At 35.2% G+C, this 60,948-nt stretch overlaps 2 protein-coding genes, 3 long non-coding RNA genes and 1 pseudogene across 6 annotated transcripts in view; 3 read left to right on the top strand and 3 right to left on the bottom strand.

Annotated features, from left to right (window-relative positions):
• The first annotated feature begins 9,629 nt into the window (after positions 1-9,629).
• On the top strand, positions 9,630-10,269 carry LOC147490288 (uncharacterized). Its single transcript, XR_015201067.1, has 2 exons — positions 9,630-9,749; positions 9,876-10,269. It is a non-coding gene; the product is annotated as an uncharacterized LOC147490288 (long non-coding RNA).
• Positions 10,270-16,728: 6,459 nt separating this feature from the next.
• On the bottom strand, positions 16,729-22,149 carry LOC147490286 (uncharacterized; annotated as a pseudogene). The gene is made up of 7 exons (XR_015203004.1): positions 21,557-22,149; positions 21,362-21,462; positions 21,156-21,199; positions 20,700-20,859; positions 19,888-20,032; positions 19,129-19,256; positions 16,729-17,110 (listed from the first exon to the last, which is right to left on the bottom strand). The product of XR_015203004.1 is annotated as an uncharacterized LOC147490286 (transcript).
• LOC147490287 (uncharacterized) lies at positions 18,337-19,049 on the top strand. The gene is made up of 3 exons (XR_015203006.1): positions 18,337-18,487; positions 18,589-18,674; positions 18,760-19,049. It is a non-coding gene; the product is annotated as an uncharacterized LOC147490287 (long non-coding RNA).
• A 10,465-nt stretch (positions 22,150-32,614) lies between the features above and the next one.
• Positions 32,615-33,514, bottom strand: LOC147490285 (uncharacterized). Its single transcript, XR_015201326.1, has 3 exons — positions 33,388-33,514; positions 33,202-33,280; positions 32,615-33,067 (listed from the first exon to the last, which is right to left on the bottom strand). It is a non-coding gene; the product is annotated as an uncharacterized LOC147490285 (long non-coding RNA).
• Positions 33,515-41,282: 7,768 nt separating this feature from the next.
• On the bottom strand, positions 41,283-42,585 carry LOC147490284 (uncharacterized). Its single transcript, XM_086569897.1, has 2 exons — positions 42,230-42,585; positions 41,283-41,752 (listed from the first exon to the last, which is right to left on the bottom strand). The coding sequence occupies exons 1-2, from the start codon at positions 42,583-42,585 to the stop codon at positions 41,308-41,310; spliced, it is 801 nt and encodes a 266-aa protein (XP_086426023.1). The 3' UTR covers positions 41,283-41,307.
• An 18,304-nt stretch (positions 42,586-60,889) lies between these two features.
• LOC147490283 (uncharacterized) overlaps positions 60,890-60,948 on the top strand; it is a 1,050-nt gene continuing 991 nt past the window's right edge. Inside the window, exon 1 of the mRNA XM_086570683.1 lies at positions 60,890-60,948. This exon is cut by the window's right edge and continues 244 nt beyond it. Coding sequence (XP_086426809.1) covers positions 60,911-60,948 — 38 coding nt within the window. The 5' untranslated portion in view covers positions 60,890-60,910.

Here is a 60,948-nt window from a genome sequence, read left to right as displayed (position 1 = left end):
ATGTATTGCTCCTGTTGTTAAACCTTGCTACAATCGCCTACTCTCATTATATTCCCCTTCTTAAAGCTTGACACTATTCGAACAAGCCCGCCCCTTAGGGGATGCCCTCTTTTCAAGCCTTTCCAACCCCTTCTCCCGCTTCCTAAATTTGATGATTTCCTTTCATAATCGTTTTAATTTGATGGTTTTGAATTGCGTTTTTTTTTAATTTCATTTTCGTTAACTCATACTTGGTAATGTTGAATTTTTTTTGTCTGGTTTGGCAATAGTGGTGACTTACTAAGTCTTCATTTGGGACTGCATTTGGGTTCAGTGCTCATTCTTATTAGTGGTTTCCCAATGCCTAAACGACTAAAATGGATCCATGGGTTTTAGAAACATACGAACGCGGCTATCATTATTGTGCGGGATGAGCATGTACACATTTTCCTCATGTGTCACCGAGCGTACGTGTTAGATTCTAAATACTCATACATTTGTGTATTATAACTTGACCATCCCCAGATTGAAGCCGTGCTATGTGATTAAGAGAACGGCATTTCACTTTAGTTGGATATAATATGATGAACCTTTTAAAAAGACATTGCACTTAAAATAGTCCATATTAGACAACTTATAATTTAGCTTATCATACTAAAACTGGACATAGCAAATTTAGTTGAACATAACACCTTCAATCCAAAGGTTTTTATATGTATGTGATAATGGGTAGATGTTCTCAAATTTGTTATGTTTTTTCGCGGCGGATGGTATAATTATTTCACTTTCTCGCTCTTTTGACTTTGATGTTTATAATAGACTATATGGTTTGTTTATTAAAGTTGTATGGTTCGATATGCTTAAGTCCTAGCCGATGTTCTATATCACCATTTTAGTAACAAACAAGAACAACGCCCTCTTGGTATCATTTATGTTATGTTCATTGGATGGGCTCGGTAAAAATTGTTCTCTTCTACAACTCTAATCTCATCCTCTATGGTTATCCAACCATGTATGGGGTTGCAAAGTCCATTAGGCATCGATTCTAATCCGATTGATTCTATTGTCGTCATCTTTGTTAGTTTTTGGACGTTGTGTGATTTGCTAAATGGAAATTGACCTCTTACAATAGCCACACATTAAATCAGTGGCTACCATGTTCACAAAGTGATGATTTTGCCTTTTGTGTGCGTGTGTCTTTTTTCGAACCGTGAATCGCCATAATCTTAGTGATGATAAGCTAACAGGGTGCTTTTTTATAATGCCCATGCCTCTGGTGCTTTTGTTTTTGGGCCATTAAGGGGCAGGACAAGCTTACATGTATACTTGGAACAATGATTTTTTTAAATATTTAACGAACTCTTTGATCAGTATGCAAACCATAACTATTTGCGACTTCTCTTGGTTTTGTTGTTTTTATGTATTTCTGGTTTTGATCTCGCCTGTCATGCTTAGTGGCCAACTACACTATGCTTTCGTGGTCCTTTGCCCTTTACCGCACCTTTAACCAAGTACCATAAATGTTTGCGACTTCTCTTGGATTTGTTGTTTTTATATATTTCGGATTTTGATTTCGCCTGTCATGCTTTGTGGCCGACTACACTATGCTTTCGTGGTCCTTTGCCCTTGACCGCACCTTTAACCAAGTTGCTTTTGTGTTTCAGTCTTAATGTTTCCAACATGCCTTGATTCTTGACCAAAACAAGGTCTACAATGATTAGGTTACTGGAAATCCAACAACTCTACACACATACCTACGCATATTTGATGTCCCTTGCCATTATTTGCCATGCCTGCGCATATGCCTAATCTAACACTACGTGACCAACTTCTTCGCTGGAATGATTTAAAAGCTAATTCCGTATATGCATGTTTAATTATTTATAACTGCTTTTTTAATAGGCCATTCAATGTTTAATGTGGCGTGATACACAATCCTTCTACGGCGTCTCATTTTGCTTTATTTGGTTAAGCCCGTACGGCTTTACTCAACCACTAGAATTATGGTCAACTGTCATTGTGCCCCTCATGGTCATCGACACAATAGTCATGGATAGTTTTTTATTCATCTCGGCTATGATTAGGTTTTTCATTAACATTGTTTAGATCAAATTCCCTACGTTATAAACAGCATTTTTGAGCCTTATAAGGATAATTCCGATACTGTCTTTACATATTCATTGGATGCTGTGATATAAATGAGGCTTAAATAAAAAAGGATGATCCCAGTTCACTTTCAAATTTTATACTATAATTATAATTATGAGATTAGTGTTACATATAAAGGGCTCAAGGTAGGATCAAGACAAGCGACCATCATAGGCAATGCTTCAACATCTTCGATAGCCAATTTACCCCCATTGGGAAGGGTATAGAGCCTTATGTACGTTTACACAAGTTTTTTAACCTTTTTTTTTCTTTTGTTGTTTGTAGTCAATACGGCTCATAAGCACTCTGTCGATCTTTTTTGAATTTTGTGTGCATCGCTATAATGATAAGTTAATCTTAAGCCCAATTAGAATTTAAGGTGCGTTGGCTTCACTATTGAACATCTTCTTCCTTCTTAGGACCGGTATTGTTCGAATCAAAGTCGTCTATTGGGATATTTAGGATCACATTTTGATTATGTTCCTCTCTCTAATCAAATGAAATACATTATTATATTTGCCATCTTTGCATGAACCGCTTAAGTTAAAGTACATTCCGCAACTTATTTTAGTTTTTGAATAACTTGCGTACCTCACCAAATATGATGATGTTATTTTATTTTTCTGGACCATCAACAACTATATATTTAATTCTTTATTCTTATTAGCGTCTAGGGTTACATAAACAGAGCTAGGATACTGGTTAATGCCATCAAAGCGAAGGATGTTGCCAATGTTAGAAGAGGCGAGTCAACAGAATTTAAATAATAAGTTACTTCATTTTAGTTGCATAGAGTGGCATGCTTGTGTATTGATTTTATTCAAAGGCATTTTCAGAAGGTTAAAATAAAAATAAATTCTAAAGTTTCTTAGCATGTATAAAATTGGTGTCCCATCTCTCGCATCGCAAACCGTCCCACCTATAATGGGGCTATATAATCATAACTTGATCAAGTTCTTGAACTAAATAAATTCACCCTATTTATCTAATATTTTTGAAAGTAAAAAATAGCTTAATAAAACAAAATAATCTTTAAATAGGTGCTCTATCATAACCGATCTAGATTGTTTAGAATATTTAGCAAGAGCATTTAAAGATGAGAAACCGGTGATTAGATCTTTATCACGATATTTGGTATTTTCTATCGATTAAAGAAAAAAAAAAAAATTATGGTCTCCGATCCCTTTATACTAAAGTCACTATTATGAATGATTTTTTTCAGGTTTGAGAAATAGGTAGAAAGGGTTGATTCCTTCTTTCACCTTTTGAACTCCTACTGAGGGCAAAGCGATTGGACAAGGCTGGGACAGAGTGATTTTGCTTTGAGATAATATAATCTCTTTTTGTACCTTGCAGCCATTCTTGGCAGAGGACATTTCAGGTTTGAGTTTTGTACTTATCTATTGTGCTACCAAATATTTTTTAAAATTACACTGCCATCCTTAGACAAAGATCGATGTAAGCGTGGCAGGGTTGCCTCTGTGGAGTCAGTTATGGTCTAGACATCACACTTACGGGGAAACATAGCTTATTGTATCGCCATGATTTGTGGGGGAAATGTTTGTGTCTTATCAATACGAGTTTTGGGCAGTGTTCTATTTAATGATACTCCCATAAGTTAGAAAACTCTCATATATATGTGAGATTATGAGGTGAAATTTGGGCAGTGTTCTGTTACATCAGTTGTTTTCATTGTTTCTTTCTCCAAGTTGGTGAGCTCCCCTTCTAAGGGTGTGATCTGCTGTAGGCCTAGAACAAAAATACTTAGGCGTTGCCAACAGATCAGATCCTTGACTCATTTGTGTTATTCGAAGTGAACACTCTTGCTGGAGGGTTTACAATGGTCCGAGAACTTTATCAGGTTACAAACTATTGCATTTTGAAAAACAATAATTCTTGATGCATAGTGATTCACAATCAAAAGTTTTCAAGTGTATTAATGTGTTTGTCATTTGATATTTAGTTTTGAATTGCAGGGATTTCTAATTAGATGCCAACTTGGTGAACGTGAATTGGACGGGAGGTCGAGGCAAGTATGTTGTTTACCAAAACTATTATAAAAAATGAGATTGTTTAGGAGGTCCTGGCGACAATAGTCCAGTCTTTATTAGCGCTGGACATGCGTGGAGTGCCAAATAGATCAGTTCTTCGTTACTCTTTGACACTCGAACTCTAAGCCAGAATCTGACACCACCGACGATTAGAGAGTTCATGATGCTGGCCCATGACTGATCAATACAAAATTTGTTGCAATGGTGGTACCAACAATTTTTATTTGTTTTTATCTCTTAGCTGCAAGTTACTTTTCGTTTTAACTAATCTAATATAATATTACAATACCTGACCTTCCCCACGCACACAACTCCGCTTGCTCCGGGGTTCTCATCAATGGGAAGGTGCATGTCTTGCACAAGGGACTGTCTACAGTCCAGGTATTTGAGAATGCTGAGTGGAAGTGGGTGGTTGAAGACTATGGGTGGCTTCAAGGTCCAATGGCAGTAGTAAGGGGCGAACTTTATATATTGAGTCATGGGTTTATCGCCAAAAGCGAGCGAGGGAGCAAAGGAAAAGGAAGGTATTGGCCCGACATCGGACTTTAAGAGTAGAATTGAGTTTGCCATGATAGGACTGGGGAGGTAATCTTTATGTGATTGGTGGAGTGATCGGACTGGAAGATGGAATTTAGATATCAAACCACAACCGATGTTGATGTTCTAACAGGTTGGGAGTGAGAGACCAACTTGGAGAATGGTTACACCTATGACAGAGTGCCATGGCTCAAGATACTAGGTTGTGCAAATCTTTGAGGATTTAGGCATGCTATGTTGTGAGAATTGATGTTTTGTTCTTTTTTTTCTTTTATTTTTTTGGTCCTTTAGTTGTAGAAGAGAGGCTTTGAGAGTTGGTCTCTTTGTTTTGTTTGTTAACCATGATGTTTGGTTTAATATTTGTAAAGAATAGCTTGCAAAATGGCTTAACAGATAACATTTGAATAGCCAAGTCATAACTCATAATTTGTAATTTTGTACTTGATATAAATAATTATAGTTGCACATGGATATCAGTTCCTGTTCTACAGCTGCTAGAATTGCAGTAGTTAATTTAGAGATAAATGTTGTTCTTAGTTGCTTGGAGAAGTCTTCGTCTCACTGTATATGAAGATTTTTGCTTGAGAATATTAGATATGAAATTCAAAAATATTGCAAGTTGTGAAGTAGAGTCTTTTTTATTTTTGATAAAGTAAGTTGTGAACTAGAGTCTCGGAGTACTATAGTGTATATTTCTAACTATTGTTTGATGAAGTTTCGCCTCAAAATCATGTTCTCGGTCTATAGCGGTTGTTTTCCAAGATAACCACTCCATATATGGGTGGTTTATTTATTCCAACCAACAATCATTAACACTAGAAAGGACTAAGATCCTGGAGTTTAAACCAAATCGGAGGGTTGCGGCTTTTGGCATGAATACTTATGGCTTATCGAGCTTCTATGAAAAGATAGCTCCCAGTAATGAGGCAAAAATATATCTGAGTATCTCCATTGCAATGATACTCCCCTAATATCAGTAGCTCCCAGTAATTATACTCCCCTAATATCATTTGATTTTTATATATATTTGAGGGGTAACACTATTCATTATAGACCTTAGAACTACTGGTAGCAAGGGTAATTTAACACTCCAAATGACTTGGCACAGGATCCCTTTTAGTTTAGGTTGTATGTCTACATGCACCTGAAAAATTCCCTTTGTCTTTTATTGATACTGGGTGATTGCAGGTTGTCTATCAGAAGCAAAAATCATGGGACTCAAGGAAATGTTAAGGAACATGGCTTCTGACAGTAGTGGGACCATAAGGCTCTAAGAACTGGAGCAGGTACTGTCCAAGCAAGGAACAAAGCTTTTTGAATATGAAATTAAACAGTTAATATAATGGAAGCTGTAAGTCCAATAACATGGTGAGAAATATCGACAGTTGAACATTTTGAAGGAAAACTTTTAGATTATTCTTTTATCATTTCTCTTTAATTTTTAATCAGAAAATCAATCTTCAAAACAGGCTGATGCAGATGGCAATGGCACCATAGACTATGATGAGTTCATCACAACGGCAATGCATATGAACATAACGGATGGACAAGAGCGTCTCTATACTATATTCCAATTCCAATACTTTGATAAAGATAATAGCCGGTATGTAGTATTAGAACAATTATTTTAGTCCCATAAAAAAATGAGAAAAAAAATCAAAACATCAAAGCTCCCTAGAAAATAATGTTGAAACTTCAAATTCATGTTATGTCTTTCGAAGACCATTATTTTCTTTTACTTGTGGAACATTATCTTGAAGTGCCAAACAGTATTTACACCAAATAATAACTTAACATAAGAGTTTCACTAATGGCTTCAGCAGCCATTTGTTTAGCAGGTACTCTCAGGAGGAATTTAAGTGTAATTGGGTTGCCAATGCTTGGGAAATGTTACTTATGTAGTAACAATTGGCTAACAGGATTGTATGAGACGCGGGAGAGATGGTCTTCAATTTACACTAATGATACATGTTCTGCATTGATATACAAGTGTAAGTGTCGTTAAAATACTTAATTTGATGGTTACTTGAGACATAAAATGCCTATACCTGAGTTTCTCAAGCAATCTAAAATGGCTTAAGTTGACAGACGCGCAGCGGACATATGATGCAGCGCAGCCTTCGAGTCCAACCATGCACTGCCCCTTCTGAAGTTATCAACTGATAATGAAAAGGAACTAGCCACCATTTACACTAGACCAATGTGTCCAAAGTTTCAGGATCATTTCCTTTAAATGTCTACCACGAGTCTAATCAATACTTACGACTTGACTCCGATAGTTATCACCATGCGTACTGCTGTTAATTGTATCATCTAATTTTGTTAGTCCGAACTGTAATCGCCTTTGCAATTGTGCTTAATACTTTACCCAATCAATCAAATTTACTTATTGAATATAATTTACTAATTCCAGAGTTATGGGCAATGCCAATTATGTTTTTATCTGGTATGAATTTCCTTCCAATTCTTAAAGGTTAAACAACATATATGATGTCCACACACAATGAGATATGTAGAGATTAACCTCATTGGATACTAACATAGCATCACAATATGTTGATATAAAATACAAATGCGGTACGCTGCGCTAAGAATTCTATATTACCGAGTATCCTATTAGTATAGGTTCTAAGATGTGTCAGTATTGTACAAAGCATATCTTATTTTTTTTTAGTGTGTTACTTAGAGATTATTCCATGTGGATACTCAAAATTAGTTGATACATTACTAAAGTACCTAAAATGCAACAACACTACACATAGTATATATTGCACTTTAGCATATTGACTTCGAATGGTTGTAATACAATTAAATCACGATTAGGATCGGTGTTGTTGCTTTGGCAAGTAAAATATTGAACATATTGGATTGTGATGGCCAGATATATAAGTTTGTGCTTCTACTACAAAACACTATTCCAACATCCAAGTGCCATATTACTTGCTCGGGGCATTTGCCAGCTTGAAGCAGTATGCAGTTCACAAGGCTTCATCCTTTCTCTTCTGACATCATAGCTCAGCCCTTTTTTCTCTTACCATGTATATCACCATTTTCTTTAATTTGCTATCACGTATTTGAGATACACAAATAAATTTTTTTGTTTAAATATTCAAAATTTTCGTTGTCTACGTTCTACAACACATGTCATCATGCCAACCGACATTGCGAAATACCAGAGCCAATGTCCTCGGTTAAATAGAAGCAATTACTCAAGACTACCTCTCCAGTTCAGGCTCATCGAGCGTGCCCAATTTACCTAAGGGTTGGATATTGATTTCAGTGAATATCGTTACATAGATATTTTTGATGCACTAACCTTTTATATTTATCATTTGCAACGTGCACTTGCTAGGATGAGAGGCTCAAAGTACATGTTATTTGGAGCTATACTTTAAAGTTTATTGCTTAGGTATGTCTGGAAATCAAATAGGAATGGAGTTCCATTCAATTCAAAATTTAAACGACCGCCAACGTGTCTGTTCAGACATAATGTCAATCGTAAGTGTACTCACCCAAATTATGTTTACACTTTTCGGCAAGTTTTGTTTAACATCGCGTGCATAGCACGTGCATCTTGCTAGTGAGAGTAATTATTGTGAATATAACTAATATGGCAATTACTATGATTTAATCAAACTATAACAATTAAATAATAAGATGTGAATATGAGAAAAAATTAGGGAGATTTGATATTCACCTTGATTAATCCCTAACATGCTAGTATGGAGTTTGTTGCAAATCCTAATATTTATGTTTTCACACAAGGTTTAATATAAAGGTTAGGTTTTTATTATCCCTAATTATTTATGACATCTCTAACCAACTAATAATTAACATGAGAGGAAGTTGAAACCCATTCTCATGGTGAATGAACTGCCCTATATAATTTAAGCTCTTAAATACAACTAATCTATACTAACACATCAAGTCTTCATCACAGCTTCAATCAAATCCCTCTAATGGAGGTTTAGATATGGTTCATTAGACTACCATGGAATACATAAGAAGAAGAATAAGACATGATTAAAAGAATACTTGAATTGAATAAAACTGGAATTGTATTAATGGTGGCTAGGCTAATAAAACATAAAACTAGGTTTAGACTAAATTATATAACTAATGGGAGAGATAGAGATAAATTAATTAACTAAGGGGTGAGGTTTTTAGAGTTTGGCCTTAGTCTTTTTTATATAGGAGAGGGCTAGATTTACAATTTTGTGTATGAGCTTTGGAGCTATGTTTTGGGCCATTAAATTAAGCCCAAAATCTAATTACTTAAGTCTAAAAAGGGTTTCTCTGCTGGAAATTACTGCAATAGCCTTTTTGTTCATTTTCACTCCTCTGATTGGATTAAAGTCTGGACCATTATAAAGCTCTTTCCGAGCCAGTCGTTTTGAGATATAGTAGGCCCAATTCCAAGGTCTGCGTCCAAAGATATGGCCTGCAGAAATTTTGTTGATTTTTGTGCTCTATTTCTGCCCGCGTTGACTTTGACTTTTCAGCTTTGACTGGGCTTTAAAAAGGCTTTTTCTCCTTGAAACTTGGGCTTTAACCATAGAACTTCTTAGCAACTAACCTTTGCTCCTTTCTCTTGCAAAAGTGACATATTTCTTCACATATTTGACTCCAAGATCTGAAATACATAAAAGTACATAACCAATACTAACTCTTATTTATTATAAACATAATTGGTCTAACTGTAATATTATTAAGGGGTTAAAACTACAATTTTGGGCTCTTATCAACCACCGTTATAAATATTTCAATGACCTCTTGGTTCTATAAATGCAACTTTGAGTTATGGTACAACATGGGACTTGTGCTTACAGTAGGCTACTTTGCTAATCCGATAGTCTCTGTCTCTTCTTTTTCAATTTGGTAAGTGAAAAAAAACCTTCCAACATTTGAGTTAATTTTCCTGCCACTTTATTACAGGATTATGATCTCCTTACTCACATTATCTCCTGTCCATTTAAGCTTAAACTGTTTGAACTGGGACATGATGTTTGTGTTGGGCATGAGTGAAGCAGCAAGGTAAGTGACAATTCAATTAGTTTGTTTATACATTATTTATGTTGTATAGTGACTAAAACTTTTGAAGTTTTGTTGGACATATTACTTGGACGCCATTAAAGTTAACCTATCTTATTGTTTTTCCAGAATCCGAGTGAGTATTGAGCTGGAAGATGCCTATCCAAAGGTTGCAAGATTCTCGGCTATTGTAGTTAACGTTGACTAGCATACTCATCAAGATAATTTTTAGTGCACTTCTTTTTGATTCGGTAGCACTTGACCGCCTATGGCTTTTACATATAAAGCCGGCGTTAATAAAGGCGTTTTAGATTCGATTCCCTTCCTTGCAATCTCAGTATTATTGAATAGAGTTCAGCCCATCCTCTTAGGTATTATTTTGAACACGTATTTCGTGTTTTTATATCTTTATTCATGTTTCTGTACCTGATAAACACCCAAAACTGTAATATTAAACCCCGTAGAGACATAACGTTTTGGTTAATTATGTGTTTAATGATCATGAAATAATTATATTTTCATACTTTGGTAGGTTTTTGCAGTTAACATGAATATGATGATAAAACATGCATCGAAGTACGGGAATACGGGAATACTTGAAGTCTTCCCACTCAGCCTAACAAACCTTGACTAGAGTCGAAGATTCCAAAAGAACAAAACCAGTGCAGAACGAGTCTACATGTAAAGAAGCAGGAAACTTTCGAAGCTCACATCTTTCTAACCTGGATGTCGACTTCGGCTAGTGAATTGCCAGAGCAACCATGGCGACGAGCTCTAAGCAAAGACAGAAAGTTGTAAAAATACCAAAATCTGGGCCATCACTAGACACAGCACGTGGACCCACTCTGCAGGGGCACAAGGCATGATGAGTCAGCATAGGCAGGTGGGAAGTGATGGTCACAATTGTGTGACACCTTGCATATAAGAACAAACAAAACATTAAATGCAAGTTTTGTTTTGTATACAAAACATTGGAAGGTTATACAAAGTAAGAAAAAAACAAAATAATGAAAAGGACAAAATGAAATTAAATGGGGAAGGTTTCACGTGAAGGGGCTGGAGGCTATATATATGAGAAGGGGACTTTAGTCTTCATTCTTCAGTTTTTAGTTTTTAGTTTTAACCTATACTTTAGCCTATAGTTTTTAGTTTTTAGTCTTCATTCTTTATACACGCTAATCGAGGGTGAGTATAATCTGGATGGGAAATGCGCGTATCCACACTCGGTACGGCGGAATCAGCTAGCCGTGACTCAATGGCTGGGGCAGAATGTCAGTGGCACTTCTAAGCCATCAGACATTAACAAGACATCCCTCCACCTACTCTGGGTCCTCCAGGAGCACAAGGGTAACTTCTGCATATGCACCTTTCTATTCAATATAATTACGCATGCCACACCCAGGTCAGCCCCTCTTGCTGTTCTTGTAACGCAAATTATGATTAATTTGGGTTTCCTATCTGCCACCCCGTTAGTCCCTATGCTGCCATATGAGAATATGACTGTTTTCAAGAAATGCATATTGTCCCCATGGTAACCCACAGCACCTAGGGCAGCTGAACACGATTACGTGGGTTCAACTTACCCACCTTTCTTTGATGAGGCTGCCATGAGCCAGATGAGTTGTCCTTTGGATGCCTTACGTGCTATGAACAATGGCATGAGAGACATGTATACTCGCCAGGTATCGATGGAACGTAACATGGGCAAATTTAGGGAGAATATGAGCACTCGCCACGATTCACTGATCGACTCAATAGGCGAAATTTAGCAAGAAATGCGCACTTCTATCAATGCATTTCAGGTTAATATGACTACTCGCTAGAATCAGTTCCAGCAAATGCTCATGGCGAATCAGCACCAGTTTTAGGACCAGGTGATGTAGACTCTAGGCGACATCCAGGAGAAGTTAGCCTCCATGAGAGCTCGTTCTGCACGCCGTCGCAGGACTCCTAGTTCTTCTTCTGCAGCCCCCGAGGATTCTTAGTAGACAGTTTATTTTCCCAATCTTATATATTATTTATGTCGGATATTTTATTTACGTATTTGTATTTTAATTTTCCAACCTAGGATGTCTGTTATTTCCTACATTTTCCAAAACTTCTGCCTTGTCAAATATTATATTAGTTATTATATATCTCCAATATTATATTATATATAGGTAGAAACATATATAATACTATTAGTAATATATATATATATATATATATATATATATATATATATATATTTGACGTTACACTTAACGACAAGCTTTACCGTCCACTACCGATTGTCATAACGGCCAGAAAATGGTCATGAAATCGCACAAAAAACGGTCATGAAATCGCATAAAAAAATGGTCAAAAAACGGCTCCATTTCCTTTCTATAAATAGAAAGTTCACCACATCCTTCACATTTACTCCTTTCATCTTCTTCCCTCGACAATTCTTCTCTAATTCTAATATCGTTTTTTAGTTCTTACCAAATTTCAAGCTTTATGGATGCACTAGAAAAGTTTGAGCAGCGGCAAATTGAATATGCTACTCAAGTCTTCAATTCGTTTGTTTTATTATAGTAATGTTGTTAATGTGGCATATATTCCTATATAATATTTAGGTTTGTATTTTATTCCCTGTGTCATTATGATGTGTTTTCACATCTCTGTACGTGCTTACATCTTATTGTGATATTATATTTACATCTTCCTTGTCCTTCTACTTACGCTATTTACGGAAAAAAAAAAAAAAAAGGGCACTCCTTGTAGTCACATGCCCCATTCTTCCCATCCACTTTTGCGACTTGTTTCAGAAGATACACGTGGTCTAACCACTCTGTGACACCTCAATTCGTATTTTCTGCATCTTCGGATTGGTGCCTATTTATAGCAAGGATAGACACCTCTAAAATCCAATATTCCCTTTTCCAATAAATTTTCTTCAGCACTCCATCTTTAATGGCCCTCATTCGAATTTTCGTGCCCGAGCAAAATTTTATGGAAAATTTCCAGAGCAGTCTATTTCACCTATAGTTTGATACTAAAATTTTACGTCGAGGATGGTTCCCTCTATTACATCATAAGGAAGCACTTTGTTCCAGAGAATTGGTCATGCTATTTTATAAATACGGTTATTTCCAAAACGGGCAATTTTTTGTCCGTGCAAACGGATGCGAGCGCAAATTGACTATGGAAATCATCTCCGAGGTCCTTCAAATTCCCATAACAAACCCTTAGGTACATCTTCAGGATTCACCATTCGACAATTTAAGGCATCTAATGTTTGCAACTATCCTTCACGGCGAATATAACCAGAAAAACCGCATTGTGTATCAGCGATCCTTGCAAAGGAACCAATTATCTATAATCCAATGGCTAGCTCTAATGTGCTCGGCACATCCAAGACTTCCGAAATAACAAAACCCTTCCTCCATCTACTCTGGGTCTTGCAGACTAAATGCAATGATTTTTGCATAAGTAAATTTCTCTGGAACGCGATCGCACGTGCTAAGAAAAAGTCAGCTCCTCTGCCAACTATTGTGCCACTTATCATGATGCGTTGGGGCTTTCCTATTACTGCTCCTACTACACCTCTAAAAACAGCTAACATTCTCACCATTCACTCAGTTTGTATGAACCGATTTTGGACTCCAGACGTTGCAAAGAACCATGACGGGGTAGAAACCGGCGAAGCTTGTTCCGCTGTCAACATCTTCACTGAAAATGCAATACACAACATATTTAATCCTATAGAAGGCCTTCGTCTAATTCACCAAGGACTAATGATATTATACACACATCAGAACATCATCATCACTAGTCTTCTTGAATTTCCCGACCTGCGGACAATACAAGGCGAGGAACAAGCACAATTAGTATTCTTGCACAACCACAACCAGTTCTTGGCAAATCACACTCTCATAATGGAGAACCACGTCGAGATTACCAGACACAGAGCGCCCTATTATAACGGGCTGTTGCACGGATTGACTGCATCGAGAATCTTATAAATGGATTTCTCTCACCAAAGCGTTCCTTGTTAAAATTTCATTCACTCAGTTTGTATGACCCATATTAAATTTCACAAATTTCTGTTAAAATTTCCGTTCCTTGTCATTTTCTTTTTAGTCTTTAGTATAGTGCAATTTTCCTATGATAATAAATGTCATTTGTTTTTATTTAGTCATTTCTATCGTATTCTAAATTTTGGTTTATCTTTGTCTATAGGTGCTATCTTTCATCACACGTCGTTCACAATGGCATCTCCAAAGATTATTCTGGAGCAATCTTTCTATACTTTGCTGAATTCCCCAGTATATGGACATTGTTTCAGAGACTTCATCACCCAAGTTGGTTGGAATTCCCTCATTCTGCACCCTGAGTAGACATACTATCCAGGTTTGGCAACTTATTTTTATGATCATATGGAGGATCCAGCTGATGCACATGGTTTCGTTTTGAACGGATTTGCAATCCGTATTGGTAACACTCGACATCTCTTTTACGAGCCAGCAGTTGCTATGGCTTTGGACCTTCCTTATATTCAGCCAAACACCCCCATTCAATACATCATACAAAATCACTTTAATGACTATTCTTGGGAAGATTTCACCGGCCTCTATGGTGATGGCCTCTCCCAAGTCATTGAACGTGCAGAACGTGGCCGATGGCCAGACAACACAATTCCACTAGCCAGTATGACCATGAATGTCGGGACTGCCATGTTGTTTATCCTTTTGAACATCATGGGGATTGACATTTTTCCACTGCCTCCGAATCAGCTTGTAAGACTTTCCATGCTCTGGCCCAGCAACATACCGTTTTTGACATCACAGACCTAGTAATTGAGAACCTAAAAAGGGCTCGTCTTTTTCAGCAGCACTATATCACTTTGCCAGTTACAGCATGCAAGATAATGAGGACGTTCTTCCCACAGTTTGAGGCCACTTTTCATGACTGGGTATGGGTAGATTCTATGTGTCCGAGAAACAGGATAATTCATTCTTTGCGATTTCGGGTATGGCGTTGCCCTTCAAGGTATCTAAGGAAAGTTTGTTGTTTCCTTAAGGACGAAAACATGATAGCTCATCTGGACACTTCTAGAAAGAGGAAGTGGAGTGAAGTCTTGCAAATTATGATAAACTAGCGTGACACAAAGGAATGTCATTTCTATAAAGATGAAGTGAGAATGGACCTACCCCTAATTCATAATTAGGGCAATGTGAGTTGATGTACATATTTGCTTTACATTTTGATGTGAAAAATAAATAACCTAACAGTGTGCTTTCACTTTTTTGTTATATAATATATATTGTGTGACCATAATTTTCTATGGAAGATGTCAGCTATATTTTTTTTCTCAAAGCCTCTCAGGTATATTCTTCTTTCTCTTGACACTTTGAGGACACAGCGTCCGATTGTTTGGGGGTGGTGACAACCTTTCGAAAAAATTAAGCATTCATAGTTGTATATAGTTTTATTTTATGTCTAAATAAGTGTATTTAGTGATAAAGTCTCGTTTTCTTTTCTGTGATGAAAAATATTTAGAAATCTCACCCTAGCATTAGAATTAGGACTTGTTCTTAGAAACTTAAGTCAATACATATGCAATAGTTTTTACATCTTTTTATGAACATTCATGCACTGACTATCATTAAATATACATAACAGTAAGTTTCTGGGACCCACGGTTAGACAACTTAATTTTTATATACTGTGAGAATCTAACTAAATAGCCTCAAAATGTGTGATATGTAAGTAATGACTCAGAGGAGTAGTTTTTCCGAATAGAAAAGTTCACACGTCTACTTACTTGATCACTACCCGAATTCTATGCGAGAATTTAGGCCTTCTTTGGATCGATATAGCAAAAAATTCACACCTGTAAAAAAAAACTACTGCTAGTCGCCCCACTGAACCTTTCATTAACCCTTTCTATTTCACCAAAAATTCATTACCCATCTATTAACCACAAATAAATAAGCCCATCTGGATGATGAGTATGAGAAATAGGATGAAGTGCGGAAAAATGAAGAGAAAAATCTGTCACAAATCAAAATCAGTTATTTGCTTCAGAAGAAAAGAAAAAGGAAAATAGAAAGATGTTTCCAAAAATCAAAAGAAAAATCAAAGTTAGAATTTTCCCTCAAAATCAAACCAAAAGGGAATACAAAAGTTTAAAAAAGCTAAGTATGGAAACTCATGTTAGAAGTAGGAAAGAAAATAAGGATTTCTCTAGTGTAAATATCTCAAAGACCTTATTCTCTCATACTTATCATTTTTGAATTTTCCATTCTATTTTCTTCTACACTACTACCTAAGCCCCATAACACCTAATAAAGACCTCTAGCTCAATTAGAAGTAGGGTGGTGTGATAATAAGTAGTAGATGTGAATTCTCGACCTCGGCTCCTCTGACTGTCATTGAGTATGTGAGGAAATGTGTGCCCACTACACACTAGAGTTAGCAAAACTTGAGTAGAAAAATGAGAGAGAAATTGTGTTTCGACACATACTTGTGAGAACCTACTTAAGGACGTTATCCAAAGGATCCAGAAACGGCCTGCTCATACATTTCATTATAAAGATCACTGCATGCATGCTCATATATAGATGTTTTGATTATTGTATGTATATTAACTTGAATTTCGAAAGAATGAATCCTTGTTTCCCCTGCTAGTGAGATGTATAGATATCTGAGATTAATTAAGGAAACAAGCCTTTGTTACTGAGTCGTTGTAGTATAAATGAAGTTTGTGAGTATCTTCTCTGGAAAACTCTCACGAGGCTATAACTCGTCCAATAGGGAATTCCTAGTGGTTTAAGACCTTGTTGCATACGGTAAATGTAATCGCACTCTGCAAAATGAGACTTAGTTTAGGACAACACATTTTTTGCCACTTATCGTTTTAATGTCTCTTCTTTGCTTGAGGACAAGCAAATTGCTGTTTGGGGGTGGTGTGATAAGCACCCAAAACTGTAATATTAAACCCCGTACAGACATAGCGTTTTGGTTAATTATGTATTTAATAATCATGAAATAATTATATTTTCGTACTTTTACAGGTTTTCGCAGTTAACGTGAATATGATGATAAAACATGCATTGAAGTATGGGAATACGAGAATACTTGAAGTCTTCCCACTCAGCCCCAGTGAAGCCCAACAAAGCTTAACTAGAGCTGAAGATTCCAAAGAGACAAAACCAGTGTAGAACGGGTCCACATGTAAAGAAGTAGCAAACTTCTGAAGCTCACATCTTTCAAACCTGGACGCCGACTTCGGCTAGTGAACTACTAGAGTAACCAGGGCGACGAGCTCTACGCAAAGACAGAAAGTTGTAAAAACACTAAAATTCGGGCCGCCACTGGACACAACACGTGGACACACTCTGTGGGAACACAAGGCATAATGAGTCAGCATAAGCAGGTGGCAAGCGATGGTCACAATTGTGTGACACATTGCACATAAGAACAAACAAAACATTAAATGCAAGTTTTGTTTTGTATACAAAACTTTGGAAGGTTATACAAAGTAAGAAAAAAACAAAATAATGAAAAGGACAAAATGAAATTAAATGGGGAAGGTTTCACGTGAAGGGCTGGAGGTTATATATATGAGAAGAGAACTTTAGTCTTCATTCTTCAGTTTTTAGTTTTTAGTTTTAGCCTATAGTTTAGCTTTTCATTTTGCTTTTTCATTCCAGTACGTAGTTTTCCTTTCTAGTAGCTTTCATACCAGCTTCAGTACTGTAAGTCTTTTTATTTAATAAAAGTAATTTCTTTTCAAGTTTAATTCATGTTATGCATTTACTTATTTATTGCATACAACAAGTTCAATTAATCATCCAATGACCATGAGCTAAATCCCCTTTTCGGGGAGGGTTAATGATGCTCGTGTGATGATCCGGATTGACACTTTAATATTCCAGAATCACTACTTAGGAATTAGGTGTAGATTATATATCCGACCCCAAAATGATTGAGACTGTTCAAGTTTGGAGTGCTGATGCTCCAGAATAGTCTCGCGAGAGACCTAAAATGTCTCGCGCGCAACTCTCTAGTGTCATATAGCTCTCTAATTTGTCTAGCTGATGTAGAATAAAACCAGGTGCTGAAATGATATTCCATAAATGGAATATTAGTTCAACTCCTTATGCTAGTGAGATGAGCTCAGAGATGCGTGCATCTTACTAGGGGTCGATACTCGACGCCATCTTGGGTTTGTCTATGAACTCGAGACGGATTAAAGCTGTAGCGATGTGGAATTATAACTGTTGAAACTGATATTGCATGAGTACGGTTAACCCTTTTCTTGTTTCTCTATCTCTGTTTATTTACGTAGAAATCAATCACTATTATTTTACGTTACTCGGATCACCGTTAATTTACTTAAACCAACTAAATAACTTAAAATCCTACTCACTAAAAGTTGTAAATCCAGTTGTGAACCTTGCCGAGCCCTAAGGTATGGACGATCCCTTACTCGACCTAGTCTACCAACTACGTGATTAAGATAACTTGACTATGGAATTTTAGACTGTGGACTTCGGACATAAAAGAATAAAACTCTGGAAATTACCGTTTATCAATACCATGTGCTGTTCCTACCATCTCTATTCACACATTTTATTTTATATTTTTACATAGGTGTGGCAAATGGTATTGGAAGACCAGGCTTTGGTGCTTGCTTTTATATTAGTAATTACTACTTTATTGGTCTCACCATAGGATTTGGTCTCATCTTCATGACAAGCATGGGTGTAGCTGTAAGTATACTAATCTCAACTCTTAAGGCAAAGCTAAGATACAGACCTCTGAATCTTTCATCCATCTCATTAGATATTGACTCATGTTGTTCTTTTTGCAGGGAATTTGGTGTGGAATGATATGTGATTTTTCCTACAAACTCTAGTCCTGATCACTCTATTTGTTATGACAGATTGGGAAACTGAGGTAACAGAGCTACACTAATTTCCTACATTTTGATTTGAGCAATAAATTGGTACTGAAACACCATTAATGATCCCTATGTATGTAGCTAGGTTGACAATGCATTGGATCGTATAAAGAAGTCTGCGGATGTATAAATTCTGGCATGACTAGAAAGATGCGCTGCAACTGATTTAACTGACAAAGCGATTGTTGCATTTTGGTCGGATTTCTCTACTTCTTGATATAACACGTCATCAACTAGGAAGTAGGACTTGGATTCTAAATATGTTACTCTAAAATTCTAAATGTTCTGAGATGTGCTGTTCAAAGTATGTGTGATCAGTATGTTAATGTTGTAATACCGTATTTGAATAAATATACTTGAAATTGCAGGAACTTCTGAAGGATATATAGTATTAAAATTAATTTCAAAAATCCATATAAAAACAAAATCATGAACAATGACAAACCCTACATTTGTTTCAGGAGAGTTGTCCTCTGCCTCGCCAGATATACCAACTGACTCCATGTCTCTGTCAGAATTTTGGTCTGTCTGAGCAGAAACTTGCAGCTTTTCTATCAGCTGTTCAAATTCAGAATGATCTGCAAGAAAAGAAAAGAGAACAATAATGTATACATAAAACAATAAATTTCAAACATGCTAATTCCTAGGAAGATATCTACAGATAAACCACTCGCTAAATTCTGCTTATTTTGTTTTCTTCATACAAAGCCCCCACAGTGATGTACAAACAAGTGTGTTTATGTCCCCGAGTAAAGGAGTATATGCTTTTATCCATATTCTTATAATCAGTAACCTTGTGTTAATTTCACCAACACCTTCATTAGCATTGTGGTATTGATCTAGACTCTAAGGGCTTTATCACTACAACAATATGTTTTCTATTTTGACAAGTAACGCAGTTCTTGCTTTTACCCATATCTTCTCTTTTGTTGTGTATATATGTGTGGAAAGAGTGAAAAATAACTCTATGCAGAACTTATCATGTTGTTGTGGACCCACATCTATACAATTACAACTCAAACACCAAAACGACTTTGTCAAATTGTCAAAAAATAAAAAACATATATCTAGACACTCTAGTACTCTACTAATATAGAACGTACTGCGCAAAAATGGAATTCATAGGGACGTAATAGTTGACAATGATTGAATATATACAGAGCAACATCAAATCAAAGATGAAACTTTATCAGGGAAGACACTACTTACCCTTGGATCAATTAGTTAAAGCATCATGAAGCTTCATAGGATGTCGGTGCTCTTCATTCTTATATTTCAGCACCACATCACGGCGATCGCGGCCAGGAAATAATGTTTCTATTATTTGAAAATCTGTCCCAACCTCTCGAATGGCCTAAAAAACAGGATACACCATATAAACAAGCCAACAACTTTCAATAAAAACAACAAAGTTACTAACAAATGCAACACATACTCCAAAAAAAACATGTTAAAGGTTTAAGTACTGAGTGCAACCTAATAGTGATATGTAACTTCGAAATTACAAGTTCTCAGCACATCGTCCTTAACCTTGTATACAGCAATACTTCACGCGAGAAAGTGTCATGACCAATTATTGTCTACTTCATTGTCCGCGTTCTTGACCTTAGCAATGGATAATTTCTATTCCTGTTCATTATACCAGTGCCCCTTCCAGTATCCTATTATGATTTCTGATTTCTGGAAATTTCTATTGGATCATAAGAAAATTCTCAATTCTTTAAAATGGTAGGTTTAGATACTCGGTGTGTGTATCACTACAACTAAACAAGAAGATTAGACCACTTAATATGTAGCATTGACTCGGCTAAGAAATACCAGAACTAGAGTGGATTAACTCTGTCCAAGTTGCTAAAAATATAATTAAATCCGTTTTAACTAGGACAAAACCAAATGAAACAAAAAGAAAAACTCTCTGAAGTCACTTTTACATTCTAAAACACAATATAGATTTCACATGTACCTTAAAACTTTCAAAAGGCAACATTTCGTATGATTACAAGGAATAAAAGCAACTTCACCTCATAAAAACGCTCTGTATCTTCTTTCGACCATCTCTTCTTACGCTTTTTATGTGGTTCCATGAAGGAATGGTAATTATATTTTGAAGAACTTGCATATGGAGCTGCTTCATCATCATCATCATCATAAGGAGCATCCTCGGCAAAAGGATTAGTGCCACTGCAAAATGAAATGAATTAGAGACACAGATAACTTTAACCAGTATATTTGAAAATTTGACTAGTACTCTATATGCTACTTTCAGTGTTACAAAAAGGAAAAAATCTGCAATTCTGTTACTTATTTATTTATTTATTATACATATAGTTTTTGTACATAGAAAATAATCAGGAGCTACCATGGAGACGTCACCTAGAAAAGCTTTATGCCACAGAATATAGAAGCAGAAACTCTTTCACTTGTAAGATTACTGAAATCTTTAAATGAAACAAAAATAGAATATGTGGAGTCAATACCTTCGGTTGAGAAGTGAATTTTGTTTAGTCGCTGCACCTTTCTTCTGCAAAAAAGAAAATGACAGGTTTCAGTAAGAGAATCGCACAAATGAAAATATGAACAAGCAACAGTGAAAATATGAACTAAATGTCTACTTATAGACAAAACATAAATCATCTCTAGTATACAAGGACAAGTGAAACATGAGGTGGGAACGAATATGTACCAATCTCTGTTCCTTTAACTCTCCTGGAAGGATTAAATCCATAATAGGTAGCTTTCGGGGATCAATTTCTTCCTTTGGGGTTTCAAGCAACACCTTGTTCACTAGAAATGCATAGGTCAATTAGTGTAATATGAAAAAAGCATCTCTAAACACCATAGAGTTGAATGAATTTAGGGACTTAGTAATTGGAGGTACCTTGTCTTCTGTTTCTTCGAGTAGAGTGAGGGAACTTCTTTTTTGGAGGTTCCTTGCTTGATGACTCTTTTCCTTCAGATGAGCTTTTACGCCTTCGACCCATTTTCCCATTTTGAACTGCTGTCTTAGCTTTTCTTGCTGTCTTATTATGATGTGATGTCTCTTCCTGGTATTCCTCATCAACATCATACTGGTCATCTTCATCCACTAAAGAATAGTGGGATGTTTCAGCAAGCACGTCAACATTTTCTTCAGTACTTCCATCCGGCTCGTCAACAAGTAAAGAAGCACCTGAGCTCTTTCTCAGCTGCCTTGATGATTTACCATATTCATTTACCTTATCAGCTGCTACTAAAGTTATTTTATCTAGGGCCCCTTGAGAGAATTCTTCAACATTCTTGGAATTAACTTTCCTTGCACATACTTTTCTTTTCTTACTTCTAATTGCCTGATAAAAGCAGAACTGGAGAATCAGAACGATATATAAAGATCAAACCACTTGGTTGCATTTGAGAAAACAAATGACTAGTAGGCCATAGGTAACACAACTGCCGCAAATATGCAACCACGCACACTAAGAGAATAACCACTGTACCTCCTTGCCATATGAACATTCTCTTTTTTTTTCTTCAAATCACTTTTAGTTACCAATAAACAAATCACTTTTAGTTACCGGAAAAAATAAAAATAAAAAAAACTACGTCTTTCACTCTTTCCTCTTCCTCACGAAGATACCTTACAACCTTTTCTTCTTCTTAACCAGTAAGATAACACCTTTCTTCTCACCCTGTCACATTTGAGTACAAGGATCTCCCGACGCAATCCTCAGTTTAAGGTAAAAAAATCTCATTACTTCGTTGTCAGTGAGTTTTGTTGCTTTTTCCATACTGTTTTTCAGTAACCTTCTTCAATACTATCTTCTTCTCTTCAGTAAGAATTCTTAACATGATTTATCTATCTCGGTTCTCTCCACTGCGTCATGCTCTCTCCACCACTCTATGTCTCTTCTTCAACAAGTAATATTAATTTGTATTTAGTTTACATATTGGTTCAGTGCATAGTTTTATGGGCGTAATGAAAAGTATGCCTTTAATACTCAATTTGGATTTCTAAATATTTTGGCAAAATCCATTGATACGTGAATAAATATTTTCTATTGAATAAGATTCCTCGGGATTAAGCGACAGTTGTGAAGGCAAGTACATTTTAACGTCATTTCCTTCTAATTGTTCAAGTTTATTTCTATGCACAGAACAACAAAGAATCAACATTCATTTTGGTATGTACAAAGTGCAGAGACTTCAACGCTTCTTTTGCAAGATTGAACTAATCAATGGAAGGTTTACGTATTGTTGAATGGGAACTTTTCAGTCAACATGACTGAGAACGTGTCTGAGTTACAAAAAAAATATAAGAGTGAAGAATTAGCTATAATGGAAGCAAGTAAATTAGCTATAGAGTCACAAGTTTACCTAAAGGAGAACTAAAAAAGAGTATTTTGAATGTAGAGATCTTACGATACCTTGGGGAAGATAGAGTTATTTGATCTGCTACTCCCTCTGGGGAATATAGCACTAAATCAGCATATGTGGGTCTCAAGATAATGAAGGAGAAAGTGAAATGGTATAAGCTTGTGTGGGGAAAATTGTGTGTCCCCAAACACTCTTTCATGGCGTGGCAACTCTTCAACGGCAGCTTGTCAACTCAAGATCATCTCATTAAAAAGAACATTCTTACTCACTCAGAATGCATTCTTTGCAGAAACTCGGAAGAGAATTCTCACCATCTCTTCTTTAATTGTCCATATGCTAAGGAGGTGTGGTCTGGAGCTAAAATAAGCATGGGTTTGAATTCAAATGTGATTGACTCCAACAAGAAATGGTATTGGATATTCAGAATAACTAGAAAGAACACTATTGATTCTGAGATGATAAGGGCAATGGCATGTGCAGTGATATATGCACTATGGAATGAGAGAAACTGTAGACGGTTCAAACAGAGATATCACTCTTCTTCTCATGTTCTAAAGGATATTCTGAAGAAAATGAAACTCTACCTTCAGCAGGCACTCAAGGAAGCAGACAACACTAGTGCAACAAGGCTCATGATGGATAGGATGGGCATTCATATACAATACAAGAGTTTAGTGGTAAAACAAGTATAATGGAATAAGCCACCTCCAAACTATGTCATGTTGAACTATGATGGTACTCTTCAGGCAATCATATCAGGTATGGGCGGTGTGTTCAGAGATTCTGATGGACGAGTTCTATTGGTGTACAATGGTGCGTCAAAGAAAAGGTCTATTCTTTACCTCAAAATACTGGGTATTGAAGTGGGTTTGAGGACTGCAGTGATGATGGGTTTCCAGCAATTGCATGTCAATTCGATTCGAGAGAGAGTCAGAAATATAGTAAATGAGACCGAGGGCACACCTTGGTACTTTGCTTGGATATAATGCAAGCGTCGGGTTACATAAACAAATGTTTTCTAACTTGAAAGTGCAAAGATATCTATAGGGGAAAGCAATAGAAAGCGTGATTTTGTAGCTAAAGCTTGTTGTCAAGAAGATGAAAATGTTAGAATTTCATATTGGTCCTTTAGAGGAAAGGTTTGTGCGTAATAGTGCATGCATGAAGATGCAACCGGATACATGTACACTAGATTTTGAGTAATACTGAGGTTTGGGTCGGGGCCTAACCCATAACTTCTTCAAAAAAAAAAAGTTAGTGGAAAAGTTATTTTTCACTATTTATATTTGAAAACTATGTCTTATTTGTCCAGTAGATGTATGCTTCATTTTGTGCATTTTGTAGTTGTAAAGACGTGTTGAGTAGGAGACTAAATGTAGAAGAATGTATCGTTTTCAATCCCAAATGTTTATGCTGGACTCATTTCCCATATTTATTGTGTTGCATAAGTGCATGGTCAAGAATGCAACAACCAAAAGAGTATAAGTCAAGGCACAAGTAGAACTTCTACTTTTTATGATATCATTACTCGACTATCGAGGATCAGTATCCTCTCTTCTTATCAGATTTTTGAATTCTCATAATTTCTAACATGATATTTTAGTTTCAATAAATTTTTATATTAAGATTGTAATTTCTTGGATGTTTTCGGCCTCTTTGTATTGTGACTTTGTGTGCACTTATTAGGACTTCATAACCGTACCTCACAGTATATGTATTTAGTTATCATTTGACAGTTATTAATTATGTTAAATCCAGGTACAAAGGATTGTGGGTTGAATTGAAACCAACATTTTGAGAATGTGACACATGAAGACTACCTCACACCAAGATTGGAACAAGTAGATAAAGGTAGGCAAGAAAGCACACTCTTCATCAGATACAATTGAGCTGCATATTTGGGTCAGAAGTTTGGAATCTAATGGTTTATATCCTTGGATTGTCTAACGAACGTTGCCAGATTGACAAAATATTATATTTTCATCATCATTGCATTGTGAAAGTTGGCTATGGCTTTGTGATTAAGATTTAGCTGCAAGAAGTGGGTATAGAAGTTCAAATTTCATTGTCAATTGGGCTCACTTCTTAATAGCTAGCTACTAAACTGCCCCATGTTGTCATGAGCATTGGTTGTGGGCTGTCTTTAGCTTCTTACGCAGTAGTGTTGTATAACACCCCGTGTTTTATTTCGTTTATTTTCCTAATAATAATAATAATGTATAATAGAAAAAAATAAAAATAGGATAAGTGTTAGTGGAAATAGGAGACGTGGGTTTATGGGATAAACCTTCTTCCCTATTTCGGGGGGTTTTGTTTTTAACAGAAAGAAAACAGAATAGAGTTTTCTCACGAGAGTTTCTGGGGGAAAAACACAGCGAGAGTTTTAGACAGAAAAACGGGGATTTTTCTGAAAGAAGAAAAGGAAGTTTTTCTTGTAGCTGGCTGATAATCGGAGAGCGCTGCAGGTGAGTGGATATTTCACGTTTTATTTTTGTTTACCATCGATTTTGTGATACGAGATACTGTTCACATGATGTTTTTTTTGCCAATACGATATACTGTATAGTGTAAACCCCTTTAATATTGTCGACTGATTTATACGAATGTCGCAGTAACAGTATGTAAAAACTCTGTTAATGGTGCCGTCTCTATTAGATACCATTACCATTGTTAAGTACTACAGTAAATCCATTCTGACAAGTTGAGAGTTTAAACTGTCGAAGTCTGGACAGCGGTGGTTCATGGCGTCGCCATCAGCACCAAAGCCCCAAACCGTACTTCCTGTTTTGTGTTTGAAGTATATTCTTTTTTTGATTTATGGTGATGTTGGAACTGTAAGTATTCTAATTGGTGTGAGATGGGTGATGGTGGACTGGAGATTGGGTGTTGTGAGAGCTTTGAAGGTTGGTCATGGCTGTTAATGGCGGCCAGAGAATCGCCCAGCCATGAACGAAATCCTATTGCATTGTTTGAACTATTTTGGTTATTATTGGTTGGTTATTGATTGGTTATGGGTGGTTGGAGGTAGTTAGGTGTGTGTGAGTATTGAAAATGGCGTTGTTGAAGCTTTAAAAAGGGTTGTAATGGCGTCGACCTCGATTTTGTCAGTATAACAAAATCGCGTTTTGAGGGTATCGGTGGATTGGGTTTTTAGTGAGGATCAAAACCGCTGGGTTTTTTTCTGTCATGGTGGCCGGTGGTGGCCATTGTGGTGGTCGGTGGTGGCTGGAGATGGAAGGAGTGAAGGAGATGAACAGTGCCAAAAACGATTTTGGGCTTGGGCCAAAATCGTGGGCTTATATCTTTCTTTTTTTTTTTTTTAAAATTTGACTTTTAAGTTAGACTTTGGGCCTTTGACTTTGGGCTTTTGGGTTAGAGGAGTTTGGGGTTGGTTGACTGCTGTTGACCCTTGGCAGGTCGACTTTAACTTTGACCAGAGTTGACTTTGACCAGTGTTGACTTTTGACTATAGTTGACTTTGACAAGTTAACTCAATTTTGACCTTTTAACTCGGATTATGATTTGGGTTATTGGGATAGGTGCTTGACTTTAGGTTAAGACATGTATATATATACGTGTGTATGTGTATTAACTACTATGTGTTTTTTTATATTTTATGATATCAACGCCATTATGACACTTTAGGCATCAATCTAATTAATAACGCGTAAACCAAAAATACATTTATCAAGATACTCATTCGTTCTTTGAAATAATATATCTTTATAAGGTTCATAAAGGCGAAACCAATTTACCACCTCTTTTAACTCTCACTCTCAAGTTTTAGAATTGAGTTTTATGACCGGTTGATGTCATATATTAAAGGGCATTTATTGAATGTCATAAAAAATGGCAAGTTAGCGTTATATATGGGTATTCATTGAATGTCTTGTGAATGACCGTGATTGTTTGACTACCCTACAGAGCATTGTCACCAAATGCAGTGCGGGTTTAAAAACGGTATACTTGAAAAAAACTTAGTTCGTGTTTTAAACGGAACGTCTCGGGAAAAAAACGGAAAAAAAAGCGTAAAAAAACGTGGGGCATAAAAAACGGGTTTAAAACGGTAAAACGGGTTTAAAACGTATAATACGTATAATACGTAAAAGAAACGGTAAAAACCGATGATAAATAATATAATAGATAAGGAGTTTGATTTTCTATAAAAGTGGGAAAAAAAATAGACACATAAAATAAAAATAATAATAATACAAATGAAAGAAAATTCAAATACATGAAAGTATCAAATTATCATTACTCATCCAAATACTAGAAGTTTTAGATTCAATTAAAAAACACTATTCAAAATAAGATACTACTAATTACCAACCATAATGGCATAATTAAGTACTACAAATAAGTTAATAACTTTAAAATTTTCAATTAATTATTAATAGTCTAAAGCAAAATAGAACGGTCTCAATAAGTCAATCTAACGCCCACTCTTCAAAAAGGTAAACTCCAAACCCTTTTTTTCTAGCGTTTTTCTTTTTAAAAAAAAAAAAGTTTTAAACGGGAGATTTTCAAAATCTCGGAAAAACGTTTAAAACGGGTTTAAATCGTTTAAAACGGGTTTAAAAACGTTTAAAACGATTTTGTTGAAAAAACCGGGTTTTAAAGCTGGAACCCGGACGCCTTTGCAATATCTCGGGTTTAAAACGCGTTTTAAACCCGTATTTGGTGACAATGCCCTGAGAGGAACTAAGGTATTCGGCCAAGGGTTAGTTGTATTCCTTGGTGTGCGGGGAATGTAGGGTTGGGTATTCCTTGAATGTGGCGGGAATGACCTAAGGTACATAAGTTGTGAAATATGTGTATAAGAAAAGTAATTGATTAATTAATAAGAGAAATTAAGTTGATTGTCTTGAGTGTGTTGGGTTTACTTTTGAATGCCTAATATAATATCTACAAAGGTTATATAGAAGTTCTAACTTTCTTTTAAGGGGAGGTAGGACTTAATAACATTTTGTCGCGAGGGACGCCTTCCCTACCCTTATCTGATGGTGGACATCGGTAAGTGCAATTCAATTATTTAGATATTAAAAGGAGTTATTAGAATGAGTTAATAAAATGGAAGTTTTGCTTGGGAAGAATCTATGGGTTGAGATAGCGGAACTACACATCTTCCAAGCCTTCCAAGTCGAATGATTAGGTTATGATAGATTTAAAGTGTTAGTTGGATAAGTAAAGTTTGAAATGTTTATATGTATTTAGTCTACTCATACCAGCAAATTCAATTTGCTGACCCATGTTTGATTTGTTTTGGCAACGTGGGTGTGTTCTTGGGAACATAGGTGGAAGGCAGTAAAACCGCGGCGTTTGATTTGGGATTCTTGCCTGGAGCAGTCCGTTAGTTTTCTTTTAGGTCTGATTCTTATTGGAATGATGTAATAACGTAGTTTACATTTTTAGTATGACATGAGAATACGATGTTGAGGACCTGTTATTCTTAGAATGTTATATTGATGATTTTTGATGGAAGATAGACTTGTATAAAGTAATAAAGAGAATTTTGGAGATTGAATTTGTGGTTAAGATTGTTTATGATGTGGGTTTTAGGTTTTGATATGTGTTGTATCCACCCCGTCATAGCCTGGGTTTTTAGACAATTGAACCAAGTGATGTTTGAGATATTTATATTTCAAATATTCATTTTTTTAATTGTTTAGAAATTCGGGCTGTGACATGTTGGTTGCATATATGCTGGATTTAGCAAGGATCCATTTTGTTTTTACTTATTAATAGATCTATGACTTTCACTATTATTATATTTATGCAGGAACTATCCAACGAAGGAAATAAAGACGATAATATTTTGGCAACTAACAGATTCCCCACCCATTGAAGTTTGCAAATTGGGTATTATAGGCATTAAGAGCAAATTTTGGAAGTTCATTTGAGTAACAAACCTATTCCCAGTGGTATCTTTGAGTGGCAGATCGAACTATTCCTAGTATAGTAGTATCTTTGAGTAGCAGACTTATAAATTTGTTTACAATAGCCATGTTTTAATTGAGCCTATTTGAAGCTCCATGGGCTCTATATTGGTCATTTGAAATATCTTTGTTTGTTCAATATAATGGCATAATTTGTAGTGCATCTTACATATGATCTCTTATGCATTTTTGTAGTAATTGTGTAATGGACGTGATTAATTAGATGCATTGAATTCATTTAGCTACTGTCTTCGAACTTTTGATGTTGAGAAAATCAAGAAAACTTGAGAACTTTTTGTTACTTTAGCAGTTCATATTAGTTATTGCTTTTGTTGTTGGCTGTTGACACTTCGTTTGGCAGTCCAATGGATTGTAGACTTGCAAACATGTCCTTTAGCAGGAAACATTTGATATCAATTTGGGATCTTAGTTGTTTGATTCAAGCATGTTCTACCGCAAGACTATCTGCAGAACTATTGATGATAATAATTATGTGCTCATTAATAAGCTAATCTCGCTATGTATTTAGCAAGATTAAAAACAAGTAAGACAAAAGACCCACAAAATTTCTCCCACGAAGATTGTTATTGGCGAAAATAACATTTGCTTGCTTAACGACGAGGATGGGGTGTGCTTCAATGTTCACTCTAAGTATACAAATGTGCGACAAGTTCTCACTAAGAGCCTAATAGTGCTCCAACAGTGTTTATATAACCCTTGAGCTTTAGGTTTTTATTGATAGCAATATATACCTTGGATTATAGGAGTTTGCTATTGACTTTTTATTTATTTTTTTAATTCTTATAAAGGGACTTAACAACTACTCATGGGATTTGAAGCATTTGTGGGTGCATCACTTTTATGGGCATATTGCCGTGTGAAATTGAGTATGTATGATGCACAAAAGTTCAATTTAAATGTAAAAAAATAGTGGAAACACTCTTGATTTTTTCCCAATAAAATTAGGGTTAAAATAATAAATTGACACGATTTTATTTTGCTAAATTCACTCATAATGACTCGAGTGGCAATCTTTTTAAATAGAACATGTTTAAAATTAGTTTTTTAATTTAAGAAACAACTAAAACATATAATAAAGTAGCTTGATTTTTTATGTTGTTATATCGAGCGGTCTGGGAGAAAGCATTTTTGGGATAATCTAACGGTGATCACAAGACTTTTTAATTTAAGAAATAACTAAAGACTTTTTAATTTAAGAAACAACTAAAACAGATAAATCAATTTTTTTTAAGAGTCCTACTTACTATAAAGTCTAAACTAAAGAGTCCTACTCCAACAAAATCACCACCCGAAGTAAAAACCCCTGTCTTTTCCCCTCTTCACACCTAAAAAAAAACTAAAGACTGTTTAATTTAAGAAACAACTAAAACAGATAAAACTAAAGACTTTTTAATTTAAGAAACAACTAAAACAGATAAATCAACTAGCTTTCAAACCCGTCCTACGAACGGGTGCCGTTATATTAAATTATTCTAAAAAATATTTGAACTATGTATATAGATCTATTTATGAGATATGAATATTACATTGGTTACTCATCCAAATTTCTTACAACATGAAAACCACACTCCAGAAAATAATAATAATAATAATAATAATAATAATAATGCACTTTTATAAAAATCCTTCGAGTTTTTTTTGTTGTTTAATAATAGAAGTTTGATAAAAAAAATGTGAGAATGCCCAATGAGACGAAATTCATATTGAATATACTTGAATATCAAGTCATTACCAATCATATACTTGTCGAGACATTTCCACTACACATAAAACAACGATGTTTTGAGATTTGTTCAATGCATTAGCATTTAATTTCTGATTTTCCGTTAAATATTTTTTGAGATCAATTCATTGCATTTGTACCCAGTTTTTGATTTTCTATTAATTCATCTTTTATGTTACTTAAATGCAATTACATCCAGTTTCTGATTTCCGATTTTTCAATTTTTGTTAATTATTCTTTGAGATTAGTTCCATGAATTTGCACTTAGTTTTGGATTGCGCGTTAATAACTCTATGAGGTTAGATCAATACATTTACATTAACTTTCCTATTTCAAGTTAATTATCATTTGAGTTTAATTAGTTCAATGTATTTACATCCAATTTCCGATTTTCCGTTAATTATTTTTTAGGTTAGTTCAATACATTTGCATTATTCTCTCTAAGTTTATGTGTGTCCTATATCATTCTCTCCAAGTTGAAGAAGCTTGTCCACAAACTTGTTGACATGAAAACTCACCAATATGCAAAAACTCTCCAAGCTTTAAACTTGTATACGTCACCCTCCCATGGTTCTGAGAAATTCGACCTCGAATTTTGCCCAAATATCGGCTCAAACGAATAACATGGCACCACAATGTTGCTAGTACTCCTTTCTTGAAACACAATGGATACTGAAAATCACGAAGTATGTGTTGAAGTGCTTTGTGGTTGCGAGCAAAAACCTTCTCAAAATTGGTTAGAAAATGATCAATATAACCACCACTTTGTGCTTGCTGAATCGGAGGAACAATACCTTCATAGATATGGTTAGTAGGACGTCTTTGTTGCAAAGGAAGGTGATGAACTTGCTAATTTCGTTTGTTATCACGCTTAAGACTTGACACAACGACTTCATAAATTCTTTCCTTCTCTTTGTTGTCATCGACAACAATCGGTGTTTTACGTTGGGATATAGAAGCTCCACCAACGATAAGTGGTTTGGGCTGCAAAAGCTCCACCATAGCCTCCCTAAGTTGACTAGTCGCTTCTTCTAATCGATTAAACATGTTTTGCATCAAGGCTTCTCTCCACTCTTCTAATCAAGCAACTCGTACTGTAGGGGTTAATATGAATCTATGAGTTCTCCATGAATTCTTCATCAGTAACCGGATGAACAGTGTTCGGTGAACAAGACTGCGAATAGTGTTTTTGCACCAATCTCCCCCAAAAATCAACACGCTCCGATACCAAATAATATAGATTGAAGTGGCGAAAATAACACTTAATCAAAATCTACACTTTATAAAACCATAAACATCTCACATTTATTGATAATCACTTAATAATTCATAACACACATAAACACAACTAAAACAATTCCCTAAAACCCTAACTATAAGCCCTTATTTATACTAACCCCGACAACAAAAAGCAAACCAATAGAAAAATGCGGACCGTGGCAAATAATAATTAATGGACTCCTAATTACACACAAAAACACGACTATGGGCTCGGACTCGAACTAGGGGCTTAACGCTCTTGACACCTCGACCGTAAACAACTTCAACATCTACATCATATATATCATAGTACAAAATATCCCAATATATCGCGATATTTGGGGATATCTATCCAGATTTCATAGAAAGATATATAAATATCACGATATGTTCAGAGATATATACGACTGCAAATATCAGCGATATTTCGATGATATTTGTGATATTTGGCGATATTTTGTGTATATCACAATTTTATTTAATATTTACCATTATATTTCAAATAAATATAAATAATGTATTATGATATATCAAGAAATATCCACAATATCCACGATATTTGTCGATATTTTGGATATATCTACGATATTTGTATGTAAAACAATGTCAAATATCTCCAAAGAGAGAGATATATCCACGATACATATCTAGAAATTGAATATCGATAAATACCCATATCCTGATATTTTGTACTATGATATATAGTACTTTTTATACAGCAGTTCTTCCTCATTAAAAAAAAAAATCACATAAATATATCAAGCTATATGAACATTGCACAACCCGATCAATTCAAATTTTTTATCGTTCGCTAGCTACATGATGCTACAAAAGTCTTGATTGTGGTCGCGAACTTCAGTCCAATAAATGTCAGGCGTGCCGTGGGAGTAACTATTCCAAACCATTGGCTGCACCTTGTCGTCACTCGTCGGTGGTTTGTTCTTTTCTACATTCTTCTCGGGAATCGGGGTCACGCTAACAAGTTCAGTACAACAAATTTTTTTTCTTATTGACATTGTAAGAATTGTTGAATCGATTCCCTCTCCAATTACCACAATTTCGTTCTTATCAGAACCTTGTAACTCTGCCGATATGACACCTGCAAAGCATGTACGATGACAACTACGGAAGTGATAAGACTACGTTCGTGTAGTGTGTGAACGTGAAGGTGATTCCTACATACATATTCATGGTCGTGTTATTTGAACAACTAACAAGAAATAAGTTGAGTACCTGGTATACTAACAGCAATTTTCATGGCCTTTGTCCTGCTTTTAGGACCATTCATTGCAAATTTGATCACCACCTTTTGCTGCAACATTTAAACGAATTATGCACCAAGTTAGATAATTAAACAGAATTCGGATCGAGTACACTACTTTCACATAATATTCCATACATGTTGCAACAAATCCCTACCTTCATTGTCGAGTCGATCAAGGCACTGCAACGAACTGAATTCTGCTCTAGCTAGTTGCACTATATTTGTACATAAAACCTCTTCTAGTAGTTTGAGTCAAACCTCTTCTAGTAGTTTGGACTCAGAGTCTAGAAGATCTATAATACTCATATTTATAGGTCTCATAAAGATGGTTCAAGGCAGCTTCCTCGTGTTGGACTTGGGTAATAGAAAGATCAAACAAAACCTTAGTCATAAAAGAAAAAGACCCAAAAAATGACCTTAATCATAAAAGAAATTGATCATCAAGATTTAAGGCTAGGGTCCAATAGAGAAAGACTACGGTCATGTTAACTTGTTTTTTATTTAGGGACTATCTCATAAAGAAGGATCAAGACAGCTTCGTCCATCCTCATGTTGGACTTGGGTACTTGACCCAAAGATCAAACAAGATGATGATGTCAAAGACTTTAATCATCAAACAAAAAGACCTAAAAAGACAAAAGACCTTAAGACCTTAATTAGTCATAAAAGTTTGAAGTGCTGTCCTTTCTACAAAAAGACCAACTAACTACGCAGTTTAATTTCTAGCCTACCATGATGCATTATACTTGTGGATGTATTTTGCATTCAAGTGTGTACATAAATTTATGTTATTCTAGATAGGGAAGATATAACACCCCTATTTTTTATTCTCCTTTTAAATTAAATATATATAGTTAAGTAATAATAATAAGAAAAAAAAGATAAAGATAAAATAAAAGAGAGAAAACGTGGAGAGAGAGAAAAAGGGTTTAGTTACAACCGAACCCTCTTTTGCTCCCTCTTGGATATTTTTAAGGGTTAAAAAAAAAAAAAAAAAAAAAAAAAAAAAAAAAGTTAAGAAAACAAAAAGAATGAAAAATGAAAAGAGAGAGATAAAGTGTTACTGCCTTGAGAGTGGTAAAGAGAAGGTTTCAAAGGAGAAAGACTATCTTAATGTCGGTTTTCGAGCTCGCCTAATTTCAAGTTTGTAACGTAAACTAACGTTTTCAATTTTCGATTAATTCCGGTGAGTAGTCTAAACTTGCTTAATTCTTTTGAAATTTTATTATTTGATTATCACATAGTTTGTAGTAGTTATGCATTTTATTTAATGGATTTGGAGATTTAAAAAGGTATTAATTAATTTTATCAAATTCATATATTGTATATTAGATGTTACTTAGCAAAGTTGACATTTGACATATTATATTGTCCTTCTGTCGCAAGGTTCACAGTTGCTAGATAAAGATTTTTTACGGATTGTTAAGTGGTCTTTAGTAGTTGATAAGTATCCAAAATTGTGTTTTAAACCCCGTAGAGACATTACATTTGGGTCAATTATGTGTTTAATAAATGTAAATTAATTGTATTTTCATGTTTCACAGGTTTTAACAGACAACGATAAAATACACACGGAACCTGCGTTTTAGCATGAAATACAGCCGAATAAAGCTTGGACTTGAAATCTTCAGTATCAGCTCATTTAAAACTCCAAACTGCCAACAAAGCTCATATAGACTCAGAGAACCATGAAACAAGTTGAAGAATCCAAACTTGAGTCCCTAAGCCAGCTAAAGAAGAGATTTTGGTCAAACTGACGTAAATCACCCAAAAGTCAGGAGAAAACTTCAAATGTCGATATCTTCCGTCTCCTAACTCTGATTCATGCATTCGACCAACTAAAATGATCAGCACAGAAAACTCTACGCAACGGTATCTTGCTTCCAAAAAATGGTCATACAGTTTGGAATATGAAGATAAAGCCAAAGCATATTACTATTTAGTCCAAGCCCATTACTATTCTAGAGAATATTTCTAGAATATTCTCTAGGATATTTTATTTTATTTGTAACCGTAAGATTTAGATTAGATGGATTGAATCTAGACCGTCTAAAAAACTATAAATAGAAGGGTCTGGTTTCAGTTTTTCGGATGGAATGGTTAGCATTCCATCAGTAGGAGTAGAGTAGTTTACTGCTTTCCTAGTATAATGAAGAATTTAATTTACAATTTTTAATTAAAATGTTTTTAATTCAGTTTTATTTTCTATTAATTAGAATAACAATTTAGTTCTATGATCTCGGAGCAGAAACGCTACCCGAATGAGGATTATATCTGTTAGGGAAGGTGTTTCGATAATTATAACGATTAGGAACTGAGTAAGTTCACCCAGAGATGGGGTTTTGAATCGATTTCACGTGCTAATAACACTCGTTCAGAGATGAAAAGTCGTTATTAGGGATCAAAAATCGAGACTAACTCTTTTAACGGAGATATGATTCGCTCAAACGGATTTTCTATCTCCGAAATCAAAGTCTATTTTCTTTTATTTTCATCATTTTCTAACCTAAATTCACTTTCACAAATTCACGTGATCGAATTAGTTTTTGTTTATAAATAAACTTTTGCAATTTTATTGAAAAGTGAACGAAATGATAAACCCGACCGCTGTTTTACAGATTGATTAAAAATCGAGACTAACTCTTTTAACAGAGATATGATTTGCTCAAACGGATTTTCTATCTTCGAAATCAAAGTCTATTTTCTGTTATTTTCATCATTTTCTCACCTAAATCCATTTCACAAACATCACGTGATCGAATTAGTTTTTGTTTATAAATAAACTTTTGCAATTTCATTAAAATGTGAACGAAATGAAAAACCCGACTGCTGTTTTACAGAAAGATCAATGGCGCCGCTGCATTTTCAGTAAAATTTACAAAATAAATTAATTTGGTCACAACACTCCCATAATCATTTCTATTCCCTCCACAAAAAATCGCAGGTATTTTTTTTTTTTTTCTTGCTGTCTCTCAATTTCTCATTTCTTCTCCCACCATTTATTTTTTCTCTCCATCATCATATATATATATATAACAAAAAAATAAATTAAATAAATAAGTAAAAACTGTAGGAAACTTATTCCAAAAATATAATTATTGTTAAGTAAACAAGAAAATCAAATTGATATAACAAATATATCATGAACAAACATTTAGTTCAACTAATGAACTTAATTTACCAATTATTAAATCCGAGCCTAGTGAAGATTCACTATGTCTTTAAGACAGATTTCCCCCCTCATGGTGCTTGAAGGTTGATGGGAAACTGTCTCCCAAGATAGAACGGATTTCCTTCTATAGAAAGCTAGCACTTAAATTCTATATACTCAGCGAACACAATATAATATTTGACTAAGAACAGAGGGAGAAGAGAAAGATCAGAACTCTATGTGATCTGGTGTCTTTTTCTCCAAATTCATCCACTATTTATAGGTGAGTGGTGCCTCTTCGAAACAACACAGTGACTCTTGGAAAAAAGTAAGCAACTCTTTGAAAAGTCACATGTTTCAAAAGGACACACCATTTCAGCATAAAGCACTGTTTTGAACCAGTGCCTATTTCGAAAGGTCACACCTTTTCGGCATGATGCACTGTTTCAAACCAGTGCACATTTTGAAAGGTCGCACCTTTTCGGTATAATACACTATTTCGAACCAGTGCACCATTTCGAAAAGGTTTTTCTCACTTTACGTACTGTTTAAAGAGAAACCCATTTCATCTCAAGTAGGGTAACTTGGAAGACAAATAACTCATTCATATCTCAATGGATTTGTACAAATCTATTTTTCTAACAATCCCTCACATGAATGAAAATTTGGCTTCTTCTAGCATAAACATCGGATTTCTGTTCTTTTACAAATGAAAAGATACCGCATCAGGTCAAGTAGCATGGGAGGCCTTGAACTTGCCTTAGTGAAAGACGATTGGATTTAATTGGACGATCAGTAGACTTCAATTAATGTCCTTGAACTGTCAGCCGTTTGTATAAACCTAGACAATCATCTTCATGCAGTACCTTCTCGAATACTGTTAGTTCTCACGTTTGTGTTCATTTTGGCCTTGAACACTTCTTGGTTTCAGAGATTGCTTTTGAGACATTTGCCTTAAAATTCTCATAGAAGTGGCCCCACTTCACACTCACATAGGTGATTTCTATAAAGAGTATCCTGCAATACTCCACTTGGATAACATAACTTTTCAAGATATAGTAAATCATTAAAAGCTTGACTTATCCTGAGTCTCACGGCAGATATGCACTGTTTTATATAGGAATGGGTTAGAGTATATTATTACTCTCCAGTGCTAACTGAGTCACAAACATAATTCAGTTGGCCCTTTGAACCTAGATCTTGGGATCTCCAGCTAACTAGGTTGGTTTTTCCATTATAAGGACTCTTGGTTGATTATCTCAAAGGCTTTAAGCCTATTCCCCTTGATAATCGTTCTACTTGCTCTCTTGTTAAACCTTTTGTAAGCAGATCCGCAATGTTATCTTTTGACCTTATATAGTCGATTGAGATAACTCCATTTGAGAGCAATTGTCTAACGGTGTTATGTCTACGACGTATGTGTCGAGAATTCTTGTTATACATGCTACTCTGTGCTCTACCAATAGCAGATTGATTGTCACAGTGTATACACACTGCTAGCATAGGTTTAGCCCAATTTGGAATATCCTCTAAGAAATTTTGAAGCCACTCAGCTTCTTCTCCAGCCTTGTCTAACGCTATGAATTCTGATTTCATAGTGAACCTTGCTATGCACATTTGCTTTGAGGATTTCCAAGAAATTTATGCATCTCTCCTAGAGTAAAACACCACATTTGATGTCTTTTGAGTAGTGCTTCAACAAATTTCCAATTTTGAATTAATTAATTCAAGGAGATTCATAATCCCCCACATTTTCCAATTTCTCATGACAAAGTCAATAAATTGGAAAACCATTTAGATATATGTTTAGCAAGTGAGGCGTCTTGTTAAAGAATGTCACATATCATTCATATAGTGTCGAAACACTTCTAAGACCTCAATTTTGCTTACAAGTATGCTTACAGAACAATATCTTAAATAATCTTCTTTATTGGCACTCTTTGGCGCAATAGTAAAACACATACATCTTACAAATAATAAAATATTTTTAGAACCCTTTTAGCACCAGCCATTCCTAACATCTGGAATGAAACAAGGATTCTCGGAATCTTGGATCATAATTGCCCCCAAGTGTGGCATTACTACCACCTTGTTCTCTTTCAAAAAGTCCATTCCAAGAATGACTTGAAAATGGTCTAAGCGAGCTACCATCAGGTCCACCTTTCCTCGCCAGTTGTGCATCTTAATGTCAACTTCCAAAGCGAGTTCTTTCACCGGTTCGGCTTATTGGTTCAAGCCTCTCATAGAGCCTGTACATTCTGCGAGTTTCAGTCCAATAGCCTCGAATACATACTCAGAGATTAACGTATGAGTTAAACCAGTATCCACCATTGCTAGTAGACACCCGTAGTTGTTGAGTTCCACTTCTACGAACATAAGGTCGTCATCAGGGACCAAAATGTTCATACCATTCAACGAACTAGTAGGTCTAGCAAATGAAATAGACAAATAGTGCATGAGATGTCTTTTTCAGAAGGTTCAAAATTGGAACTAATGAATGACTTCAGTTCTTCACCATTTCGTCCTTGATCAAATCAATGATTAAAGTACTTTATCACTGTATAGCGTTGTTGTGACTCTCTTTCAACTGGTTATTACCAACTGGTTAAAGTCGATAATAAAAAACATCAAGACTTTAATAAGAGACAATTTTCTACTTCTGTCTTTTACTGTATAAACTAGAAAGTCACGCGGAGGAAAAAAACATTCTACTTTAAATTTTTTTCCAAATGAGTCAAACTCACTACACATGTCATCCATGGGCTTTATGTAATCATGCTATCCCAACCGCCACACCTCTAAAAGTAATTGTTAAAGGGTGGGTATACATATTCCAACATTTAAATGGTTGCAACGGTCCATATCAACGGTTCACACCAAATAACCTTTTACTAACCAGGCCCAAGCCATAACCAATCAAAATTGAAAGGCTTTTATTAGTAATAAAACTGAAAGTAACCAAGCAAATAGTTTTTTGTAGGAAACTTATTCCAAAAATATACTTGATTCTTTTGGACCAATACCTTTCCGTGTGTTACTTCAACATGCCGCAAATCCAGTATCTTTACGCTTTTCTCGTACCAACAGAAACTTAGAGTCCACTCAATGATTGTTAGTATCCAAATTAACAATAAGTATAATTAAATTATACTTATTCCTATACTTATTCCAAGAATAAATATAATTTAATTATACTTATTCCAAAAATAAGTATAATAGAAAATTTGTCTTAAGTTTGTAGAAAACTTATTCCAAAAATATACTTATTGTTAAGTAAACAAGAAAATCAAATTGATATAACAAATATATCATGAACAAACCTTTAGTTCAACTAATGAACTTAATTTACCAATTATTAAATCCGAGCCTAGTGAAGATTCACTATGTCCTTAAGACAGATTTTCCCCCTCACGGTGCTTGAAGGTTGATGGGAAACTATCTCCCAAGATAGAACGGATTTCCTTCTATAGAAAGCTAGCACTTCAATTCTATAGACTCAGCGAACACAACATAGTATTTGACTAAAGTCAGAGAGAAAAGAGAAAAATCAGAACTTTATGTGATCTGGTGTCTTTTTCTCCAAATTCATCTACTATTTATAGGTGAGTGATGTCTTTTCGAAACAACACAGTGACTCTTGGGAAAAATAAGCAATTCTTTGAAAAGTCACATGTTTCAAAAGGACACACCATTTCGGCATAAAGCACTGTTTCGAACCAGTGCCTATTTCGAAAGGTCACACTTTTTCGGCATGATGTATTATTTCGAACCAGTGCACATTTCGAAAAATCGCACCTTTTCGGCATAATGCACTGTTTCAAACCAGTGTACCATTTCGAAAAGATTTTTCTCACTTTACGTACTGTTTCAAGAGAAACTCATTTCTTAAGCGCGATAACTTGGCGACAAATAACTCATTCATATCTCAATAAATTTGTACAAATCTATTTTTCTAACAAAAACCGCCGCCACTTCAAATGCTTTTCTCCCTTTTTCTTCTCATTTCAAAGCTTTCTCCTCATTTTTTACTCGTCCCCCCTCAAATCAAATAGTTTTTTGTATGAACTATAGGTGTGTGGAGCTGTTCGGTGTTGCTGTTTTGGTGGTGCTGGTTTGAGACAGTGGTGACGGTCGTGCTGATACATGAAGGGTGATGGTGGTGCAGAATAATGATTGAGTGATGGAAGGTGCTGGCAGTGATTCGAGATGGGTGCCTGAAAATGGTGGCTGTTGGTGTTGAAAGTTGGAGGTCACGGTGGTTGGTAGTGATGATTGGGTATTGCAGTGATTGGGGTGTCGAATTTGTGACTGGAGTAGAATATATTCTGTCCCATTCTCTCTCTCTCTGTCTTTTTGTCTTTTTCAAACTGTTTGAAGTTTTGAAGCTGGAATCAGCTCAAAGAACCGATTTTTAACAATGGGTGCTTCACGGAAATGGCTAAAATCAATAGTTGGTATGAAAAAACCAGAAAAAGATGACCAAGAGAAGGTTAGTGGTAATAAGAACAAGAAGTGGAAACTATGGAGAAGCTCATCAGGAGATTTTGAGTACAGGGTGGAAAGGGTTTTCAAAAGGAAATCATCGTAAAGCTGCTTCAGAGACTTCTGAGTGTTCTCCAACTGCTGATGCACTTAGGAAGCGATTGTGATGCTCTGGAACTGACTGGGGCCATCAAAGGTTACGTGAACACCTTAACTAGGCTGGCTAGCCAGAAGATTCCTTACTGTGAGAAAAAGACATCGAAAAATGGACTGGTTTATATCCCCTAGTGCAGTGCCGGCCCTGACATTTTCGTGGCCCAAAGCGATGCACTAAAATGTGGCCCTATATGTAGTAAAAAAAAAACAACAAGACAAAACAAAATACTTATATTATTCAACTTTAATCTGCCAATATAATCCGGGAGGGGGGCAAAAAGAAAACCTATAACTTAAAAATCATTCTTCTCGCATTTTTAGATGCGAATTCACTAATTACACTTGAATAGTCAGCCTTTTCAACAACAACTTTTTCAATAGATAACATCGCTAATCCATTCAATCTTTCTTGTGACATGGTCGAGCGAAGATAAGACTTGATCAACTTTAACTTGGAAAAACTTCTTTCACCGGAAGCAACTGTAACAGGTATAATCAATAATATCCTATAAGCAACCCAAGCATTCGGAAAACAATAATCTCTTAATCTCAAATAATTCACCACATCAATCGCCTTCTTTGTCTCCTTCGGCAAAATTTCTCTTAAGATTCTTAATTCTGAAAATAAATCTTCTCCATCAATATCAGAAACATCTTCATGTTTTAGAAACACTTCAAGGTGCTTACAAGAAACCTTCAAACTGTTAGCATCTACAGAGTTTAACTTTTCCACATTAAATAAAAACCCAAATAATCCTTCATATACTTGGAATTGTTCAAACCTGCTTCTCAATGAGGAAAGAGCTTGGTCCAAAATAAATACAAAATAATGGACTCTAAAAGATTCCTCAGCTGATAGTGGCGCCTCCTCGACAACATTTTCATCAAACTGCCTCTTTCTACGAATAATACGCTTCTCACGGAAAATAGGTTCAATTTGCATAGAAGTTGCAACATCTTTAGCTTCAGCCTTGGCCTCTCCTCAAATCCAAATTCTCTATACTTTTCAAATGCAGAAATAAGTCCCTTCAACTTGATCTATGGCAACATCAATGTGCATATCTTCACTTGCATTGTTTTACTAACGAGTTCACGAAAAATAACAAATGATGCCGATAACCATACCAAGCAAGAACTCAAAATTTTCCATCTCATGTGTTACTAGGGACTCATCTTCACTCTTTGTTTTAGGGTCATCATTAGCATCTGCCAAGAAAATTAAAGCATCCCTTATCTTTGGCGCTTGATATCGTATTGCTTTAACACTTGCCACACGACTTTCCCAGCGAGTTTGAGACAATGACTTAACACTTAGACCTTTCTTACCTTTCTTTTCTTTGTATTTTACATGATCTTTGAAGACCTTCCACCGCTTTGTAGAAGAAGAAAACAACGAATATATGTGTTGTACCACTCCAAAAAAAGAGACAGCTTTAGAACAAGAGTTAGCCATATCACATAGAGCAAGGTTGAGATCTGTGGCAACCACAAGGCAAGGCGTGTACATTGCTCTTGGATTTATTTCAATCAACCTCTTTTGCACACCTTTGTGTTTCCCTTTCATGTTAGATCCATTATCATATCCTTGTCCTCTTATATCACCGATTTCTAGGTGAAGAGAGTTCAATTGCATCTTTGAGTGTGTTAAAAGTCCCAATCCCGGTGTAGTCCACACCAGAAATCCTAAAAAGATTCTTTTACCTTTATCGGACTTGTAGAAACATCAACACACGGTATAACAATTGACATTTGTTCTTCATGGCTTATATCCGGGGTGCAATCAAGTATCACGAAAAAATATTTTGCTTCTTGGATCTTCTTTACAATGATACTTTTGGTCTCCTCTCGCTAGCAAATGTATTAACTCATTCTCAGATCTTGTGACCGAGATAATGGTAATGAATTTCTTTTTTTTAATAATACCGAATATGTTCTTGCATTACAGGGATCAAATTCGGCAATCATCCTAATTATGCCTAAGAAAATACCATTGTTCTCTTGATAAATCTTCTCTTTTGTCCCACGAAATGCTAAATTATTTCTAGCAAGAGCTTTCACAACAGAGAATATCCTCAGTAATATGTGACCCCAACGTTCTTTCTCTTTATTGATCTGTTCTTGCACACGTTTATCAATCGTTTCATTCTTTTTCAATCTTATCTCTAATTCAATCCAACTGCTCATGTAACTGATGTGCCTACTACTTTTTTCATGACTTTTAAGCCTCTGTAAAAGATTCCTCCAATTTTTAAATCCATTATTCGTCATCTGAATATTGTTTTCGTCGTGCTTAAACAACTTGCAACAAAAGCAAAATACCCTATCCAAAGCATTGGAATATACAAGACATGGTCGAACATAATGAGTAGAAGAAAAATGACTACCAAGATCATCTTTAGGAAAATCGACAGTGTTATCTCTTTTAGGGCCTCTTTCCACTAATAAATCTCTGTAATTTTGATCCATTTTATCCCAATTTCGCGGGTCATCAATGTTTACTGGCCCAAATAAGTCAGCCACATTTGTTTGTTGATTAAGTTCTTCATCAACGAAATCCTCATCATCTTCATCCACCAAATCTTCATTGTTTGCAGCCACCAAATTTTCGTTGTCTTCAGCTACCAAGTCTTCATGTGTGTCATTCATCATATGATCCTCATTATCATTGGCAATTGTATGTTCCTCATCTACCAAATCTTCATGTGGTGCATCCATCAAATTTTCATGTTCTTCATTCACTAAATCTTCATAAAACTATCTTTTTTTTGCCACTAGAAAAATACTTATGAATAGCTCCCCGTTTGAGATTGAATAAGTTGTTATGTTTTTGCTTTTTGCTTTTTTTGCTACTACCGGATGCATGCATTCTAATTCTAGGAGGCATGATTGTAAAACAACAAACACTCCAATCTAATTATCTAAATATTTAATACCAAAAACCAGCTAGAGTGAGTAGAGTTTTGTACCTTTACGTCTTTACTTCTTGAACAGACAAACAGCGACTTGAGTTTATTTATTTTTTTTTTTTTGGGTAGAAGTTTGGTTTTGGAACAGGCGAACAGCGACTTGGGGTTTTTTTTTTTTTTTTGTCCGTAGGTGGCTTTTTGAGAAACGTAATAAACTTCCCTTTTGTGGGCTTTTGTGGGCGAGTATAATGTGGCCCTTAAATTTGATACTGACTTGGTGGCCCAAAGCGGCGGCTTGGCTCGCTTTGCATCAGGGCCGGCGCTGCCCTAGTGGTGAAGCCGTGAAGGAGTTGCATAGAACATCGCTCGACAAAAGCCTCGCAGAAACTTTCTAAAATAGAGGTTGAATATTCAAATGAATTTATGAACGGTGGGTGACAAAAGAAAGTGTGAATGTGCATTTAGTGGTCCCAAAACCAAAAGAAAATCTAGGGTTAGAGTGGAGAACATGGGCCACTAAAGAAAACAATTATTGACACTTGACTATTTTTACATAAGCGGATTGAGGTTGTATAGTTAATGTCTACTTTACTTTTCCATGTTGTGTTAACATGTATAGTCAAAGTCGTTGAAGTCAAAGTCGTGGAAGTGGTTGAGTAATTGTAGTCAAAGAACATTATTTTCCATATGTTAGATGCTAGAGTGATTGAAAAGGTCTTGATTGAAAAGGTCTTAAGATGATGTAAATAAATAAATAAATAATATTAAATTTATATTTTAATATTAAAGCTTTTACAAGGGGTATTTTTCGAACTCTATTAAAATTCCTCGCCATTTCCTATTAAAACGGGAATTTCTCTCCTATCTGAAAAACGGAAATCTTTTTTTACAACGGATTTTTTTTTTTTTCATATTAAAACAAATTCTAGCACTTCTAATTAAAACGGGTTTTCGGGAATCATTCTCCAATTAAAATGGGAATTCCTCCCCTATTGAAAAGGGAAAATCTAGCATATCTAATTAAAATAAAATTATTCTCCTATTAAAACATGATCTCTCTCCCAATTGAAAAAATGAGTTTTAAAAACTTAATTAAAACTTAATTTAAAACAATTTGTTAGAAAATTAAAACGAGTTAGCGACTAAAACGGTAGTCTCAATTTTCTTAAAAAAATGTAAATGTTTTCAAAAGAGCCGGTGCATTTGCACGGGCCTACAAGCTAGTTATATATATATATATATATATATATATATATATTATTATTTTGTAAATATTTGTTGTTTTTGAACTTATATTCGTGTAATAAAGCCCTCGAAGTCCCACATTGTAACTTATTGGCCTTGTGCCACCATTTCGGCCTGGTTTGTGGGCTTTTATATGTTTGTAAATAAATTTTCTAAAACAGATGAGTGTCATTGACCCCAACCTGTCAATAGGTCAATGACCACTCAAATCATTTTCGACCCAAGTGCGTGTAAGCACAATTTGGGAAGGTACATTTTCTTTTATCTCTCCTTTAAATTTCCTGTCAAAGGGTATATGCAATTTCCAAACATGATTAGGCTACTTAAACGAAAATCAATTTTAGCCTTTTGGAAATGATATGATAGCATGTTTAGAATCATGATTTAACGTTAATACATGTTTAGAATGTAGGATTAGCAAGTATGATTAGACTTCAAATTTTATGAATACTTAATAATTTTGCAAACATGATCAACTTTAAACACATGCTTTTATATCGGGTAACTGAAACATACTTTTAGGGAATCTACTACATGCAAATTCAAAAAAAAAAAAAAAAAAAAAAAAAAAAATCTACCATCACAGTAAATCAATTCCCATAGTTGAGAACAATCTTTCAACTGAACATCTTAAAAATGCTAGTTGTCCTATTTTGCATATCTAAGCTTCATGATAGACAACTTCTGATGCATTTTCATTTTCTATCTCAACACGGATGTGTAACAATACTGTTTTTTTTTGGGTACTTGCTAAACCCCCAAATCTTTCAACTATTCCCTTATAGTTGATCGAGAAACATGACACCCCAATTTCATCCTATTTGGGGGTGTGCATAGTCTAGGGGAATTTGCCGTAAAAAGACCCCAAAAACCTAGTCTCGGGAATCTTACTTAAAAGGACCCAACATAAAGTCTTGAGTATCTGACTTTAAACGACTCATTTTTCATTGCATTCAAGTAATGTCACAATAAGGTAACCGTGTCCCTTCTATTTGGAGAGATAGTTGTAAGCGTCGGTTCCTTCGTCCAAATAACTCGTGTATTCCAATTTAGTACCTGATGGGTGGTAGGGTAATGTTTATCAATGACGCAAGTTTATTTGTTCAACATATTAGCGAATAATCTGTATTTGCTAAATCATTCCACCATCTGGGTGCGAATGCCAAGGGTTTCTACAAACCCTTATGCTTGATAAAAGTCTTCGGAATCTGACTATAAACAGCCAAAATTATTATGTCTATATATATGTGTATTTTTTATTGTTTGCTATTTTCAATTTTCTTGTTGCATGCTGTAATTTTTTCAGCCGAATTTTTGCTCACGTTTCTCAGGTAATTTCTTTCCCTATCTTTCTTGATACTTAGAGGACAAAATATCCATTTGTTTGGGGGTGGGAGAGAAATATTTTGCAAAAATTAGGCACTGTTAGGTTATTTATTTTTCTTTATAAAAAAATAAAAATAAATAAAAATAAAAAATTCAAAAATTAGTTAGTCGTATTTAGTAATAAAGGTATTGTTTCCTTTTATATGATGAAAATTATCTAGAAATCTCACATTAGTATTAGAATTAGGATTAGTTATTATAAACTTATGTTAATACGTACACAATAGTTTTTACATCTTTTCATGAATATTCATGCAATGAGTGTCAATGACTGTACATAGCAGTAATTTTCTGGGACCTATAGGTAGAATACTTAATTTCCAAATCCAGTGAGAATCTAGCCAAAAAGCCTCAACATAAGTATATCTGAGTAATGAGCCAAGGATGAAGCAATTCCAAGTAGAAATAAATCACACGTCTACTTGCTTGATCACTATACCATATCCTAAGCGAGAATTTGTGCATTCTATGGACCGATATAGTCAGATAAAAAAATATACAAACCCAAAAAATGTATTTCCCTTAGTTTTTCCCATTGAGCCTTTATATTAGCCATTTCATTTTTCAACCATTATTTCCTTACCTATATCCATATCTTATGAGTTTGAGAAATAGGATGAAAAGCAGAAAAGAGAAAAGAAAGACCTATACAAATACAAAAATTCGTTCTATCAATTGGCGCCGATTGATGAATCAAGTTAGTTGTGTCAAAACCAAGAAAAAGTAAATTCTATAGGGAAAAAAAAACAAAAGTTATAAACTCCAAAAATAAAATCAAATGGAGTAGAAAAGCCAAAAATGGCGAAGTATGGAACAATTTTGAAACAGAAGAACACTAGGTTTTTTCCAGTAATTATTTGAAGACCCTATTTTCTCTAACTCATTATTTTAATTTGTTATCCCTTCCATTCCTCCTAAGCCCCGTAATACCTAATAAAAGTCCTCTAGCTCAATTAGGATAGGTTAGTGTGATAGTAAGTGGTAGACGTGATTGATCGACCTTGGCTTTCTAGACGTCATTGAGAATGTGAGGAAACGTGTGCCTACTGCACACTAGAGTAAGAAAAACTTGAGTGAAAAATATGAGAGAATTTGTGTTTTGACACATACTTGTGAGAACCTACTTAAGGACACTCTCCGAAGGATCCAGAAACGGCCCTGCTTGTACATTTCATTGTAAAGTTCATTGCATGCATATTCATATGTAGATTATTGTACATTTATTTACGTAGGTTTCAAAGGAATTAATCTGCGTTTCCCGCTAGTGAGATGTATAGATATCTGATATCTAATTAGGGAACAAGCCTTTGTTACTGAGTCGTTGTAGTATAGATGAAGTTTGTGGGTATCTTCTCTAGAAAACTCTCACGAGACTATAACTCGTCCACTAGGGAATTTCTATTGGTTTAAGGCCTTGTTGCATACGGTCAATGCAATCGTACTCTGGGAAACGAGAATTAGCTTAGGACTACACATTTTTTGGCAACTTATCTATTTTAGTGTCTCTTCTTTGCTTGATGACAAGCAAAGTGCTGTTTTGGGGTGGTTGATAAGTACCCAAAACTGTGTTTTAAACCCCGTAGAGACATTACATTTGGGTCAATTATGTGTTTAATAAATGTAAATTAATTGTATTTTCATGTTTTCACAGGTTTCAACAGACAACGATAAAATACACCACGTAACCTGCGTTTTAGCATGAAATACAGCTGAATAAAAGCTTGGACTTGAAATCTTCAGTATCAGCTCATTTAAAACTCCAAACTACCAGAAAAGCTCATGGACTCAGAGAACCATGAAACAAGTTGAAGAATCCAAACTTGAGTCCCTAAGCCAGCTAAATAAGAGATTTTGGTCAAACTAACCTAAATCAGCCTGAAAGTCAGGAGAAAACTTCAAATGGTGATATCTTCCGTCTCCTAACTCTGATTTATGCATTCAACCAGCTAAAATGATAAGCATAGAAAACTCTACGCAACGGTATCTAGCTTCCAAAAAATGGTCGTACGATTTGGAATATGAAGATAAAGCCAAAGCCTGTTACTATTTAGTCCAAGCCCATTACTATTCTAGAATATTCCCTGGGATATTATATTTTATTTGTAACCGTTAGATTTAGATTAGATGGATTGAATCTAGACCATCTAAAAAACTATAAATAGAAGGGTCTAGTTTCAGTTTTTCGGATGGAATGGTTAGCATTCCATCAGTAGGAGTAGAGTAGTTTACTGCTTTCCTAGTGTAATGAAGAATTTAATTTACAGCTTTTAATTAAAATGTTTTTAATTCAGTTTTATTTTCTGTTAATTAGAATAACAATTTAGTTTTATGATCTCAGAGCAGAAACTCTGCCCAAATGAGGATTATATCTGTTAGGGAGAGTGTTTCGATAATTATAACGATTAGGAATTGAGTAAGTTCACCCAGAGATGGGGTTTTGAATCGATTTCACGCGCTAATAACGCTCGTTCAGAGATGAAGAGTCATTATTAGGGATAAAAAATTGAGACTAACTCTTTTAACGGAGATATGATTCGCTCAAACAGATTTTCTATTTCCGAAATCAAAGTCTATTTTCTTTTATTTTCATCATTTTCTCTCACCTAAATTCACTTTCACAAATTCACGTGATCGAATTAGTTTTTGTTTATAAATAAACTTTTGCAATTTTATTGAAAAGCGAACGAAATGATAAACCCGGCCGCTGTTTTACAGATTGATTAAAAATCGAGACTAACTCTTTTAATAGAGATATGATTCGCTCAAACCGATTTTCTATCTTCGAAATCAAAGTCCATTTTTTTTTTTCATTTTCATCATTTTCTCACCTAAATCCATTTTTACAAACATCACGTGATCGAATTAGCTTTTGTTTATAAATAAACTTTTGCAATTTTATTAAAATGTGAACGAAATGAAAAACCCGACCGCTGTTTTACAGAAAGAAGAACAACTTTTAAATAATATATAGGAGACAAATATCAGTCCAGACTCCAGACCGTATTACTGTTCAATTTTACACATGATTCTATTGTCATTCTAATTTCAGATACTAATTTTATTCCCAAATTAAAGCACTGTCCTATAACCACCAGCTGCGCCACTATCACAAAATTTGAAGCAAAATATTATACAATCTTCGACACGGAATATATTTGCAAGTCTTGTATTCCATTAACTCTTCTCATAAAATGGGAATAAACGTGAAAATACTGTAGCAAATCTCAAGTCATTATCAAACAATAAAAATTCTAGATTAATTTATTCAAATTCCTTTAGGCTATGTTTGGTTTGAGGAATTGAAATTCCTGAAAAAATGGTGAAGAATACAGAAATGAAGAGTGAAGAGGAGAGATGCAGAGAATTTAAGATGGGTATTTTTTTTTTCTCTTATTAAAAAAAGAGAGTATAAAAAAAAATGTTGAAAAAAATGAACTAATCAAAAATTAATTACAATTTTACACCACAAATTTCAAGTATGTTGTACTTAAAATATGAACACTATGCATTGTTTTTAAATAAGTACAAAAAATTAATTACAAAGTTTTAATTAGAGAGTTGTATACCCTTTTAATTGCTTTACAAATTTCAAGTATGTTGTATATGGCACTTCCCACCTAGTAAGCCAAGTGGGTTTACTAACTGTAATCTCATGATTTTGCTGCCCTGTTGCAGCCTTAAAGTTTGTTTTAGGCCAAGTACTTGACAGAAAAGAGAATTTTAGCCATCTTCAACACTTTAACCATTTAGGCTTCACTAACTACAGTAGCTCCGAAGATCCATATGCCCTCACAGCAGCCATAGTCTTATTCCACCCATAGTCTCCTCAACCCTTTGATGACGCCCTCCTCGATGCACTTCAAAATCGCCAAACACTCAACAACAGAGCTTGTGTTAATACTAATATTCATACATAGCGCTTGAAGTATGGCAGTCACAATCTCTATATATCACTCCAAAACTTGCTACGCCAGGATTGTCATTTGATGACCCTGTTTACATTGATTGGTCAGGTAGTTCCCATTTAATCTCCTTGACCCTGACTTCAGCACCATGTCCTACAACCCCCACTTCTTAATGTCATAGTGTCAACTACAATGTTAAACATACAACCCTTGAGAGCCAGAAAAAAATTATATATTCACTTGCTTTTTTTGAATTCCTTTCTGCTCCTTCTAAAAAATAAAATAAATAATCCTTCTGCAGAAAACTTGCCTCCAGTTTCTTGCCTTCTAACACCATCTGATTTCTACATTTCAAAAGTGGTACCATTCTAGAAATAATTGCAGCTACCTAAAGATATTTCATGTTTGTGTTATCCCCCTCACAATGTATTAGTGCCTCTTCTTTCATGTTCATTCATAAAGTCGGTCCTGAAACCAAAGATCTTTGCAACCCATTTCTACAACCATCAGCCACCTCGAGATGAATATATTTATTATCAGCCACGTACCTTTTCATGCCAAAATCAATGTCTTTCATGTGTTTGAACGTAATCAAATACTACTTTGAATCGGTCAGCAAATATCACGTCTCAAACTAAATGATAAGAGATAAATAAAATAAAAAAAAATAAAATAAAAAAAAAAGATTTGATAGTTAGGTAAGACTTAATAGGCTTCTAAAGAATAAGTGAAAACATGAAACTGCAAAAGGCAATTTCCTTGATACATCACATCTTGCATATCGAAAGTTCGAAACACCAAAAGCACAAAGAAAAACAATAGTTCGAACAAAGAAGACACTCGACTACTAATAGAGTTTAATTATCTATCACCGCTAGAATTCAAAGGTTGTAATCATTATAACATGCTTCGTGAGGTTGAAAGCCTCAAAATCCAATTTGATTAGAAACTATTCCCTGAAAAGAAATCTTCGTGTCGTATTTCATATAAATTAGTGCGTCTAATAGCGACACACATTTGCAGTAAACAAATCTATCCTTGGCAAACTCTTCACAGAATATATAAAGGAAAAAAAAAAGGAGAAGTAAGGGAGATTTAGCATAGCCTAGCAACACAATCATTGCTCAATTGATGTCGTCAATTTGGTGATATCCCAACCAAGGGCTGAGATGGCATTCTAAAGTTAAAAGCTAGATGATGTCATTGCCATATCAGGAAATGGTGTTCAAAGAGGTTTTATACTTTTATGTCAGTAGCCATTCTCCATGAATTTCTAACAACAACCATTTTAAAAAGTTCCACTGGAAATTTCAATATCCTATTGGAAGTTTAGCCACCCATTCTCTAACCATAATCGACAATGGAAAGTAGTGGGAAACAATATTAAATCTACACAATAATGCTAGAAAAATAGAAAAGAATCCCTAACATAGTTTTTTTCGTGAAAAGATAGAAAACCCAAAAACAAAAATTATTAAATATATAAATCAAATGACGCTATCAAGCAAAGGCAGTGCCATGCCACTGGAAGGCGGCAAACACTGACGAACTTGGACAGCACCAAAGATCACCAAAAATCCATTAAAGGGGGAAACAATATTAAATCTACATAATAATGCTAGAAAAATCTGATGGAATATGAAACTACTTGATCCAAAAGTAAGATTCCACTATGAATAACAAAAAAAAAAAACAATTTCAAATTGAAAAACTAGATATACCATAACATTCCTGAAATTATCGGATTCTCAAAAGCAAAGAATAAACCTTTTTTCTTATCATTCAAAGAAAGAGCTCTTCAGAGGAATACCATCTGTTTAAATAACATAACATCATAAAAACCTCTTGAGAAAAAAAAAAAAAAAAAAAAACCCTGTATTAGAAACTATAATACCAACCGTCTAATTCAGTTCAATGTTTGATCACACATAATTTCTTATTAATCGTATAAGATTTTCAATGTAATGGAAATGAAAGAGAGCTTATAAGTTATAACAGTGCAGGTAACCTGAATCTTCTGAACCAATTGGCAATGATGCAAATCCAGTAGCAATTGTCTGTGAAGCAACCTGAGGGAGAAAATATATCATGAGGGAGTATTCTTATGGAGTATTTAAGAGATTAGTAACCTATAGAATATTCTTAGAACCCTAAATGAAAAGCGGAAGACATAGATGGAAGAAGAGAGAGAGAGAGAGAGAGAGAGAGAGAGAGAGAGAGAGAGAGAGAGAGAGAGAGAGAGAGAGAGAGTACTCTACGTTGTTAATGGTGAAATTGGGATTTAGGATATTATCGGAAAAAAAAAAAAAAGAAATTGGGATTTGGGATAAAGGAGTTGTGGGAAGTGAAAGACGTTTTTTTCCTTTCAATTGTGAATTAAAGGACGTTTTAGAAGGTTTAATACTTTAAACCGGACATATTACTTATTAATCTTCACTAACAGCTAGAACTTAGCCGGACACTTGGATGGGCGGGTCCTTTCATTTCTAAACTTATCCAAATCCCAAGCCCACATAAACATAAGCTTGAGAGAAAACTTTGGATAATCATTCCTAGTTTCAGCCCACCTTGATTCAAACGATTGCTAAACCAACTATTGCACAAGACAAACATTTTGCAAAGAAGCAAGAAGCTGCTAGAAAAGACATAGAGCGGGCATTTGGTATATTACAATCGCGTTGGGCTATTTTAGCGAATTCGTGCAAGTTATGGTATTTGGAGAATATGGCTATTGTTATGAGGGTTTGCATCATTTTACATAATATGATTGTGGAAGATGAACGCGAAACGGATATCCCGCAGTATATTCCTGATTTGGAAATACCAAGTAGAGAAGGTGCATCTGAAGATCAACACCACTTTGTTCTATCTCATTGGGCATCTGGCATCGAGAGGGTTCGTTCACAAGTTGTTCATGATAGATTGAAGAATTACTTGGTCGAGCATTTGTGGAGTAGGCGTGGGCGGCGTGGTCAGACTTGATTTCTATTTCTATTTGCACTTCATTTGGACTTTGTGTTTATTTATCGTTTCAATTTCTATGTATTTGTGTTCCAAGTTTATTTCTATGTATTTGTGGTTTTATGAAAGGATTTGTGTATATGAGAATTTTGAAAATACAAAGTAAACTTTGCCGATTTTTTTTTAAAATGATAAAAAGTATCAACTTTAAATTAAGGTAACTTAACTCAAATTAAAAGAAAATATTTAATTAGAGTACATTCATTAAAAGACATAAATTAAAATACTCAAATTAAAAGACATACAAACTCAAATTTAGACTATGCACTACTTTGACTACTACTAGTGATATTGCCAAGTCGATTCTTAATTTTTTGTAAAATTTTTGCCCTTTTGAGTTGCCAAATTTCGCGCTCGTCTTCGGGTAATCCTTCTAATTTCATTCATAGTATTTTCGCATCATTTTCATCTTCTCGAACTCGGAGTGCATCTTTTTTCAATTGAAATTTTTCTTTTTGGATTTGGAGCTTCCGATCCATCGAACTTTTCTTCAATTGAAGTTTTTTGAATTCCATCTCATCTTTCTTCAATTGCCTTTGAGCTTCCAATTCATAGCTTTCTTTGGTGGTTTTAGAAAGTTCCACCAGAAAATCATCAAGTTTCTTAACGGATTCCTCTACTTTAGAATCACCTTCTTCTTTCTCTTTTTGCTTTCTTCTCTTGTCTTCTTTCTTTCCAAGAGGCATATCCTCAAGCCCATCAACTTGGTGTGGATCATAATCTATTGGTTGAGTTGTCGCAGTTGATATTGGAATTGATGAACCTTCTTCCCCACTGTTTGACTTCGACTTTTTGGTGGGATGCAAATCATTTCTCAACTGTAGCCTCTTCCATTTGGGTGAGTCTTTCACCATATTATAGCATTGCATCCACTTCCAAACCCCATTATGTATCACATATGCACTTATTGCTTTCTCAACCTACCAATTAAGCAAAAACTAAATTAGAATTGAAAAATGTATTTGTGAATCAAAATAACAAATAAAAAGTAAATATTTACAATCATATTGTCATTATAGCCAATTGGAGGAGATGCTTGAATCTTAGAAAGAATAGCATGAAACTTGTTGATATTAGCTTGAATGAGAGTCCAACGGTGTTTCATGCCCGTCAAGTTGCGTTCGGTCATTCTTCCTAGATTTGCATGAAATGCATTTAGAATTCTAGCCCAAAAATCGTTCAACTTTTGCTCATTTCCTACTACACCATCTTGACTAACTTGTAGCCAACTATTGGTGAGAGTAACATCTTCTTCTTGTATCCATGAAGCCCCTCTAGATTTTGCTTTTGGTTCTTGACTAGTCATTGTTGTTTTAAGAGTAGAGAGTAGAGATAAAGAGTAGAGAGTAGAGAAAATAAGTGAGTGTAAAACTATGGTGTGAGTGTTTCAATTTATAGGGTTAAAAAGATATAGCCGTTTTTTGCCCATTGTTGTCATTGAGAGCACGCGATTTTGCCAAAACCGCGCCGTAGAAGCCTATTTAGCAGCCTAAGCCCACGCAGTTTTGGCAAAACCGCGCGGTTTTTCTAAAACCGCGTGAGTGATTTGATACAACACCAAAGCTGGAACCAAATATTGGCCGATTTGGTGTTTGGGTTGGTGTTTTCATCAACATGTGACTCTCCTGAAGTTGAAAAAACACCAAATGATACTAGGTTGATATCACTCTTAAATATGCTCTTAGTGAATGGTATCATCCAGTGAGAGAATTCGGGTCAAAAATTTGGGCACTTAAGTTTTATCTCTTTATTCTTATTGGTGAAATATTCCTGATTGGTTGTCTGTGGATGTAGGTGGGTCTAAACCATGTTAAATTATTGTGTCATGTGTATGATTGGTTACTATTGGTACTGCTACTATTCATTTATATGGTACTATTCATTGACACTATTCCAAGGTTGTTTTATCTCAAATTTATCAACCGATTCAAGTTAAGTTAGGTCTTCCACTTTTCCTAACAGTAATAAAATAGGAAAATATGTTGAATACAGAGTTCCTGGATAGGGTGTCTCTCCTACTATGCTACAGGAAAGACTATCATCTTCCTGTTAATATGAATATTGTTATTTTTGGCTATTAAGTATAATTTAGTGAATTTTGGGTGGGATTTGGAAACTTAATTCTAGGGAAATAGATTTACAGTTGGAGTCTGAGGTACGGTTACTTGGGTATGTCCGGTTGGTGAGTTAAATGAAGTGTTAGGGGTTAGGTCCTTTCACTGCATCAATGGGAGTTATCTACCTTTTACGATTATGTGGATGATGTGAACTATGATTGGCGGAAGCTTTAATCAATGAATAATTCACTCAATAAGAATAATCTTTAATAAAATCACTCATGAAGTATTGAAGTCATAATCTTTTATAAATCAACTAACTAAACTAAAAACAACCTAAAAACCCAAGAACTAATGCAGGCACAATATCTATTTATACAAAAGCCTAAACCTCCTCAAACCTAACCTAAGCTGAATGGGCTTGGACCAACATGGCCTGGAATATAATAATAATAATAATAATACTAATACTAATACTAAAATACCCTTGCACTCTATGTGCCTATTACATCATTCTCCTTGACTTTGAAAATCTCGTCCTCGAGAGTATAGAGCAACAACTCCATAAGAAACTTGCACAGTAAATGAGTAGCCCTTGAGATATCTCCTCGACCTTCAAGTTGATTATGTATCCTGCCTCGATATCTTCCCTTGTAGCAACTTCCTGGACTGAAAATCAATAGCACAAAGTCTTCAATATGCTTGCTGAATATACCGTAACAGTAACAATAATCAATGTCATAGGTTTGATACACCCCGTGTATACAACGATGGATATGAAGATTTGCAATATCTCTAACAAATTTATCTTCCTTCATAGAACAAGCACCACAAATAGAATAATACAGATGAGACTGCCTAATCATGTGCTCAATACGTTGTTCATAAGTAGCATGAAAACCAACCCAAACAGGATCCACATAATCTGACGAAACTAATGCTTGCTGCTCGATCAATAAGAAAATCTAAAACATAATAATTAGATTTTTGCTTTGCAAGAAATAAGGCATACTCATCTTCAAAAGCTTCCCAAAAGTGGTCATCCTCTTCAACATCTTTATCGGAATATTTAGTAGAATAATCATCATTTTGAGAAGAGGCATGTTGATCATCTTCAAATATATATAAAAAAAATATATCATCCATGACCTCCTGTTGCTCATCTATGTCATTTTGGAAGTTTTCTAAACAAGTGCAAATTTCATCCCACGACTCCTCTGTATTTTGCACAAAGATGTCAAAAAAATCGCATAGTGTAAAAGTATCTATACCTCGGATTTTTGTGCGGATAATCATATTGTTGTCTGCAAATATATCCCAAAAATCACCAAGGAGGTATTGCCTGATAATAATATGTTTGCCTTGTTCAAAACCCTCACTAGGTTCCCAACAAGAACACCAACATTTAGAATAAAAAAATTTGCCACACTCATCGCATCTTCTTGAACTACTGGGAAGGGACAGAACATCAACGTACAACATCATGTATTTTTTTCATAACAACTAGGGCTATAAAGGTGACTACTTTGGAAAGGGGAAACACCATCCTTTATGCTGTCAGAATCATAATTGGACATCGACTCATGGGAAAGAAGACTAGGAACTTGCATATCTGCTTCCTTCAAACCATTGCTCTTAGCAACGACGTGTTCTTTGTGTCGAGTGAACAACATGGGTGGAACCATACCTAGTGAATCTGTGAAATCTTCAAAGATGGATTCTTCTACTACAATACAGTGGTATACATTGGGAAAGGGGGCACCAAATTGCACAAATCCCTTCTGTTGTGCAGCAATAAGATTGACAAGACTGGAAGTTATATTTGTCAAATCGTCCTCTAGCTTTTGAACTGGAGCTATCCCATTTGCTTTCTTTACTATAGTTGTAGAAAAGTTCAAAACTTTCATAGAAGAGAGAAAAAAATTCACAGAAAATTCATTACCGTGAACAGTGTCTGTGGAGAGCAATGTAAACAGTACCATGTGAACAGTGCTTGGTGAATAGTAACGAGAGAGAAAAATTTGCCAAAATAGATGGCTATGAATACCACTTTGATGCAAACTATGATTGGCGGAAGCTTAAATTAATGAACAATTTACTCAATAAGAATAATCTTTAATAAAATTACTCATGAAATTATAATATTTTATAAATCAAATAACTGAACTAAAAACAGTCTTAAAACCTAATTGAGTGAGAGGAGCGAACGATCTTGGCAAAAGAGGGTATGCGGACAAAAACCAAATTGGTTGGTTTATGTATGTCTGTCCTCAACTTCTCTCTCATTTTTTCTTCGCCCCCAATGCCTTTTCTCCTTCACCCAACTCTCTCTCTCCCCGCAGCTCCGCTCACTCTCCACTGCCATGCAGTATACTAGTAACTAATGCTGGCACAGTATCTATTTATACTGAAACCCAAACCTCTTCAAACCTAACATTAAGCCGAATTGGCTTGGAACAACCTGGCTTGAAACATGATATAATAATAAAAATACTAAAATACTCTATGTGCCTAAATGTCTGGATAACAACTGACGTCTTTGAGGGAGTTTCGGCGATGAAGGAGAAGGTCATGACGTTTTTAAGAGTATAGGTGTTGTTTTTTTTTCGAGAATCTGGTAACTTGGTGGTGTCTCTTGCATTTAGTTATAAAGATGTTCTTAGTCTCACAGTTTAGGATTATTCTCTTTGTTTTTCTCTTTTCTCTTTGTTTCTTATTGTCATTGTACGCTCAACCTACTCTACCCTTTTTTTTCCCCAGTGATATACCTAACCAAAAAAAGGAAAATAAAAAGAGAAAAAATCCCACCATCAATTACTTGGAGAATTCTGCACCAGTGGACATTATGTCCCAACTGGGTTCCAGAGATACTTTACATTCAGAGTCAACAATCTCCATCTCTCATGGAGACTTGCAATCAGGTTTCACAAGATCAGGAAAAGAGGTATGGAGTCATAAATCTCATTCATGTGTCAAATGTCAATAATTGTCTTTTCCAGTTTTTCCTGTTCTGGTGTCGACTTTAATGTACTCTTGGTAATTTAATTACTCTCAGACTGCAGAGAATTTTTTTGGGCTTGATGACATCATCCATGAATCCAGAGCTGCAGATGATAAGACATGAACCGACTTTCCATTTGGAAGCTTTACACATATAGATATATTCTAACTTTATACCACTTTCAACATATGATATTTGTTATCAGTAGTGAGCAAATTTCAGCCTAGGGTCAAAGTAAACACGCAGCCAAAAGACAAGCTTCCTGCCTCACATGCTATTTCTGTGGCAGCAGAGGGTTCCATTAATCATGATGAGGCTCCCAATCTTCATGCCTCCAATGCTAAGGACTTGGAGGGAGGACCTGGACTTGCATCACTTTCAACTTTTGATTGTCCAACACTTAGGCGTTGCAGCTTTGTCCCCACTAACAGTTCCTCAGAACTTCTCTCCCAACAGACACTAAGCAACAGAGAGACTGGTTGTTTTGTTTACGAAGAAGACTTTCTGTTTGATGCTGAAAGCTTGGGAAGAGAGTTGAAGATCTGTTTCTTTTTCAATTGTACACCCCCTTCCCCCTCTCCCTGGTCATTATCTTGGAAAACATATAAAAAACTTTGTATCCTTTCAGGAGCAGCCATTTCATGGCTTGGAATCTCTTAATGTTATTTCTCAGACCACCACTACTGGTAAGTCAAAATGTCTATTCTGTATAATCATTCCTTTTCTCACATTTCTTTTTCAATGGTGCACTTCCTGGTGGAAATCGGTGGAAATAGTAGTGTAGAACCAAAGTCAATGGTAGGAAATAATGCTCATCACCTAGGAAGCACGGATACCAACACGCGACATGGATACGCGGACACGATATTTTTCTGAAATATAGGACACGGATACGTCATGGACACGTTTGAATATATATATATATATATATATATATATATATATATATATATATATATATATATATATATATATATATATATATATATATTTTTTTTTTTTGATTGGGATATATATATTTCGCCGTCACAGAAGGGGCATGGATCCAACGGAACCCCTTAATCCCCACAAACCGGATATTTTTGGGCTTTCTATATTGTAAACTGACTATTTTCCTATATAAGAAAAGTGTGAGGAGGGGCTGAAACCTAACTAAGATATCCTCTTTTCTCTCTCAAAAACTCTGCTATTAAATCGGCGAGTACTCAGCGAGTACTCGGTGAGGAATCGCTACTCGGTACCTAGCCGACCCGACCAACCAATTACTCCCCATAAGTGATCGGGGTCCAAAAATCACCGAGTAATCGGCCGAGTTGTCGATTTATGACGAATCGGAATCGGGCGAGTTACTCACCATAAATCGGTATATAAAAGAAAACCGAGATTTTTCTTTTTTCTAACCGCGAAATCAAGTTAGGGCTTTTCTCCAGCCGCGAAAACAAGCTCCAATTCCATTCAGCCTCTCTCCAATTCCAAACCATGAAAACAAGTTCCAATTCAGTGCGTTTTTCTTTTTTCTCCACTTTCTTTTTTTTTCTTTTTCTCTCTCTCTCACTCTCTCCAAATTCTTCTTCTCTCGTTTTTTTTTTTTTCTCTTCTCCTCTCCAGTCTGCCACTCGCCCACTCTCCACTCTCTTCTCCTCTCCACTCTCTTTACAAATGCAAAACGTCGATTTTTTTTTCCCCGATAATCTTCACAAAATATGTTCAGTGAACACTATGTGGTGTATTATGATTTTTGAGAACCCACTTGAATACTTGATGACAACTTAATATAAAAAAAATAAAAATAAATGTGCGACCCATGTTTTGCATTTGTAACTATGACAAGTTAAAGAAAAGAAAAGATTGAAAAAACAATGATATTGACTGAAACTTTATTGGTCAAATAACTATGGTCAATGTCAACATTTCTATAGCATATTGATAGCAAAATTTTTGTACCATGTTGTATGCTACATTGTCCAGCGTCAATGTACATGCTACATATAAACATAAAAATTAAGACATCTCGAGTAATCCCGATTAATCCCCGACTGAGTTCCTTCTCGCTACTCGCTCCTCCACCGAGTAGCGGTTTAAAAAATCACCCGAGTAATCCCGATTAATCCCCAACCGAGTAGACCTACTCGCTACTCGCACCTCCGCCGAGTAGCGACCGATTAGCGATTTAACTGCCCAGCTCAAAAATTTCTTGTATGCGTGAGATTACTATTATGGCATGTCCCCGCGTGTTGGAAATTTAAAAAAAAAATTATAAAATCGAATACTCCAAATCGCGTATCGAACGCGTGTCTGGTCGTGTCCGTGTCGGACACCGAAACTTTACCCTTAGAGACGTGTCGGTGCTTCATAGCTCATCACTCATATGTTAATCCAGATACTAAAGTGTGCTTATTTTGCAGG

The sequence above is a fragment of the Coptis chinensis genome, chromosome 7 (genome assembly GCF_015680905.1).
Source record: "Coptis chinensis isolate HL-2020 chromosome 7, ASM1568090v1, whole genome shotgun sequence".
Classification (NCBI taxonomy): Eukaryota; Viridiplantae; Streptophyta; class Magnoliopsida; order Ranunculales; family Ranunculaceae; genus Coptis; species Coptis chinensis.
This window is presented reverse-complemented; position numbering and strand designations above follow the sequence as displayed.

Excerpts from the sequence above, each read along its gene's own strand:
- LOC147490284 (XM_086569897.1), bottom strand. The coding sequence starts at position 42,585 with ATGAAAGGGAAACACAAAGGTGTGCAAAAGAGGTTGATTGAAATAAAT. Across the intron at positions 41,753-42,229 it reads GATGCTTTAATTTTCTTGGC|GGAAAAGTTAAACTCTGTAG; the intron begins AGATGCTAATGA and ends TTTATTTAATGT.